Source organism: Manihot esculenta, chromosome 9 (assembly GCF_001659605.2).
Source record: "Manihot esculenta cultivar AM560-2 chromosome 9, M.esculenta_v8, whole genome shotgun sequence".
Lineage (NCBI taxonomy): Eukaryota > Viridiplantae > Streptophyta > Magnoliopsida > Malpighiales > Euphorbiaceae > Manihot > Manihot esculenta.
In genome coordinates, this window is record NC_035169.2 from 10,944,749 (window position 1) to 11,015,366 (window position 70,618).

Genomic DNA, 70,618 nt, shown 5'->3' on the forward strand with positions numbered 1-70,618 from the left:
GCCTTACTCGGATGATACTGAATCTTGCAATCATAGTCACTCAGCAGCTCTACCCATCTCCTCTGTCTCAGGTTCAAATCTCTCTGACTCAGGATGTACTGCAGGCTCTTATGATCTATAAAGATCTCACATTTTACCCCATAGAGGTAGTGCCTCCACATCTTGAGTGCAAAGATTACTGCTGCCATCTCAAGGTCATGTGTGGGGTAATTCAACTCATGCTTCTTCAGTTGCCTAGAAGCATAAGCAATCACCCTTTCATTCTGCATCAGTACACAACCCAGTCCCACACGGGACGCATCACAAAAGACTGTAAAGTCCTCATCACTAGATGGCAGAGCTAAAACTGGTGCTGAAGTCAACCTCTTCTTAAGCTCTTCAAAACTCTCTTCGCACTGGTCGGTCCACAGAAACTTCTGATTCTTCTTGGTTAGTCTGGTCAGAGGAGCTGCGATTTTCGAGAAATCCTGAACGAACCTCCTGTAGTAACCTGCCAAACCCAAGAAACTCCTGATCTCCGTCACTGAAGTGGGTCTAGGCCAGTTAGCCACAGTTTCTGTCTTCTTGGGGTCCACCTCTATCCCATTCTCTGACACTACATGCCCCAAGAACGAAATGCTCCTCAGCCAGAACTCACACTTAGAGAACTTGGCATACAAGCCATGTTCCCTCAAGGTCTGCAGAACCAACCTCAGATGATGGGCATGCTCCTCTGCATTCCTGGAATACACCAAGATATCATCTATGAAGACAATAACGAAGTGATCCAGGTACTGGCTAATCACTCTGTTCATGAGATCCATGAATGCTGCAGGGGCGTTGGTTAACCCGAACGGCATTACAAGGAACTCAAAATGCCCATATCTGGTCCTGAAAGCCATCTTCGGCACGTCCTCTTCCCTGATCCTCAACTGATGATACCCGGACCTCAGATCTATTTTGGAGAAACAACCTGCTCCTGCTAACTGGTCGAATAGATCATCGATCCTTGGCAATGGGTACTTATTCTTGGTAGTGACTTTGTTCAACTGCCTGTAGTCGATACAAAGCCTAAGGGATCCATCCTTCTTTCTTACGAACAAAACTGGCGCACCCCAAGGCGAAGTGCTCGGTCGGATGAAGCCCTTTTCTACCAACTCTTGCAACTGTTCCTTCAATTCTTTCAACTCGGCTGGAGCCATCCTATAGGGAGGGATAGAGATCGGTCTAGTTCCAGGCACCAACTCTATCTCGAACTCTATCTCCCTAGCAGGTGGTAAACCTGGAAGCTCATCCGAAAAAACATCCTGAAACTCTCTGACAACTGGCACCGAGGCCGGCTCCCTGACCTGACTGTCTAGCTCTCTCACATGAGCTAAGTACCCCTGACATCCCTTCCTAAGCAACCTACGAGCCTGAAGAGCTGATATCAGACCTCTAGGTGTGCCCCTCATGTCTCCTCTGAAGAGGACCTCTGACCCGTTCTGATCTCTGAACTTGACTACCTTGTCCCTGCAGTCCAAGGTAGCACCATGGGTAGATAGCCAATCCATCCCTAGAATGACGTCAAAGTCTGTCAAATCTAGAACCACAAGGTCGGCAGAGAGGCATCTTCCCTCAACAAAAACTGGACTGTACTGGCAGACTGACACTGCCACCGACGGGTCACACTTGGGTCCACTGACCCATAGGGGACACTCTAACCCCAGAGACTATCAGACCCAACCTCTCAACGGCTCTCGGAGCAATAAAAGAATGAGATGCACCCGGGTCCATTAATGCATACACATCAGAACACCCAATGACGAGATTACCTGACACCACGGTGTTGGATGTGTTAGCCTCCTGCTGAGTCATGGTGAAGATCCTGGCTGGAGCTGATGGACCTTCACCTCGGGAACCAGAAAAAGAGGCTGCCCCTCTCCCTCTACCTCTGCCACTGCCTTGAGTTGTGGCTAGAACTGCTGGCTGTGCCACACTACCAGAAGCTGTCTGCTGGGGCTAGCCCATAAAAGGCGCTCTAGGACACTCCCGAGCTATGTGTCCTCCTGTCCACATCTGAAACATGTATTAGTCCCAGCTCGACACACTCCCCTGTGCGGTCTTCCACATCTCTGGCATTCTGTACCATCTGAGCCTGAGCTCGATCCACCGCCAAATCCCAGACCAGATTTCAACTTGTTCCAAAACTTATTCTTCTTCGGCTTCCTGGTGGTGTTATCCCACCTCTTCTTACCTGAGCTCTGAGAAGAGAAACCTGGTCCTCCTCTGCCTGGGGTCTTAACCCCTGAAGACTGGGTCACTGACTGCTTCACTGACCCCTCAACTATAGCACTTGCTTCCATTCTTCGAGCCATATCCACCACAGTGTGGAAACTTTCTCTCTCAGCTGACTGAATCAACGAGGAGTACCTGGAATGCAGCTTCATAACATACCTCTTGGCTTTCTTCGTATCTGTATCTAGAGCTTGCCCTGAAAAAGGCAATAGCTCCAAGAATTTATCCGTGAACTCCTCTACACCCATGTGCTCTGACTATCTCAGTTGCTCAAACTCAATCATCTTCAGTTCTCTGGAACTGTCTGGAAAAGCCCATCCAGCGAACTCATTCGCAAATTCTTCCCATGTCATACCGTCTAGTCTCGGGTCCACATAACACTTGAACCACTCCCGTGCCTTTTTGCACTTTAAAGTGAACCCTGCCATCTGAATGGCCCTGCTGTCACTTGCCCCTAGCTCATCAGTTATTGTCTTCACCACTCTCAGATACTCAAAGGGGTCATCCCCTGACTTGTATTTGGGAGCATCTAGCTTGAGGTAATCTGTCATCTTTACCTTGCTCCCATCAGCTGAGCTAGGTCTAGGAGGTTGAGTAACTGGGACTGCTGGTTCTGTAGGTGGTGGAGGTGGAGGCGCAGCATTCCCCGAGGTGGGGTTTGCCAGGTTTGGATAGAAGGGTGAGGGTGGATAAGCTGGGTACTGGGTGTAAGGTGGATAAGGCATGTAGGTAGGGTAAGGGTTAAAGCTGGAGTAATCCGATGTACCTCCCATCGGATACCCTGAACCCTGTGGGAAGGGTGGATAATGGGGTGGAAAACCATACCCCGAGGCCTGAACGCCTCCCTGAGATTCCCCTGTCCCCTCTTCCTCCATGCTCACATCCAGGTTCCCATCCCTCCTCTGATCCTCTTCCATAACCTCCCTCACATCTGAAGAACTTCCTCCTCTATCTGTCCCCCTTCTGCTAGCATCAAAAGACCTTCTAGGGTCCCTTGACACTCTTTCTCTGTTGGCTCTACAAGACATTGCCCTAGGCAATGTAGGAGGACGGGCGCTCGTGCCCTCATCCTCAGGTGGCACTCCAGTCAATCGTGCAGATCGACGAGTTCCTCTCATCCTGTTTTCTGAAAAACAGTACGCATCATACAAGCATTAGCATCATATGGTTCATGTGGGCACACATGAACCCTTATCACATACATCACATAGCATAGCATATCATTAATGCACATGCATATAATCATGGCATTTCACATCATCATACAAGACAGGACTCAACATCCTATCCTAGTGGACATGATCTTCCTATTGTGCTTGACCTTCTATAACATCTATGAGCCCGACACTTTTAGGTCCGACCATATGAACCTAGGGCTTTGATACCATTCTGTAACGACCCGAAAATCGGACCGCTACCGGCGCTAGGATCCGGGTCGACTTAAGGTCGCCAGGACCCGTAGCAAGCCAAACATACATCCTGAAAATCTGTTTGATCCCATACATGATCAACAATCATACATAAAAATTAAAACTTTTCTTTCCTACGCCAAACTCAACTTGTGCATGCACTGAACATAACCATAATCATAAACTTGACCCCTCTGTGGGATCTCATCAATGCCCCAATGGGCGATATACATGTGTTGAGTTAGCTAAGCATCTATATCATAAAACATCTAAGATCATGTATTTAAAAGGGATAACACATGATGTGAACCAGCATGGGAAGCAAGGCAAGGATCCCTTGGAGCTACAACAAGGACCATTGACAAGGAATAAAGCAAGGAAGTACGGCGTTACTCTTGGATTGCATATTCAAGAATTTATTACAAGAGAGATGACTGAAATTGCTAGGGATAAGTGCGAGAAGGAACTTGAAGGTCATTCGAAGCTGATTACGTTGCTGGGTGTATGCATGGATGAAGCAGAAGCAAATTGAAGATTTGTAGCGCTCGCTACCATTATCAAAGTCGCGCTCGCGACATTCAGTTAGCCGAAGATACTTTTGTGTTTTGTGGAAGTTAATTTTGGAGCACATCATGGAGGAAGATAGTGGAGAATCAGCCCGAACCATAAGCAGGTTGTGGTTTCGTCCCTGAGGTTGTGGTTTCTGCTGGAACTATTGAGGCATACGAGAATGTGGTTGGTTTTTAAAGACTTGGCAGTTATTTTTGTTATTTTAGCTTGTTTCCCTGTTGGGATAGGATTTCTGACTTAGTATTTGTTTTCCTTTTCCAACTAGGTTTAGGTTTTTGCCTTACACTATAAATAAGGCCTTAAATTCTTATATCAGACACTTTTTTTTTTTTTTGACAAATTTAATTCAGATTTGCTTTATGCAAATTTCGGCCTTCTTTGAGAGAGTAAGAGTTTGCTTCTTTCATTGATTGCATCACGAATCAGACCAACTTATCAATTTCGATTGTGGCGTTCTTCTGATCCGTTCTACAAAATCCTTCCGTTATTAGTGTTCTAGCTTCGCTAAGCTTAGGGTGCTATAGAGGGTGGTTTATCCACGTTCTTGGAATCTATATCAGAGGTGCGACGGGGTTTGAGGACTAAGTGCCATAGGGTTCCGCGTCATTTGGTATCAGAGCCAACAACAGGTAAATCTTTATCTATCTGTCTTTCTAGGGCTGTGTTATATTTTCGTTTTTTGGTATCTTAGTTTCGAATTTCGTTAGGGTTCATTATCTTCAATTCGTTTCTGTTCAATTCGATTCCAATTGTTAGGTCCTGGATTGTCCATCCAAAATCATTGTGTTGCTTGCTATTTTGTTATTTGGCAATTCGGTTTCTTTTAGCAGCCATTATTTCCCTTCGAACTGAATCTGTTAGTGAATTTTTCTTGATACACACTCAAGAATTTCGTGTGGTGTTGTTTGAGACCCAAGCAAGGGGATAGTGAGAGCAAAAAAAAAAAAAAAAAAAAATTGCTCCAACAAAAAAATTTCTTTTTAGTCTTGCTATTTAAGTATTAAGGATCAGTTCTAGGTGGGTTACAATTAAGTGAAAATTTTGCTTCAGATTTTTTCCACCATTGAGGGGCTGCTGTTCTTTTATTTCAAATTGCATAGTATAGTAGCATTCTTGGGGTGTCTTCAAACCAGCGTTTGGGGTAGAAGATTTAGGTCCATAAATCAGCTTACCAAGAGCGAGTTGGTTTTGATACATTCTGACCAGAATTGTCTATTTTATTGCCCTCTTGTTTCTATTTTGTTTTTGAGCTAGCGTTGAAATTCCATTACATTGCTGAGTATCATTTGTTTGTTTCGATACTTAGTTTTCAATCGTGTAGTGCAAACGTTCTTGTGCTGCCTCCGGATACTTGTCAAGTTGTCTTCTAGGTGTCTAGGGATTAGGATCCTACCTTTTTGAACGTACTTGGCAGATTGGTGAGTGAACCTTGGTTCTGAAGTGCAATCAAAGAATCGGCAATAGTGAGGTAAGAGCGAAACACTTGTGAATTCTTTCTTTCAGTTACTAATTGTTTCTTGTGAGTTTCTCTGTTGTGGTCATGACTAGTGGAAATGGTAAAGATGTTGCTTCAATTTCTAGCAATTTTGAGACATATATGCAGCAAAGTAATGAGAAGATGGAAGAGATGGCAAGAATGATGGCCACCCTACAAGAGAACATGAATCTAATGATGAGGGAGAGGGTACAACAGCCCGCACCTCCAGTGAGATTACCACAACGAATCTTACCAAGGGGAGGCGAAGAGGAGGTCATTAGGAGAGCAGCAAGAGGAGGTCGAGGTGATCAGGAAGAGGTGGCTGAAAACTACCAAATTGTGACCGACAATGACCTTAGTTCCATCAAGATGAAGGTACCCGAATTTAAAGGGAATAACAATGCGGAAGAATACATTGAATGGGAGCGAAAGGTGGAACAAATTTTTGAGTGTCATAATTACTCAAAAGAAAAGAAGTCCCATATCGCAGCCGTAGAATTTAGGGGATATGCTACATTCTGGTGGGATCAACTCAAGTCTAGTAGAAGAGGAAAAGGATTGCGACCCGTGCCGGAGTGGGAGGCCTTGAAAGACTTAATGAGAATAAGGTTTGTTCCTTCTCATTACTATAGGGATTTGTATAATAGGTTGGCAAGACTGGTCCAAGGTGGTAAGAGTGTTGAAGAATACCACAAGGAGATGGAGATGACCATGGCCAGGGCTGACATTGAGGAGGATGAACAAAGGCTAATGTCCAGATTTCTGGGAGGTCTAAATTCCAACATTGCAAGTGAGCTGGAAATGTATGATTACAATTCCATGGAAGAGTTAGTTGAGAAGGCCATGAAGATTGAAAGGAAAATCAAGAACAAGAGCTCCACCAAATATGGGAAGTTCCAGAATGTGGGAGGAAGTAGTTCAACCTTTAAGGGGTCTTCAAATGATTTGCCCTCAAAAGGTGGAGATTTCAAGAATTCCTTCCAAAGGAGCAATCCTCCACCTACAAGTGGAAAAGGGATGAATGGAGGTTCAAATAAGCAGCAGTCAGGTATTCCTAATACTACTCCTAGTAGAAATATTAAGTGTTTCAAATGTTTAGGAAATGGGCATATTGCATCTCAATGTCCAAATAGGAGAGTTATGATTGCTACTGATGATGGGGGTTTAGTTTCTGATTCTGACCATAGTGATGGTGATAATAATGATATGAATGATATGCATGATGATGTTGATGAGTGTGAAGAAGAAGTTGAGAATGCGTTGGTTGCTGAACGTGGTGATATGTTAGTTGCTAGGCGTGCTTTGAATATGCAAGTGAAAGAAGAAGGTCTAGAGCAACGAGATAACATATTTTATACTAGATGTTTAGTTGAGGGTAAAGTTTGTATGCTCATCATTGACAGTGGTAGTTGCACCAATGCTGCAAGTGAGACAATGGTGGAGAAGCTGAAATTGACTTGTTTAAAACATCCACATCCATATAGACTACAATGGTTTAATGATAGTGGAGAGGTGAAGGTTACTAAACAAGTGAAGATACCATTCTCTATAGGCTGGTATAAAGATGGAGTGTTGTGTGATGTAGTTCCTATGCAAGCTGGCCATATGTTGTTAGGAAGACCATGGCAATTTGATAGGAAGGCACAGCATGATGGGTATTCAAATAGGTACACATTTACCTATGAAGGAAAGCTGGTTACTCTTGTACCATTATCACCGTTGGAGGTGTATGAAGATCATCGGAAGATGCATGAAAAAGCAAAGCAAGATTCGACCAAAAGGGGTGCTACTTTAAAAATTAAAGGAAGTGCGAGAGAACATGATAAGGAGAGTGAATGTGAGAAGAAATTGGGAAAGGAGGCCAGAAAAGAAAATAATCAAATAAATGGCCCATTGGTGAGAGAAAACCAAGGAAAGGTGAAACAAACTTTTTATGCGAAACCAAGAGAGCTTAAATTTGCAATATCTAACGAGCAGCCGTTATTGCTCATTAGATATAAAGAAACTTTGTTTACTAATGTTGATGTTTCACTTGACCATTTGCCTTCTAGTTTTGTGTCTATGTTGCAGGATTTTCAAGATGTGTTTCCAGAGGAGCTGCCTAGTGGTTTACCGCCATTAAGGGGAGTTGAACACCAAATCGACTTCATACCTGGTTCGACGATTCCAAATAGACCAGCATATCGAAGTAACCCAATGGAGACCAAGGAGATGCAACGACAAGTGGAGGAGCTGTTGGAGAAAGGCTTGATTAGAGAGAGCTTAAGCCCTTGTGCCGTTCCTGTTTTGCTGGTACCAAAGAAAGATGGCACGTAGAGGATGTGTGTCGATTGTAGGGCTGTAAATAAGATCACGGTGAAGTATCGACATCCCATTCCACGACTTGACGACATGTTGGACGAGTTACATGGTGCAAGGTATTTTACTAAAATTGATCTTATGAGTGGATATCATCAAATTCGTATGAAACCTGGGGATGAGTGGAAAACAGCTTTTAAAACAAAATATGGCCTATATGAGTGGTTAGTAATGCCTTTTGGGTTGTCTAATGCACCGAGTACATTTATGAGATTAATGAACCATGTTTTGAGAGCTTATTTGGGCAGATTTGTTGTTGTTTATTTTGATGACATTCTGATCTATAGTAAGACATTAGATGAGCATTTAGAGCATGTTAGGATAGTGCTGGAAGCTTTGAGAACAGAAAACTTATATGCCAAGCTTAAGAAATGCACATTTTGCATGGATAGGCTTGTTTTTCTTGGCTTTGTTGTGAGTGCACAGGGATTAGAAGTTGATGAAGAGAAAGTGAAAGCTATAAAGGAATGGCCTGTTCCTAAGAACGTGACTGAAGTGAGGAGCTTCCATGGGCTAGCAAGTTTCTATAGAAGATTCGTGAAGGATTTTTCTACCATTGCAGCACCACTCACTAGCATTATCAAAAAGGAGGTTGGATTTCAGTGGGGAGAAGAGCAGCAAAAGGCGTTTGAGAATTTGAAAGGGAAGTTGACATCTGCACCTGTCTTAGCTTTGCCTAATTTTGATTCAATTTTTGAGATTGAATGTGATGCTTCTGGTGTAGGTATTGGGGCTGTGCTGATGCAAGAGAAGAAGCCAATAGCATATTTTAGTGAAAAACTCAATGGTGCACAACTGAGTTATTCTACATATGACAAGGAGTTACATGCTTTGGTGAGGGCGTTGGACGTGTGGGAGCATTACTTGCTGCCAAAGGAGTTCGTGATTTATACTGACCATGAATCCCTCAAGCATTTGAAGGGCCAAGGTAAGTTGAACAAACGGCATGGTAAGTGGATCGAACGAATTGAGAGATTTCCATATGTGATTAAGTACAAGCAAGGTAAAGATAACGTTGTTGCTGATGCGTTGTCTAGGAGATATACATTACTTTCTGTTTTGAGTTCTAAGTTGCTTGGATTTGAGTATATTAAGAACTTGTATGTTGGTGATGTTGATTTTGGCAATGTTTATGTTGCATGTGAACAAGGAGCTTTTAATTCATTTTATAGGCATGAGGGATATTTATTTAAGGGAAATAAATTATGTGTGCCCAGATGTTCCATGCGTGAATTGCTTGTTTTGGAATCTCATTGTGGTGGTTTAATGGGGCATTTTGGTGTGTCTAAGACTTATGATATTCTGCTTGAGCATTTTTATTGGCCATCTATGCGTAAGGATGTTGGGAAGTTATGTTCTGCTTGTATTGCATGTAGACAGGCGAAATCTAAGTCTATGCCTCATGGTCTTTATATGCCATTGCCTGTACCTAGTTCTCCTTGGATTGATATTAGCATGGATTTTGTGCTTGGTTTGCCTAGAACTAAGAGAGGTAGAGATAGTATTTTTGTGGTGGTTGATAGGTTTAGTAAGATGGCACATTTCATTGCATGTCATAAAGCTGATGATGCGAAAGTTGTTGCTGATTTGTTCTTTCGCAATGTTGTGCGCTTACATGGAGTGCCTCGGACTATTGTTTCTGATAGGGATACAAAGTTCTTGTCCCATTTTTGGCGTGTTTTGTGGAGTAGACTAGGAACTAAGCTTTTATTCTCTACTACTTGTCATCCACAAACAGATGGGCAAACTGAAGTTGTGAATCGTACTCTTGGTACGTTATTGCGATCTATAGTGGGTAAGAATTTGGCTACTTGGGAAGATTGTTTACCTTTTATTGAATTTGCTTATAATCGTTCTATTCATTCTTCTACAGGTTATTCGCCATTTGAGCTAGTTTATGGCTTTAATCCACTAACTGTTCTTGATCTTTTGCCATTACCTTCTAATGAACTTGTAAGTTTAGATGGAGAGAAGAAAGCTGACTTGGTGAAAGCTTTGCATGAGAAAGCACGAGCTAACATGGAGAAAAAGACCAAGACGTATGCTGATATTGCGAATAGGGGTCGCAAGAAGATGGTGTTTGCTCCTGGAGAGTGGGTTTGGGTGCATTTTCGCAAGGAGAGGTTTCCAAATCAAAGGAAGAATAAGCTGGATGCGCGTGGTGATGGTCCATTTCAAGTCTTGGAGAAGATCAATGACAATGCTTATAAGATTGACTTGCCTGGTGAGTATGGTGTTAGTGCCACTTTTAATGTTTCTGATTTGTCTCCTTATGACGATGCAGATTTGAGGACAAATCTTTTTAAAGAAGGGGAGAATGATGTGAACCAGCATGGGAAGCAAGGCAAGGATCCCTTGGAGCTACAACAAGGACCATTGACAAGGAATAAAGCAAGGAAGTACGGCGTTACTCTTGGATTGCATATTCAAGAATTTATTACAAGAGAGATGACTGAAATTGCTAGGGATAAGTGCGAGAAGGAACTTGAAGGTCATTCGAAGCTGATTACGTTGCTGGGTGTATGCATGGATGAAGCAGAAGCAAATTGAAGATTTGTAGCTCTCGCTACCATTATCAAAGTCGCGCTCGCGACATTCAGTTAGCCGAAGATACTTTTGTGTTTTGTGGAAGTTAATTTTGGAGCACATCATGGAGGAAGATAGTGGAGAATCAGCCCGAACCATAAGCAGGTTGTGGTTTCGTCCCTGAGGTTGTGGTTTCTGCTGGAACTATTGAGGCATACGAGAATGTGGTTGGTTTTTAAAGACTTGGCAGTTATTTTTGTTATTTTAGCTTGTTTCCCTGTTGGGATAGGATTTCTGACTTAGTATTTGTTTTCCTTTTCCAACTAGGTTTAGGTTTTTGCCTTACACTATAAATAAGGCCTTAAATTCTTATATCAGACACTTTTTTTTGTTTTTTTGACAAATTTAATTCAGATTTGCTTTATGCAAATTTCGGCCTTCTTTGAGAGAGTGAGAGTTTGCTTCTTTCATTGATTGCATCACGAATCAGACCAACTTATCAATTTCGATTGTGGCGTTCTTCTGATCCGTTCTACAAAATCCTTCCGTTATTAGTGTTCTAGCTTCGCTAAGCTTAGGGTGCTATAGAGGGTGGTTTATCCACGTTCTTGGAATCTATATCAGAGGTGCGACGGGGTTTGAGGACTAAGTGCCATAGGGTTCCGCGTCAACACATCCATATGGTCAAGCACAACCTCTAATCCTCAATATCAATATACATATCATGACTATACAACTTTACATTTATCTTACAATTTATCATGTCCACTACCTATCTATTACAAACATGAGACTTTACTCTTCTTGACTTCTCTGTCTAGCCCGTACCTGCAATCCTGGGGGATTAGGGAGAGGGGTGAGCTACTAGAGCCCAATGAGCAGAATAGTGAAATCATATATTTAAAAAATCTCATGTCATTATGTAATGCAACACATCACAACAAATCACATCTTGGATGGTATTGTCACCAATAGTCCTCTACATAGTCCAACTGTGCCGGGACGTAGAATGGGTATAACCGGTCTTTCTCTTATCATACATATTATAACATACCAATGTGCCAGGGACGTAGAATGGGTACAACCTGGACTTTCTCTTACATCGTGCCAGGGACGTAGAATGGGTACAACCTGGACTTCCATACCATATCATGCCGTAACATCATCATGTCATACGAGGACTAAAGGATCATCCAATAACCAATCCACATCAACATCATAAATGCAATGCAACATATTCGTGAATACTAATGCAAACAACCTACTATATCTCATGGCATTCATGATGCATGGATCATGCTCAAAATTCATATTTCATTTATTTTAAAACTTAAGGTTTATTCCACTCACCTCTGGCTAGCTCTGACAAACTCCGTAGCAGCTGGCTCACTGCTGGGGTCCTCGGTTCCTCGGGTCCGAACCTACACAGGTGGACTCCAATTGAGGGACCAAACATACATAAACATAACTCTAATATACTCCCCAAAAACCCCCTAAAACATCATGAAATAATCATAGAAATACATGCATGAAATGGCTGAACAGGGCACTTTCGGCGGCAGGTTCGGCGGCCGAAAGTCCCTCCAGAGCCGAAAGTCAGGCAGGTTCGGCGGCACCTTCGGCGGCCGAAACTCCCAGACAGAGGCAAAACTCATGCATGTTCGGCGGCACCTTCGGCGGCTGAAAGTCCCAGACAGAGACGAAAGTCTCCTTTCGGGAGCAACTTCGGCAGCCGAAAGGCCTGCCTCCCCAGCCATGTTCGGCGGCCGAAAGTGCCTTCGGCTGCCGAACCTGGTTTCTGCCAAAGGGCAGAAACTTGGCTCCTTTATGCACATTTGCCTCCTAAACTAACCAATCATGCATAAACTTGTTCTAAACATACATACACATGATACATCACACCTAGGGGTCTCAAACTATCAAATACCCCAACTACAACACTTCAAACATACTCAAACATTCCACATTGTTCACAAATCACATAAAACCTAACATAGCTCAACTAACTTAAACATGCATTTCTACCCCATAAAACTTCATAAAACTTATTTAAAGCATACTATGAGCTTAAGATCGGCTCTTACCTCTTGAAGATCGAGAGAGAGACGACCTAAACTCGGAGATCCAAGCAAATGAGCTCCTGAGTTCCCAAAGCTCCAAAACTTGTTTTAAAAGCTCAAAACTTGCAATGTGAGGTTAAAACTCAAGAAAAATGGAGGAGATTTGGAGAAAGAACACAAGATCTGGGGAGAGGGAGGTCGGAAGCTAGCTATGGCCGAAAATGGGAGAAAGCTCGCCCATTTCGGCTAAGTGACCCTTTTATAGTGGCTGGCCAGGCCACGTTCGGGGGCCGAAAGTGCCTCCGCATGCATGCCATGTTCGGCGGCCGAACTTGAGGTTCGGCGGCTGAACCTGGGCTTCCCTCACTTATGCCTTCGGGGGCCTAAAGCACTCCCGAAGTGCATGCATGTTCGGCGGCCGAACTTTGAGTTTCGGTGGCCGAACCTGAGTTTCCTCCAAGGGTGTTTTTATTCAAAAACTCATTAAATTTTCATACTTAAAACCATGAAATACCTTAAAACATTTTATAAAAACATGTTTCTACCCTACTAGAGGCTTCCGACATCCGAGATTCCACCGGACGGTAGGAATTCCGATACCGGAGTCTAGCCGGGTATTACAGGTGATTATAAACCAATAATAAAATAGAGTAAACATATTCATGTATATAGATAATTAAGTAAACAATTACAAGCTTGTCCAATATAGTTAACATGATACAAAGCATACTTGTCAAATTTCTTGGTATATAATATGAGTGCCACATGTATCCTTGTGCATGACAAGAATTTCCTTCACATTTAATAAAAACATCTTCTTTTGCCTTTATTGCACATTTTATATTTATAGCAAATCACCATAGCTTAGTGCATGCAATAGATGTAGACATGTTAACATTCACTGATAATTTCACAAAATCAAGTATCAATCTTAATTAGGTTCTCAGCCCTTATAAACACATAGTAGGGTCGACTAGGTAGATAAGGAGTTATAACAGTAGGCACAGGATGCCAAACGATAGGCTCAAAGGCCAAAACTGTGATAGTAGCACTCTGTTGTCATGCTTATGAGATACCTGACATGTAACCTTAAATATAAATCAAGTATCGGTAGTAATACTGCGAACTCTTTATGTATATATGGCATGTCATACCCTTAAGCTAACCTCGACTCTTATTAAGTTTATTAGGGCCAAGTATCATTAGTTCAATGTATCAATTGTTCAATGTAAATGCATGTCATTTGAAGTTATTTGAATTCATTTCCAAAATACATATATCAAATGCCAAGGTTAACAAGATGAGAAACTCATGGCAAATAGTGCAAAACTTTATTGACTTAGCATTCCAATTTTGCGTCAAGTCAATTCACTTCTTGCATTCCATAATATTAACACGTAAAGAATGACAAGTTTTATTCAAATCATCATGTACAAATAGGTGTTTTTATAAAGCAAGTACGTGCAAAAATCAAGTACGATAAGCAAGCACGTGTGTAATTCTTACCGATTAAGCAAGCATGTCAATTTTTATGCATTCCAATATAAGAGAACTGCATTCTGCCATATATGGAATCAGCTTTTCAAGCAGTTTAAATTTATAATTTGACTTAAGTTTCTTCATAACAAATGTGTATTTATGTCTTATCTTTCCAATAAGGTGTAATTCATATAATTCTGATCACCCTATCTTAAGTTATGAATTTTTCTTTACAAGCTGCTCAATAAGGTTTTAATCAGTCCAATATTGTTACTTGTTTATAGTATCAAAAAACATATCAGATTTATGCATTTTCATATAAATTCAAGGTTAAATGTCTTCTACAAAGTTTTAGGTATACTTTTGATTTATTTGGCACTAGTCTTAACAAATTTCATTGAGTACGTAATTAGTTATGGTATAATAAATACACTATGTTCTGGATGCACTATCACTGTATTCACGATAGGTTCACTTGCAATTTACATCATCTTACCTATAGATTCAGAATTTGGTCAATTCAGAAAAATTTTAGCTCTTTGTCTTAGCTTTCATTTGGTATATCTTAGGCCTAATTTCAATAACTTCACAATAAGTTATGAAGTTATTAACACAAGCTGCCTTGTTACAACTTATATTGCCAGGTTTGCACTTTTAGCTCTCATATTAAATTTCTTTACTCTAAACCTTTCAAACACCATTTTAACATTCATATCACATATTTATACAATCAAAACAACATTTTCAGTAAGTAAAATCAATCCCTAATTTTACATATTCATGATAAATTCAAAGGAAAACAGAAAATCATACAAACATCAAGCCTTTCTTGAATTTCTCTTTCTTTTCTACTTCTACTCTTTAGCTATCTCCTTTCTCTTTGATGTTCCTTCACCTAGTTCAATTTACATCTTAGGGAAGGATTGAATAAATTTAAAATTAAAGCTTTATAATTCAAATTCATGCATGAAGAAATGAGAAGATGCTATTTTCTACATATTTATAAGCTTACCTATGATTTTCAAGCTTGGTGAATATGGAATCCTAAACTTTTCTTCTTCAATTCTTTCAATATATGACTTTTTGTTTAGCTATTGATCTTAGGGTGAATTTGGTTAAAGAAAGAAGTTGATTTGGTGAGATTTTGGCTTGGATTTGGTGGAAGGAAGACAAAATAAAATCTTAGTTTTTCAATGGTGTGAGCTACGACAATAAGGTGGGTGGAGACGACAACCCACTTTTTCACTTTGCTTTATCATTTCTTTCATGCATAGTTAGGTGACACATGGAGGGTTTAGGTGAAGAGGTGGAAAATATGAAGGACTAAACTGAATTTTGTCTTTAAACTTTCCATATTCACACTTTAACCTACTAAACTTTGTACCATATTTCAATTTAGTTTTTAAACTTTCAATATTCATAGATTGACCTACTAAATTATGTTTTTAGTCTTTATAAGTCCTTTTTACTTAAGTAAGCATGACGGATTTAAACAAGCACCTCGAGAAACCCTAAGCACCTCCCGAAAGTGACTCGTTCCCGACTCGCTAATCACACTGTCTACTTTGTTTCTGGATATATCCGTTTTTTTATTTGATTTTTCTATGATTCAGTTATTAGCAGCTTAGAGTTATGCTAGCACCTCCCCTAAGTAGCTTGGTTTAAGCTAGTATCTCCCCTAATGCCACTTGCTCTAGTAGTGAAATAACCTAACTCATACCTAGTGATGTCACAACTCTAGCTATGGGTTTGAGGATGTTACAGCCAGTGTATGAAGTCTTTGTTATGGACCGCCACGAGCACTTCAGTTTTAGACACATTCAGAGGAGTGATCTCCGTGGGGATCCGGGGTTGATAGGGTCTTTTCTCCTTCCTCTCCCACCGGTGTCTGTTCAGTACTTCAGGCTCCCAGTCCTGTCTCCTCTCCAGCCTATCTTGCCTCTTGTCCTCCCCAGCCCTTCCTCTATCTCCTGCCTCCTTGGTAAACCTGCTTGTGGTTAAGGCTTCGTCATGCCTTATATACTTTTCTGCCCTTTTTATCAGCTCTGCCAAGGTGGTAGGTGGCTTTCTGCATAGTGATCCGAAGAACTCTGGGGAGATGGTGCCCTTCTGCATAGCTTTTATAGCTTTTGCTTCATCAAGATCGAGTATTTGTAAAGCCTCTGAGTTGAACCTGGCCACATATTCCTTTAGAGATTCGTTCCTCCTTTCTGAACCGTTTCTAAATAGCTTGTCTTTCTTTCAGCTAGGACCCCGGCAATGAATCTGCTGATGAAAATGCTGGCCACTACCGGCCTCTAAGCTATTGAACCGTGCTCGGGTTAGTCCATTTCAGGTGGTGGGAAAAACTTTGCACATCAAGGCATTTGAGTGAGTTTGCAGCTCCATGAACATCTTATAGTTCAAGATGTGCTCTCGGGAGTTTCCTATCCCATCATAGGCGGCTATTGTCAGCATCATGAACTTTTTGGGATGGTTTCTTGTTGTACCTATCTCACAAATGGGGATGAGATTGGCAACAAGGGGCTGCTATTATCTCGTGCCCCCAACTCCATCAGCAGTTGCTCTCTCAGCCTTTCTAACTTTTGATCTACATTTATCTCCTCTCTCTTGGGCCTTTTTTCCAGGCGGTAGTTTCTTTCTAACTCTTCACTCTCCAACCTTCCTACTGGCTCAGAGAAATAACTTTCAGCCCCATCATTCTCAAAGAGCTCCCTCACTACCTTGCCTTTTGCCCTAGCTATGAGCTCATTCCTTCGACTGACTTCTCCCTCTCCGTCATCTGTTCTCCTGCTGTTCTATTGAGGGGCTTGATAGTTTAGTATAGGTTGAGACTCATTAGCATTGAACCCTTCGACTACAGGTAGTACACTCAATAGAATGTTGAACACTCTTTGCTACAACATCTGGCCTAGCCAGTGGGTAGTATTTTACAGTTGGAGAGCCATGTTCTGCAGCTCCTAGTCAGATAAGGTGGTTCGGGATATGGTCCCTGTTGAACTTGGTGAAGGGTTAAACAATATAAGTGGTTGATTTAATGGGACGATTGGACTAGAAAATGAAAACTGTGGTTCTTCCTAAATTGAGCACGGATCATTTGGGCGTTTCAGTGTGATTTTCGCCGTAGTTGGCCATGTAGATCTCAGTGGGTAGAAATGAGGATGAGAACTCCGGTGATAAAAAAAATCTCTTTCATCTCCACAGACGGTGCCAATTGATATTCTAAAATCCAGTAAAAGATAGACGCAATGTGTATTTTAGTAAGTTTGGTCTGGTTGGCTTATGCTTTCCTTTCTTTATTATTTTCTCTTTTGTCTTTTAGTGATGTGTAATTGTCGTCTTACATCTGTATGTCCTGTCATTGTCATGCTGAGCCGTATATACAAACGTACTGTGTCTTTTTCCGTTGTCAGACTGCCATTTAATCGTCTCCGGCGCCATGTAGATATGATCCCAGATGTCCAGAGGTTTGGTGCCCCGCGGATTTATCAAGTCGATTGGACTGAACCTCTTACATATAGATTTGAACTCTGCCTTGTCCGACCCATTCGAGCGAGTCTTGAATTGCATACCGGGGACAAGCCTGGTATTGAATTTTAATAGGGTTATAGGTAGGCTTTTCAATGTGGGCACAATAATATCCCTGAGTATCTATGGCAAATGGCCATCAAATGAATTTCAATTTATTGAATTTATTTTCATCTGAGCAATTTTCCTGTTTGTTGTAATTAAATCCTTTAGTAACATGGAGTCAAATGTTAGTATATGTATATATCAGCCTTACATGGCAAAGATAAACTATTACATTAGGATTATTAATTAATTATAATTATATAATGAATAAGAATAAAAAGATATTAATTAAGATTCTATTTTACGAAAATATTTTATAAAAAAATATTTTTATTTTAAATATTTAAAAAATTTAATCAACATAAAATATTTTTTAATTAAAAAAATTAAATTATTATAATGAAAATGACTTTCTATTTTTTTTTAAATAATTTTTAATTTTGAAAAAATTATTAAAATATTTATATATAAATTTATTAATATATTTTATTTATTAAATTCAAATGAAATAATATAAAATAAATTATTTTATTAAAAAATATTTTTTAAACAATATTTTAAAAAAATGTTTTTTTCACATAAAATAATTTTTACAAAAAATATTTTTAAAATATATACTATTTTTTGCAAATAAATAAATTTCGAAAAAAAGATAAAAATACATTAAGATACAATATAACATTTAAGATTTATATACTATACAAAAATATGAAATCTTGTTTCATCGTTATAAAATTTATATATACTTAAATGTGAAATGTCGTTGAAGTATTTAATGCATAGTGTAATTTTATTTAAGACAAAATTATGTAAAATAAAATAAAATTATAGTCCGGTGATAAGTGCATCTGAGTAAATCTGAGAGATCTCAGGTTCAATCCCCCACTCCCCATTTAAAAAAAAAAATGTATCTGATATAAATTGCTTATGAAATGAAAACAAGTTTGTTAACCATTGAATCAAAAGTGACATTAAAATTTTTGTACAAAATTAATTAAAATCTATATAATAAGACGGTATTTGTTTTGAAAATAAAAAATTTGATGTAAAATATAAAAATAGAAGTACATATAAAATAAATTCAACTTAATGTAAAAATAAAATATTTATCTTGGTAAAACATATAAATATTTTATTTCATTTTCATATAAATAAAGTTTATAATAATTACACCATAAAAATAAATTATTAATGTCTATAAATGAAAGCGGCATTTATAAAATTAAATAAAATTTGGGAAAAAAATTTTCGTGTGATTAAAAAATTAAATGAAAAGGTTATGGGAATTGATGTTATGAGATTAAAAGAAAATAGGGTTATAGAGATTGATGTTATGAAATTAAAAGAAAATAAGGTTACAGAGTGTGTCTAAAAACTATTTTTTGAGTAGATCACCGTGTTTAAAAACTCTTTTGGGTAGATTACCTTCTCTCCCTTTATTCAATTTTCTTTTATCTTTTAATAACGCATAATTGACTTTGCTACTATGATATTTTTTTTATCATTCAGATTTCTATGTATGTGTCAATATGTTTCTCTCTGTCAAATGACTATTTAATTTTTTCGGTATGCATACTGATAGAGCTGCGAGATAATTGAACTTGCTTTCTTACTCCTTATCATGTCATTGGGTTAGGCTATTTTCGAGTAGGTTTGCGCGCGTGATCGATTCGGTCTACTCACGCTACCAGATTGAGCAAATAATATTTAGGCCGATTTATTTGAGAATGGTCTAATAAATTTTAAAATTATATCTTTTTCCAGAATACGATTTCGTTCTAAAATGTAAGAAATCGATCATCATCAGAAATTAATGATCTAATTAATTATAATATAACTTTTTAAATTTACTGTCTTAACTATACCACTTTTAGACCCACTATTTTTTAAAAGATTTATTTTATTTTATACGGATAAAAAATTATATGAAAAATAGATTATTATTGAGCTTGAATTAAAAATTATTTTAAAATTACTGAGCATGTTGAATTAATAATAGCGTTGACACGTCTTCAAGCCCAAATCTATATGGAGCTTGGAACAAAATCTAAAATCACCGAAATTAGAAACGAAATTAAGAGTCCGTTCCTAGGTAGATTTGCCAAGGGCCCATTGGCCTTTTGTTTTTTTTTTTTTTAAATGTCGACCCATTTCGTATTTGTTTGGGAGAATATAAAATAAGATTAATAGGTGAAAAATACGAAAAGAAAATATAACTTTATTTATTTATTTGGAAAATATGAAGAAAAAAGAATAAAAATTTATTTTGGGCCATCTAATTCAAATTTTTATAATTTGAAAAAGGCAATAAAATTAAGTTTGAGGAAAATAAAAAAGAAGGATTCCATCATTTTGTTTTCCTCTCATAATTGATATCTAAATTTTTATGTTTTAGAAAAATAAATAAAATTATTGTTAAATTGTAATATATTTGGTTTTTTTATTTTTTCTAAATTAAAATAAAAAATTATTGAATAAAATTTAAAACCTTTCATATTTATTCAGATATATTTATTATCGAATTAAATTTATGAGCACAATTTCTTCTATTTTTAGTTTTATTTAAAAAGATAAAAATATATTGATAGTTTTTAGAATAAATTATTATTTCATCATCAAATTTTATAAAACTATGAAAACTTAAATATATTAAAAAACAAAAATAATTTTCTCAAAAATAATGAAGTAATCTTTTGGTATTTTCTTTCATTCCTTTCTTTCCTCCGATTCTTTCATTCCCAAACAGACTTATTATCCTTTTATTGTTTTTAAAATTCAACAATATCCCAAAAAAAATAAAAAACACTTCTGCAATGTTCTTCTCACATGAAGAATCATCTGGAGGCCCACTGAGGAAAACGTCAGAATCAGATTCTTAAACAAATCAACCTATAAAATCATCGGAATTTAATCAACAAGATCGAATGGCATCGGCGAAGCCATCACCAGTGGCTTTACGATTACGCACCCACCTTGGAACCACCACTAGATTCCCCATATCTCGCGCGAACCTTCGACAAAAATGGATCAATTCCCACATACCCAACAATGCTGGTCTTCGTGCTAGACTCGCCATTCTCGCTTATCATCGCTCTTATTCTCTTTGTTCTTCTATTTCGGTTTGCTCTACTTCTCTTCTTTCTTCTTTTTCTCTTTGCACTTTGTTCCGACCTCGTTTTCCTCATCTTCGATCTCCTTTGTCCATGACCACTCAAGCCAATTCTGACCCACCTCAGTCTTCCTCCTCCACAAAAACGGTATGTTGCTATTGTATGCTATAAATTTCCCAATGATGGGTTTTGATTTTTTTTTTTTTGTTCAATGAATTCATTTGATGTGTTGCTTGATCATTTGGAGTAATGGGTTATTGGTTTTGGATGTGTAGGTGAGGGCCGTGATCAAGGGGAGGGTGCAAGGAGTATTCTATAGGAACTGGACAGTGGACAATGCAACCCAATTGGGGTTGAAAGGCTGGGTTAGGAATAGGAGGGATGGTTCTGTCGAGGCACTATTCTCTGGGGATGCTGATAAGGTGCAGGAGATGGAGCAGAGGTGCCGCCGTGGTCCACCTGATGCTGTGGTTACTGGCTTCCAGGTGTTTCCTTGCGATGATGAACCTGGAAGTGGGTTCCAGCGTAAACCAACGGTTTGATCAATCATGTGAATATGCTTAATGGATTCCTATTTTAGTACGTACACATCTTTCCCTGCATGAATTTTAGTTTTAAATCGTGTATCGGACATTAGGAGGATTTATATGTTATTGATGTAGTTCTGAATGTTGAATCACTTGTCACCTTATTTAATAATATGAATTGCAGAACTGCTTTTCGAGTTCATGGACATTCGATTTTTAATTTCTAATTTTCCAACCTTTGTTGTATGAGTGTTTTTGGCGTCTCAATGAGTAGAAATGATGTTATTGTCTAAGCCAGTACTTCAAATCAAACTAATTTATCTTAATGAAATCCACCTACATTTTGGTGGAAATTATTTAGGAAAAATAAGATGCTTGTCACATTTGGACTTCCATCAACTTTTGAATTGTCTGGTATTGCCATGCATTAGGAGTGGTGCTAATTGCTAAAGCGAGTATTATAGCATAATCATGCATCATAGTTGATAGCCAAGATTAGGCTTTCAGATTGCTTAAAATCTTGTAGGTATGTGTTAGACCATGAGTAGGAAGAGAAGGAAGGCCAAATGCATGTGATCTTTAGTCATGGGATTGTGCAGGCTTTGTCATTCCCATCTCATCCGTCTTGTGAACGAATTTTTTTTATAGTTTTATAAGTTATCAAAGATTATATTTTACATGTTGTAAACCGTGAACAACTGAGCTAAAGAAGAAATATTGAGAGTGATACATTAGAGTTCATTAATTGCAATTTACTCATTCATATGCCCGTGCACTTTCTGTGATTTGGTTGCGTCTTTCCTTCTTTAGGATCTCCACCATATATGCTCAAATTTCATTTTGCATGGTGAATTCATACAAGCAAAACTTTTAAACTAAGCATATTAAGTTTTAAGGTTAAGGGATTTTGAAGATGGGGTAATGATAAGTGCCAGCCACGTTTGAATTATGTTTCCGCTCCCTGTATGGTGTTCATGATTATGATGACTTGGGTTTATCATCTGAGAAGCTTCCATCAGATGTTTAGGGGGTACATTTTACTAGTTCATGCAGTGTAAAAGGTTTGTTTTGTAAAGCTGCTGGAGCTGGCCGAAGGGGACTTGTGTTTGATCAAGTGAAAATGATTTCTCTCACTTGTGGGTTTATCTTCAGATGATTATTTGAAATTGGAAAAAGGAAAATGGCAATGGCCACAAAATGCAATTTCAGTATGTGCCATAGCTTCTAGAGCTTAAATTTTATACTTGATTAGTATATAAAAATCTAGTGTGATATAACTGCTGGGTACTATTTGTCTATGCAGCGGCAAAGCTGTGGTACTAAATTTTATCATCGGCTACAGTTGTGTAGTTGTTCTTTTTTCCCCTTCACACTTTATGACAACCTAGAACTTTGAGTTGTTCACTGTATAAGTGGTTGCTGAGCAATTGCATCATGTGCCTACAGCAAAAGATATATAGATGATAAGCTAATGCAGTCACATGCTTGGCCTGAACACAGAAGGCATATTGTTCTACCTTTTCAGTTCATAGTATTAATTGTTGTTGCTGAACCTGTATTCCATTACCAGTTTACTACTTGACACTCTTCCTGGGGTATGTTTTACACATTCTAGCTCTTCTTGCTAAGTGGGTTGAAGGCGAGATGACAAATGCTAGGTATGGGGCATAGCAAATGAAGAGCTGTTTATCTACTTCCAGTTTCAGCGTATTCAGCTTCTAGATATAGAGCTTGAAAGAAGAAGCATATGGTGTGACCTTGACGTATTTTAGCTCATCAGCAAGTACTTATTTCCTGACTAATTTTCTAAAGAGACATTCTTTAGCTTCTCTTTCTTCAGTTTTCACCTTTAAGCCTTCTAATGGAAGCTAGCTTACTGCAATGTGCTATTGCTAGCTGTTCTTGTGTAAGCTTTCGAACTTTATTTATGTTTTCTTAGGATTTTTCGTATACATATACATTGTAGAATTGTGCTTTCTCTAGTGGAGTAATGGTCTTAATTGAAATCAACTGGATTAACAGTAGAATTTTCATGGAGTCCCTTCGCTCCTTGACGACAAATAGTAGAATTAATAGTTTATCTGCAAAGCAGAGAAATAGAAAAATCTCTTATGTAATTGAGTGTGTTCTTTCTTTCTCTCCCTCTCCTTTTTTTAAAATCACTATTGTGTTAGCTAGGACCTAGGGCAAGTCCAGCAATTAGTAAATGGATGGCATATTTACTCTTCTGGATTAATGGATGAACATTGAACAGTTACAAATTGCTGAAAGATGTGTACATCTTTCATTATTGGGTTCTTTGTCTTACCAGTATAAAGTGTGAAGTACACTGCCTTGGTGCAGGTAGCAAAATACAGGATGTCAAAGATTCAAATAAACTCAAACAATAAAGGGGAAGCAATCGAATATAAAGATTCAGGAAGCTTCAAATACAATGGCACTCCGACCCATCATTATTTCCAGAATCTTGATCCCATCTTTGCGTTAGATGTTACTTGTCATATATGTCTGATTCTTTCAAAAAATTTCAAACCTTCTGCAAGTCGCTGCAAACTGGGTAAGGTTAAAAATTTGATGAAAGTGTGGGAGGTGTTGAAGCAACGTGTGGTGGTTGCAACTTGCAACACAAGGTTGGGAAACATAAGTTGTCATAATTGAATTGGGTTTTCTTAATAATCTTGAGTTCTTGTGGTTGTTAAAGCAACTGAGGAAGAATTTGGATCTCCCATAGAGGAGCTTTTGCAATTCCTTGTCAACAGGATGAGCTGTGAAGTGCCCTTGGATTGAAAACCTGCTGATCGTTTCTTGATACCTTTGCTTTTCTTTTCAGGTTATTCCATGTTTCTCCTCCTCCTACTATGGTTGGTGAACTGGTGGTTTTCGTAGTTTCGCAGTTTGGCTACCTATTTTTGATGATCATGAATGTCCTAAACTTATCATACTAGTAGAAGGGAGTTTTGTGAAGATCTGCTGGAATTTATAAGCATATAAATTTCTGCATTTTCATTGACATGAAGAAACAACAGGAACAACTGATTTTATTTTTGATTCAGTGATAATGGAATCATGAAGATTAACAAGTATCAAGCTTTAGTAACTCAAAATCATTGAATCAAAGCTTATTAGTTATAACATGTTGCCCATATGATGCATAATTAGTTTTTTATTAAAATATAATTGTTATTGTTGTTATTCACGACTTTGAGCTGTGTTTCTGGGTGGAAACTGGATGAATGGAATTGGGTTTGGAGTGGAGCAAAGACAAGTGACCTTATCCAATCAAAGAGTGGTAGGCAGGGAAAGGAACAGGGTTCTTTCAAGTTGAGTGGGTGAAATTAAATGAGTAGGCCCCACCTTTCATTCTATGATTTGTTCATCATGTGATCCCACAGTGATCTGAATGCATATTCATCGCATTTCTTCATCAAACCTATTAATCCACATTCTGTGTTATTTCACAATCGTTAATACACGATGTTCTCTTCAACATCTATCGCTCAACCAAAGCCACGTTGTTCTTTCATACTCTCATTACAAGTATTTTAGTAGCAATTACTATTCAATTGGGTACCTTAAATCAAATTTATTGATTGGATTGAAGCTCCTTAGAATCAGACGAAACACAGATATACTATACATCTCTTGAAGTTTTTCTACACAGGTCCAAATCCTGTCTTTCCTATTGTTTTTTGGTTGTAGATTTAGAGAAAAAGAGAGGAGGCATTTGTTAGTATAGGAAGGCCCACCAAGTGAAGCTCTTTCTTCGGTCGTGCCGTGAAGAGAAGTGAAATTGTATCGTTGTGAATCACTGTTAGTCTATAGTTGTAGGATTTGTTCGATAACAATTTTAAAAATTAATAAAAATATTAATATTTAAAAAATATTATTCAAAATGACCAATAAAATAAAGACATAAATTCAAATTTGAAAATCCATCCAAAACTGCCATTTGAATACAACTTGATTAATTTAAATAAAAATAACTTTCTGAAAATTTAATATTTTAACTCTACAAATTGAATCTAAATCGTCTCACCATAATCTAACAGCCTGATTTAAATCCGATCAAAAAGAATATCTATCCAAAATGATTCAAACATGAAATATTGTGAATCCAACGAAATTTAAGAGGTTGGAGGACTTGAACTTGGCACTACTAGGTAAGTCATAATATGGCAAAAAGGCCAAGATTGCTCATGAATTATATTACTACGGTAAAAAAAAATGTCAAATTTCATTTTTAAATTCAATTTTTTAAAAAAATTATTATTAAAAAATCAAACAGTGTAATTTATATTTTTAAATTCTCATAAAATGATGATTTTATTTTATATTTTAATAATAATTTAAAGATAAATTTAAGCAGAAAAAGTTATGCAATTTGGTATTTTTAGCCTTGTATAATTAACTTTAATCGTAATAATACCTTAGCCACATAGGACAACACCGCCCACAAGAGACAACTAAGAGTGAGGGACTAGTCAGAACAAGAACAGCAAGGCTGTCGAGACTCGTAACCTTATCTTTTTTTGTACGGAATCAAAGAGGTACCTAAGAGGACATGTCCTTACAAGATGAGAGGTGAAACGTCCATGAAACTTCCAAATGTTCACAGAAACCACCCCAGAGAGCCCCACCACAATATATCTTCATTACATAATCATTCACACATGGGATCCCAATTCCAGTCCCACACTTTTGAGATGAAATAAACAATTCAATGAACAAAGAACACTAGCCATACATTGACATGATATCACAATTCAATGAAACAAACACTGATCCAAGTTATGCCACATTTTGTAATCATTTCCCAAGTCCATATTCACTCCTGTGGTTTCAATTGTACCAAAATTATCTTGGGTTCAGGTTGCCTATTTCCCTCCGAGGTTTATTGACAAGATTCATGGCTTCTTGTTTGTTGTGTTGTTTTAAGAAGGCCCCACAATCTCAACTTGCAGTGAAGTGAAAAGTTGTGAGTGTGACCATTTTGCTACTATTCAAATTTGTGACAATGGAGAAAATGGGAAGCCAATAATACCAGGACATTTCACTTGTATGCTAATATTAAGAAGCAGAGTGGGTCTGAAATTTTCAATGTATTAAATGCTAGAGCCTAGACAACTGCCACGGTCCAATTTCAAACTTATTCTACTTTGAAACTGAAAGTTCTGAGTTGTTCCTTGGAAAGTGTTGAGTAGGATCATGTAGAGTTGATTCAGAATCGACTCTGGTTTGAATCCAATTTGAAGAAGGTTACAATTTGATTTGGATTTGGTTCAATCCAGATTGGAAAGTGTTGAATAGGATCATATAGAGTTGATTCAGAATCGATTCTGGTTCAAATGGTCCAATTTGACAAAGGTTACAATTAGATTTGGATTTGGTTCAATCCAACAGCTGACTTTTTTTCTAAAAAAAAAATTTTGGAAGAAAAGTTCATGCTAGACTGAATCACCAGTTTCAACTGGTCTAGTTCTAGGAGAGGGACCAGAATCAGCCCTCACCAAGATGGTTTGATTCAGGCCCATAAACAGTTAATCAGTTTCGAACCTAACTCAGACCTTGCCCTAGTCTACTAGAGCTGACACGATAGAAACTTTCATGGGTCAGCATAATGTTTCGTCGGTCGTTTTTATCAGTCACAACTATTCTTAAAATGAAAAGGAAGAAGATAAGGACTAATTATTACCTTGTTCATCAAGATCATCAAAGCAAAAACAGCCTAGTTTTCAGATGGCCCAAGAATTCTAATGTGGCATTAAAGCATGGAGCCTAAAATGGTATTCTTTATTTATCTAATGTAATCAATATTTTTAGCCTTATTTGATTCAAATTAACCTACTCCATAAAACAAATTCTCTAGAAAATGAGCTCAAATTTAATTAAATTAGGAAATATTTCAAATTTAATTAAATTAGAAGAAATAACTTATGTTAAAGCCAAATCAAGGAAAAATGGTTACCAAACAAGCAAAACTTTAATATTTTCCATAAATATGAAATTCCTGAATTATCTCAACCAAACAAAGCTTAGTATTTCCATATATTATGCTATTTGGGTTCTTTCCTTTAACCCCAACTCAATAAATAAGTTGAGTTGTTTAATATTTGCCTCTTCATCTGGTTATCATTAGTCGACAATGCAAATAAGGTCGACATCCTAGTTAAAAAATGTAGATTTCAGGCTTCTAAAACAGTCTAAAAGATTATTGGATAGGGAGATGTCTTGTAAAAACAGAGCGTAAACCGTGTTTTCAAGACCCCACCATCTGCAGAAGAAGCATGGAAGATGAATAATCAAATATTGAATTAAATGATATATGGTTGTGACCATATGAAATGGTCCCATGCTTTCTTTCAGAAATTTCAGCAGTGTTTCCAATTTGTTGACCATCTATAGCTACCATATAAGTCCTTCTAGGCTCTCCAAATTCAACAAGAAAAAGAAGAAAGAAAACAATAATTTTGCAGATTATACGCTAAGTGCTGATCACATTTTTATGATCTCAAATGAAGCTCAAGCTTTTCATTAGAAAGATACAATGGGTTCTCATGCTCTCGGCATCTAAGGGAACTAGTCTAAAGGCCAACAAGTTAAAGGAAGAGATAGAGGCTGAAAAAATGGTTCCAGAAGATGTGAAGCAAGGGCATTTTGCAGTAATTGCAGTGAAAGGTGGAGAACCAAAGAGGTTTATTATGGAGTTGGACCATCTTACTAATCCAGCATTCATGAAGTTACTGGAGCAAGCTGAAGAGGAATATGGATTCCAGCAGAAGGGAGTTCTAGCAGTCCCTTGTCAACCTGAAGAACTACAGATGATCCTAGGTGAAGGGAGAAAGAGAAGAATGAGTTTTGAGAGGTAGGATACACTAAAGCAGTTACGTTACCACTGTATCGAGCTGCTTCTCCAAGACAGCAGTTCTTTACTTTACTAGAGCAGAGACATGACTCTAACCATATATTCTTTTGTTACTCAAGTATTTGTTAGTGTCTAATTTGAGAATAATAAATATTTGTTTGACAAAGAAAATGATCCTCCAACTAGTTCAGGACTAAAGCTCAGTTGATTGGGTTGTTTGTTGCATTTCATAAACAGCAAAGCATTGTGGAATGCGGTTCATCAGTAGCGTGCATAAAAAGAGAATCAAGCACAGTAGAAACAGATACAATTAGCTATTGGGATGCAATACTAACCTCAAGAGTACAATGTCATTACTAAATTGTTCTCCAGATCTTTCACATTAGTAGAACACTAAAGCATTTACCATGTATGAGAGTTCATGCAAATGTCAATGTATGAGCATGTCTCTAGAAAGTTCAGTAATTTACAATAAAGAAAGTTTATTGCAATTTACATGCATGCAATCGTGTAAGTAGAGCTGATCTAAGATGTGGCTTATAAGTGTACATAGCAAAAGAAGAGAGTATTTGATTTTTAAATGGTCTTTTCGCTGCCTCTCACTCAACAGACAGAAGAACAGTTAGGCCTATTTTCTATTTTGACAATGATACTTGTAATCTTAAGACACTATACATTGTGTTAATTTCTAGTTACTTCCACAAACATCCACAATTGTTCACTGCTTTGTGCTTGATGTTTACATAAAATTCCATCTCGTATATACAACACTTGAGAGTATTATACAATGCTAACAAATTGTTACACAGCATGAACAAAAAAGAATCTTGCTCGTTAGACCCATAGTTAGTTTACCTCGGAGCAATTATTTGGGCCTACAGGTTCTCTCAGGCAACTGGATATTGCCATCACAGCAGCTTCAACAGATGCATCCTCCCCCTGATTGAGATAAATTAATATCAAATTTCTTCCTACTATGAAATTAAGAGCACAACGAAGACAACTTTAAAACTATCCAGGCAACATTGTAACTTCACCTTCTCCTTCCAATAAAACATGTTCCCATATTTCCCAGCCAGACGACTCCAGAAGCTACGTGGAATGTCTAGATCAACGGAAGCCCCAACATTGAAGTTTAATATATTTCCTAGCCAAGAAAGTCCAATAGTCAATAACATCAATGGCTGATAACCTCAAGAGAAAATGATGCATCAGAAACTTCCAGTGATTTTACCAAAGGTAGGGTCTGCAACGAAGACAATGGTCCTATCATCCACTTGCCAAAAATCTCTAATTGCCAACCCTGGAAAAATAAAAGGAGTATTTACCCAACATAGTTCCTTCAAAATCAGGGGTATATAGTGTTGAAAGCACATTTGAAGAGCACACGAGATAAAGAGAATACCTGGTGTTTCAGGGTAATTTTGAGCTAAAACTCTTAATTTGAATCCAGTATCCTTCTCAATGTCTGAAATCTCCTGCACAAGTCTCTTCTCCTGCAAATTAATTGCATAATATGTAACCTGCTTATCAATTGTTTTTAAGCATAATATTACTTTTAAATTCATCTGGCTTCTGGCAGCCTACAGGCTGTTACTTGCATGTAACACTTCGTTAATAGCTCCTAATGCTTCTGTTGGCAGATAGTAGGAGTTTTCACAATGCAAATATAATTGACTTAAATTAACTATCAATATCTTTACAGTGTAATATGTTCCAAAAGCAGGATCTTTCATATTCGGTGAAGAAGCAAGTCCCAGTAGGCCATACAGGTCATTGGCTGCTTCAGGAATAAAGTTTTGGTGCCCAGGTTTTTGTTTACCCAAATATGAAATCACATGGGGCTTGATTCTCTTGTAAGTCTTCTTTAGTTTCTCAGAACAAAAGAAGATAGATTGTTCCTTAAGGTGGTAGTCAACGAGGCCTTGAAGGCATCTTAACTATGGCCACAAATAACACCTGGAGAATAGAAAACTTAAAAAGTATCTTGCCACCTTTTTTGGAAATAGAAAAGAAGGATTTTTTTTTCTTCATAATTAGAAAACTTGAATCAACCTCACATACTCATTTACCAAAGAACTTGAAATTTGAAAGACATGGAATCTGTACAGAAGTTGAAATGCTTTAGAATCCTAACTTTGATGTTATAGACAAATTCAATTATTAATATCCATATAAATGACATTTAAACAACAATGTTGGATTGAAAAAAAACTCATACAGTTAGAAGCTTGGATTTTTGTGGATGGGGAACTTGATAAAAATATTTGAGCACAAATGAAATCATAGTATAGTATCAACAAGGAGAGAGCTAATGCAAGTGGGGCATTCTGCCACTTAACAGGAGGAGAAGAAAGAGAAGAAAGAGAGGACCATTTATCTGAGACTTGAATATCCTATATCCAACTGAACAGATTTTAGTCAAACAGAACCATATGCCGGTTAAACAACAAAAGTTCAGAAATTGGAATGCTTGACATAGCAACTAGTAACCATATTTCCATCAGTTTTCTAGAAGTAAATGCGCACAGAAAAAAGAAAAACCTCCACCTAACAATATCTATAACAAAAATGGCAATGGCCATCCCTTCCTCAATAAAATAAAGTAAAAATAAAATAAAACAAAACAGCACCTGTCCATCAGAAAGGAACCCAGCCACATCTATAACAGTAGTAAACTCTTTAGGAAGCAATTCTGGCTTGTTAACCCCAACTTTTGCCTCAGCAAATTCAACCCCTACAGCATCATCCATGTTAAGTTTGTCTCCTCATCCAAAAGCAGAAAAAGAAAAGAAGAATATTACAAGTCAAAAGGAAAGAATATTACAACTCAAAAGAAAGAGGTATCATGATAATCAATTAATCATCGTATCAAATACAACAGCTATTGAAAATTGACTCCTCTTTCTTCTCTTTTATTACCAATAGCCATCATCTAACAATTGGCAAAGAAGCAGTATTAACTTCTACAGAGAAAAAAAAATTCATGTTCATCTCAATATCTAATTCACAACAGCAAAAATATAAGTCAATTGTAAGGTAGAAGGCGAACCCATGTTTATAACTTGAAAGAAACGTCAAGAAAATCAATCATATACATGAATTACCAACGAAGCCAACATTATCTTAAAACAGACGCCCAAAAGAGCGCCAGCGAAGCATTAATCAAAACTGCACTTGCCTGAGAGAGAGAAACCTAGTGCGAGAGCCCCAGAAAGCAGCAAATTCAAAAATTTGGATCGAACATCGACAGCCCAATTGCTGATTTTGGTTATATTTTGGACTTGAAAGTTTGGCCGGAAGCGAAGAGACGAGGCCTTAACAGGTACCGTGAATCCAGGATGAAAGGTGGTTCTAAGAGTATGAGACGAAGGGAGACGGAGAAACGCCATGCTTCCTTCTGTGGAACCGTATAACTGAAATTGAATTCCCTCTTCCCGGATAAGATTATTAATGCACTATCAAATATAAAGGTCCAGGCAATTTAAAGGCACGTGCGCTACACTTGCATTAATGGCGATGAGATTACGGAGGAGCAGACAGTGAACAATGATGAATACAAAAGGCTCGGCCAAGACGAAGCGTTCATTGAATTCTTATAGGGAATTGTGGTAAAAGTTGAATTGCCAATTCATTTTTCATTACAGGAACGTAGAAAGAGCAGAGAATAAGGGCTTTTTTGCAAAATTAGGGTCGGGTGAATATAATTTTATTGATTTGATTTGAGGTCGGTTAAAATTTATTTGATGATTTGGGGTTCGGCTGTCACGTGGTAGGCGAAAAATAGACCTGACGCCAGACCTGACCGCTTCTAAACACCTCGGGAAAAGCTTGTTTTTTTTTTTTCTTTTTTTTTCAATTGTGGCCTCCCGTCCATTAAAAATCGCGTCAGGTTATAATTTAATTTTTTATTTTTAATTATTAATATATTATAATTAAATATTTATATTATATCAATTTAATAATTAAATATATATAAGAGTATTAAATTAAATAATTAATAAAAAAATTAATTAATTAATATGAATATTTAAAATTATAAAAATTAAATTTATTTTTTATTGCATTTCTTTTAAAATTATAAAATAAAGTTATACTGTAATTTAAATAATTAATAAAAAATAAATAAATAAACTAATTAATATGAATATTTAAAATTATAAAAATTAAATTTATTTTTTATTAAACTGTTATTTAAAATTATAGAATAAAATTATATTGTGATTAAATGTTATATGTGATCACCTAATTATTTATAATTTATTAAAAATAATAAATTTAATTAAATATTTTAATAGCAAGATAATATAATAATTTTAAATATTTTATATAAATTGTTTATAATTTATTAAAAAAATAAATAAATTAAGTAATTAATTCAATTAAATAAGTTTGTATAAATTTAATAGTAGATTAATATTATAATTCTAAATATTTTTATGTGCATTTCTTTATTATTAACTTTTATAATATTTTATATATTAAAAATATTTTTATAAAATATAATAACTATTTATAACTGGTTTTAGTACTTTGCAGAGTTATAAAATAATATTAAATGTATATAAAATTATCGGTACTATTTAATTACAGAATTACTGTATTAATCTATTAAAATAATAAAAAAATTTATTATTGGATAAATATATACTACAAAAAATTTAATAAAGTGATCTTATATACAATAATATTATATTGTAAATATTTTTTATGTGCAGTCTTGTATTATTAAACTCTTATATATTAAAAATATTTTTATAAAATATAATAACTATTTTTAATTTGTCTTAATACTTTGGAGAGTTATTAAATAATATTATCATGTGATTAAACGTATACAAGATTACTTAAACTATTTAATCACATTATTAATACATTAATTTATTAAAATAATAAAAAAAATTATCACTATATAAATATATATTATACGATAAATTACTTTTATACATTCAATCACAATCAAATTATTTTTATACATCTAATTACAATAAAATTAAATTTTAAAATTATATAATATCAGTAATTTTTTATTTAAAAATTAATAATAAAATCTATTAAATATTACAACATTAAAATTATATAAAAAAATTATTATTATAAAAATATAATATTTTTAAATTAATATAATATAAATATTTAATTATAATATATTAATAATTAAAAATAAAAAACTAAATTGTGGCCTGGCGCCACTTTAAATGGCGCCAGACCACAATTTAAAAAAAAATAAAAATAAGCTTCCCGAGGCGCCAGGCGCCTCTTTGAAAAGCGGCCGGGCCTGGCACTTGTCAAAGAGGCGTCAGGCGCCTCTTTAAAAAGCAGCCGGGCCTGGCGCTTGTCAAAGAGGCGCCGGGTCTTCTTTTCACCTGCCACGTGGCAGGCGAACCCCAAATCGGCAAATAAGTTTTAACCGACCCCAAATCCGGCAAAATTATATTCACCCGGCGAACCCCAAATCGGCAAATAAGTTTTAGCCGACCCCAAATCCGGCAAAATTATATTCACCCGACTCTAATTTTGCAAAAAGCCCAGAGAATTCTCACAGTGCTATGAACTTTGAGGCTCACACAGCTGCCGTCAATTTCAAATTTAACATGTACAATGCTGGTTCAATTGCTGATCAGGTAATCTGGAGAACTCTCATCTTCTCAGTACAAATCTCTTGTAAAAATGTTAGGACAGCCTGGAAAATGGTGGTTGAATGCTTCTCCTTCTGCTATTTTAGTTACCTCTTTTTCTCCCCCCTTCTAAAAACCAATTATTCTTTTAACAGGATCTTACAGGGACTTATCACATCCATAGTACTAACCTAATAAAGCTCAGACTAACTTGCCATCTTTGTAAACCATTTCGCTTCATTCTTGCTATATACTAGTTATTACAGAACTAAGTATGCATCAAAACACCACTTAAGAGATCCAACGGTATCATGAGGAACCTCAGGAAGCATTTCACCTAATAGTGAAGGTGTTTGAACAATACAAAGCAGAACTAACAAAGATGGTAAGGATAAGCCTGTAATTTCTGCCGGTCCCATTTGTTCACGAAAATCCATCAAGATTGTGAAATATTAAGCTAAATATTAAGCTACGGGAAGTAGCAAGGCCTGTTGAAATAATACTAGTCTCGAGTTTCTTCGTCCATCTCATTCCACTGCGACAAAGTAAGATTTCACTCGATCATTAACATTGGCAACGTTATTCAATTATAAGAAAAATAAACTAGACAAACTATCAGCAGTTATATTAACTGAACGGTTAATTCACCTTAAATTTGCAATGGCTGGTTCTTCTTCATTGTTTTCTTCCAATGGTATTGCTCAAATTGAAATGCCCGGACATGCCAACTGCACCCAAATTGAAGAACATCAAGTAACATTGAAATTATATATATATATATATATAAACTTCTTTAACTGAGACGGTAGTTTCAATACCATATAATCAAGTACCAATCATGGTGATAGTCATAAAACTACCATAACAAGGCTAATAATGATCTTAATAGCAATGGTAAAAGCAGTAACTAACAAAACTTATCTCTAATGCCAAAGCAAAAGGAATCATCCAATTCTTTCATTGATCATTATAGCAGCTTCCCTTTTAACATGGTAAGGAAGTGATACTTATCAAAAGAAAAATAAGAAGATGAAGAAGGCAGTAAGGTAGCTGAAATGAATTAAATGCATGCCATACATAAATAGTATCTGAAGCAATTGCTTCCAATTTGGAGGCAGAAGCCGCATAGAATAAGCATACCATTGAGAATACAGTTGATGTGATGCTAAAACAGGAGTATCAAGCAAAAGTCAATTAAATCTTTCACAATCCCAATTCAATTAAAGCAACCAAAGGAGAGGCCTTAGGCTAAAGCTAGCTAAGGTTTAGGCCGTGGAGCCAAGAGGCTCAGGTCCAAATACTATTTGCATGATTTGATTATTTATTTGCGGACGTTTACTTTGCTACGCAAGTTTACTTTGGCTTAGATAAACTGCAGACATATCTATTATGATTATTGTTATATAACAGTCTATCTACTTGGGGGGACATAGACACACACTTACATCCCAAAGATAGCTAAGCTGACCAGCTAAAAGTCGAGCAAAGCCTCCATCATGTCTCACAGATGGAGGATGTGTGAAATTCATGTTCTAACTTAGTAGCTCACTTGAATGTGTAATTAAAGTGAAAAATAAAAAAGACTCAATTCAAAGACCATAGGCAGCAACACAAAGCTACCATTTAACTGTCAAAATTAAGAATATCATCATTGAAAATCCTCCATAGATGAAGATTCAAATCCTATAACAAAAATTTAGAACAAATGTAACAAACTGAAGTACCCTAGAATTAGAAATGGGAAATGGGATAAGGAAATGAACACTTGAACTGATTACAGAGCTGCCGCATGGAGATTGAAAAAGGCGGGGACAGAGAAAGCGGCCGACCGATCCATATGTTGACAAAGCGGTCTGGGTCCCCATGCAGCAGGGCTGGGAGTACTTCTCCATTATCGCCTTCTCTGCTCCAAGGGCCATGCCTTCAATCGCTTCTTCCACAGTTCTACTGCATGCTTATCAGCTTAAACAGCTTTATCCGCTCATCATTGTTTCTCTCTCCTACTGCTATTCTTGTGCGGAACAAGAATTGCTTATCCCGGAACGGAATAAAACGATAACCAGATGTGCTCCAGTGCCGAATTAGGACCTATTTGGTTCAGCTAATTAGATAATTTAATAAATCATTTTTTTTAATTGGAAATCATTATTAAAATTGTAAATAAATTTATAAATTATGTAATATTATGAGATACTAAATTAATTTAACTCTTAATTTTATAAATGAAATTAATATCATAGGAACATTAAAATATATTCTAAATTCTAGTTAAATAATGATAAAATTCAATTAAAATTAATAAAACACCACTTTTCTAAAAACATTTTTTTAAAAAACAATTGGACCTTCATGCCAAACGGGGCCTTAGCAACCACTGAACTTTTGACTCTGCTTGCCCGGGTAGACGATTCAGGCCCATCGAATTTGGAACTGGCGAGTAGAGTGTGCTTCTATACTCGAGCGAGTAAGCATTTGCAAATTTTCTCACTATTCCTGAAACCAGTTTACTGGCTCTATAAAAAAAACCCCGGTATGATCTCGATTCACCTCCATATCTCTTCTCTCTCGACTCGATCCTCCGCTCAGTTCCCACCCCAACCCGACCCGAGGATTTTCAATCTTTTCATTTTCCCTCCAAATATTTTCCTTAGCATCACTCTACATCTACTCTAAACCCTGAAAATTTCCTCATCATTTAGGGTTATGGTAAACCCTATGTGATTATTTAACTGCCCAAATTCATATTCTGCCTCTTCAAGGATCTAATTGATTTGGGTTTTGTTGAATTGCGTTTACTATTTTAATTTTTGGATGCCGCTCCATTGGTTGCTAGAACTAGCTTGCCTCTTTTATTTGATTGTTTTCCGAGGAAAATCTTGTTAGTGGATGGTTCTTGTGTTTCTTGTGTATCAACAGGTTGGTGTTTAATGGATTATCTTTGACATGAGGGGTCAAATATGAACAATGGAGGTACACAGGGAAGACAAAAAAGCTGATGACTTTGGTCGCGCGGTTTCGAGAATGGCAGTGGCGCAAATATGCGAGACCCTGGGGTTTCATGGGTTCAAAGAGTCAGCTTTGGATGCTCTCACTGACGTTGCAATTCGTTACCTCCTTGACCTTGGCAAGACTGCAAGTACTCACGCTAATTTATCAGGTAGAACCCAATGTAATTTGTTTGACATAGTTCGAGGTTTTGAAGATATGGGTGCACCTCGGGGGTTTTCGGGTGCATCAAGTAGTGGCAATTGTGTTGTTAGTTCGGGTACCATTAAAGAGATAATTGAATTTGTGGGTTCTACTGACGAGATCCCTTTTGCTCAACCAGTGCCACCTTTTCCAGTTGTTAGAGATAAGAGATTAATTCCTAGTTTTTTGAACATGAGTGAAACACCGCCTGGAAAGCATATTCCTCCTTGGTTGCCTGCTTTTCCTGATCCTCACACCTATATCCGCACTCCTATGTGGAATGAGAGGGTTGTGGATCCTCGTGCAGAACAGATTGAGCAAGCAAGGCAGAGGAGAAAGGCGGAAAGAGCCTTGTTGAGTTTGCAGCAGAGGTTGGTGAGCAATGGCTCAGCAGAAGCTTCTTCATCAGAGGCCAATAATGACAATGTTAAGGAATTAGGAGTACCTGAGTCTAACCCATTTCTTTCCACGCCTTTGAAACCCGGGGAGAAGGATGTTTCTGCTGTTGTGTTGCCAGACAAGCTAAAAAACAATGCTTGTTTGATGGAGGCATTTGCACCTGCTATTGAAGCTGCAAAGGAAGGTGACCTTGCTGAGAGTGAAGATCGTGAGAGGAGGTTGCTTCCTGAGAAGAGGCCTGCGGTGATATTTAAATTTAAAACTGGGAAGAAGTTATTAGGTGAACCTTTGGATTTGAGTCTTTCAAGAAAGGGTGGAGGGAGGGTAGGGCATTGGTTAGGGCGAGACGAGGAGAGGGATGATAAGAAGAGGAGAGCAGAGTATATACTTAGGCATTCTATGGAAAATCCACACGAACTCACCCAGTTGTAAAGTAATTCATTGACTGACCTGTTTATTCAAGAATGGCTGTAACAGTGGGCTATGGGGGGCGTTGCATGGATATTATGACATTCTGTTGTTTGCCCCTCCTGATCCTAATAACAATTTTTGGAGGTATGTGAGTACTTGATTTTAAGGTTCTGATTCTTTGACAGCAAAGTTGTAGCCGCTTTGTTCCATCATTTAATGTGCCCATCTTTATTGTGGGATGAATGCAATGTGCTCTCTGGTTCTGGCTGTTATTCCCTTTTTTCTGTGTTTGATATGCAATAAAGTTTATATATTCAGGACATGACGCAATTCTGCTTATGCAACTTAATAGCATTACACTGTTTCATAAAGCAAACAATTTCAAACAGAATTGGTTAAAGGAGAAAAAGCAATACCTCCAAGTATAAGAGAAATAATCACCCATAGAAGTTAACTTAGGAGGAATTTTTAAAGACCCATTTTAAGTGATAGCTTTATATGTGTTTTTTTTTGTGTGTGTGTGTAGTATTTCTTTCATAAATTGCAAAAACTTCTAACATACTAATTTCTTATGTACTCAGTAGTCAGTAGAACGCCTAGTAGAATAGTGACTAAGAATTAGTTTTGCTATGTCCTGTTTCTAGCATGAAAATTGGCATTCAATTGCCTCCATTTAAATGTGGATTTTGCCAGAAGTTTGTTAGTATTGATTGCAAATGCCATTTTATTTCGACAAGCATAAAACATGGTGATTATGATACCATAAACCTTTTTTGGAAATGGCGTTTGCTAGTCACCTCCATGGTTTCTGTGCATTGCCTATGCACTTTATGATAGGATCCTCTGGAGCGTAGTCGTGTCACATGGGAGGTACAGGACAATCATTTTACTGCATCCAAATTGTTCTCCCATTACTTCTGATAGCTTGAGAAATGGAGGTTTTGCAAAATAGCTAAATGCCTGCAAGCAAAACTTTGTAGGCTTGGTATTGCTGTTTTAGATAGCTGAATATTTCTTGTTTGTAATGTAAACTTGATTCTGGATTTAAATAGATGACGATGGGAAGATTCAAGTGAATCAGGTCCGTATCATTGAATGTGGTGCTTGTGATTTCCTTTCCCTCATTAGTTGTATCCCTCAGATCCCTTCTGCAGAGTGGCCCACTTGACCTATAGAAAGTATGTTAGAGATGCGTCTTTGTGAGGATTCCATTTCCGTTATTCTATTTCTTTTACATTTTTTAGCTTCAGCTGATAAACTCTGTATATTTTGCATTGATAAACCATTATGGGAAATGCTACTTTCTCCGAGATACATATGCCTAGTCTTCCTTTCATTTAGTCGCTAGTTCACTCAATTTTTCTATAGATATTTCTTCCATTGTTGTGCGTTGGGAGAAAAAAAAAAAAAGAAGAGTTTGCTCCAGAGAGTGAAGATATTGTAAGGTCAGAAGCTTTTGTTTTCCTCTGTCGCATGCATTGCGCGATCACACAGGTGGATGCTACATAGCAAGTGGGGCATCAGAAACTCTCATCCTATGCATTAAATCCCAGTTTAAAGGGGTTGTGCAATTTTGCAATAAAATTGTCGGGATTCTAGATAATAGGCATTTAGGAAAAATGACAATGGATTGAGAATGTCTATTCTGGACTATGGAGGATTTTTTTTTCTTTTAATCTCTTTAAAGTTTAAGTAACTTGAGGATGTTATGTGAAAACAGTTGCTTAACTTGGAGATGATAAGATAGCATCTTCCCTACGATGCAGCCACCCAGTTGGTAGTTTTATGATTGTAGTTGAAATTAAGTAGACATTGGAGAGAGGGAGGAGGGTGCTAAATCCTCATATTTGGTCATACGACATCCTGTCAAGAAAGCATCAGATTGGGCATAGATGTTTAGCATCTTATCCTCTTTTAAGTTATTCATTCAGATTCAGTGATTCAGAATGGAGGCCTGGATCCACGAAAACATCCCACTGTGATGATCAAAGAACCCGTGATAGATTAATCTTCAAGTTAGATGACCAAATGATGGCAAATAAGATAAAATATAGGATACACAAAACAAAATTAAATAATTAATTACATAACTAATATTAAGTGCCAAATAGCCGAGCTGTCACATGCACTAGTTTGTGCTCTTTCCAATTTTTAAATTTGTCAGAGAATTTGCTTTGCTTGAATAGCACCCGATCATTAGATTGAGTAGACATCAATGATTCAGTCTCATGTCCATTCCAGGAGGAAACGCTTTACCACGGTGGTTGAAAATAATGAAGTCCATACTCTCCGGTAAAGAAACTATCCTGGAGTCAAGAATAGGCAAAATTTTTTGGGTCAATAGAGGCATTCTTATTATAAAATCGCAGCAATATCAGCATCACTTCACGAACCAAGTACCAACTCTCAAACATGCAGGCTATCTTTCCATTATCAGTGAAAAGTTTTCCCATTGTGGATTCAGTAGCAATAAACACACACAGGCTTTGCTTAAAATTGTCATGGTCCTAGGCCATTTATCATTGACAAAAATCCTCGAATTTTGCAGGATTAAATAGATTTAGTTCCCTTCTTTTCCCTATTATGATAAAATTTTTATTTGGCCTTTAAAGTAAAAGGAGGTTTTTTAAGGTTTAAAAACCTAGATTTGATGTTTACAAGACTATATATGGTTTTTTAAAGTAAGTCTCTTTGATCTATGAGACCTATTTTCAATCCACCAAATTTGATAGATTGATAAGTTTTTCTCGTTAAAACCTTTCATCAGTTCTAAAGAATAAAGATTATAAAGGTTCAAGGTTTAAAAACTAAAGAAAAACCTTGAAACCTTACCCCCCACCCAAAAAAAAGGGGGGGGAAAACACCATATGTTGCATGTCTCAAATAGAGTGTTAGTATCTATGACAGTCTATTGAACCTGAGGCACAACCTGATGAATGATGCAAAAAAAAAAAAAAATGTATTGGAACATCTCATACTATAAATTTGTTGGAACCTCTATAAACAAATGTCGCAAGCACAACCAAAGTAGAAAGCAGTAGCAGAGTTTATAGGATAAGAAAGAACAATCAATGAGCCTTGCGATTAACAAGTTCAAGAAATGGCAATATCTTGGATGTGTTTCATCCTTCAATTACAAGCTACATCTTAAATAGGTGTTAGCTGCAAACCAATCTAGATATGCCATGTATCTACCAACTCATGCAACCTACATAGACATTTATTATTAGAAATTTAATGCTGTTTCAAGCAAATAGAACGACGACAACAATAATAACATCTTAAGTCTTAATTCAAACTAGTTGTTTTGGAACCTATCCAGCATTCCCCAGTTTGATTTAACCAAGGTTGTCATTTTGCCTTTTCAATGCACAAAGTTCGTCATTGAAGAATATTGTACAAGGGGCTGAATTTCTTAGCATTAAATCAAAATTCGAAGTATTCAGCTAAACTAAGCACATCATTCTTTGGGTTAATTTTGAATTCACGACTTAAGAATGCTAAAAAAAACAAGTCCTACTCGACTATCAACATAATTAGGAGTCAGTGAAACCTTTCACAGGAATGGTTCACAAACTTATCAGCCAATAGTATCAATAATCAAAATTCTACTGTTAGACCATGAACAGCAAGTAATGAACACCTGACAAATGAATTGCGTAAAATTATCCAATCTAAAATATACGGAAAAAAAAATCCCAGTTAACAAAATGAAAGCATATAAAAATACACCAATACCTATTCTCTTCAGAATGAGAATGGATGGATAGGAACTTTCCCGGTGCAGTTAAAGCAGCCCACATACAGAACATTAAACCAAGAAGCAGCTCTCCTAACACCTGCAATGCAACCAAATCAAGAGGGGAAACGCAAAAATCCTCAAAATCCATCACCCATTAACTAAAAATAAGAAAATCATAGAACACGTACACGATATGGAAAAAAGAGAAAAAGGAAAAAGAAGAACAAAAACTCACATTCATTGGAGGTCCTGAAAACTCCTCCTCTATAATCTTCAGCAAACCTTTATCTGCATCAAGGCCAATCAAAATTAAAAGACATAGCAACACCAAATTTTCAAAATCGGATGGTTCATTGCTTTTAGATTTCTAGGATATCGGGTATTCGATTACACTGAATGGTTGAAACAGCTGCATGAGCGAGAATCAGGACTCCAAATGCGCCAATTACAAATCCTAAACCCATTATACTAACTTCAGTGAATCTCCGATCACCGGCCAAGCAGAACTCCGGGATCGGGATCTGTGTACGTCGGCTAGGGGCGGAAGTCTCGAGAAGTAGAGAGTCTCGGATTTCTGCTTCAACCTCAAATCAAATCTGCCTTACCTCACTCTAGTTCTGAACTTTTGATTCCTTCGTAAGGAAACTGCGACTAAGTGCCAAACGAGGTCGTTTTTCGTAATGGTAAATTAAAATATTTGTGGCTTAATTTAACACGTGTTCCTAACTCAGTATGTTGTATTTAGGGGTGTGCAATTGATGTTTCGTTCCTAAACCAAATTACAGACTGAAGTTTATATGTTTTTTTCCAAAAAAAAATTTTATAAATCAAATCAAATATGAATAAAAAGGAAAAGAACTATTCTTATATGAACTGAGCTCTAGTGTTTTTATAAGAAATTTTTAGTCAACTTTCCTGCAAAACTTTTTTTTTAACATCACGGTGATATTAAATAAAAATATTAAATTAATTCAGTAGTTTTTTTATTTTTAATTTTTTTTAATTTATAAAAATTAGTTGTTTGAATTCACAAATTTAATTTAATGATAAGTGCATTTATAAATTTAATCTGATCATAAATGCATTTAAAAAAATTTAAAAAATATTATATTTTACTTTTTCAATTTTTAATTTTCATTAAAAAAAAATAATCAGTTCAATAGCGTTTAATAATTATAAGAGTAAATACAATCGAAATATATGTTTATTGTTTGATCATTCCTTTTAGTTCCTATTCCAATAATAAAAAAAAAAAAAAGAAATATTTTTTCATAAAGCTTTTGCATTCTTGATTTCTGAGTATCGCCTATTGGTAGTGGTGCAGGATTAAGTTACAATACAGAACCATAACCATAAGCATACTAGGAATAAGGGTTATAATAGAATTTTCCAAAACATTCCTATTAATATTTGATAATTACAATATTTTCATTATTTAAAAAATTTTAATTTAATTATATTAATATTCTATTTAATTTTAAATTAATTGATAATATTTTTAACATTTAAATTATATTTGATTAAGTGAGTTTTTTATTTAAATTTAAACTTCATTAGATTAATCGATAAAATTTTCATTATTTTTATTTTAAATTTAAATTATAAATTAAAAACTTAGTTTAATTAAATAAATTTTTTATTTTAACTTCAAATTTTAAATTTTTTAATGAATATAATTTTATTCTGAATTTTAATTCAATTACAATTTTAGATTTGAGTTTAAAATATTAAAATTAGACTTATATGTAAATTATTTTAGTTAATTTTTATTATAATTAATGTTGTCCTTGAAGCAATCAAAAGGATGAATTGGGTTTATAAAAAATTAAAGGCAAAAACACAAATTAGAAGGGAAGTAAGGAATGTGAAGATTAAAATCATTTACAATTCTAGAGTAAAAATCTCGCTCTTTTACAAATCTCTTGTTCTCACAAGAGTAATTATTTGCTCAAAATCACACTCACCACAATTAATTCACTCAACAACCTTCATTCAATCTTAAAACTCAAACTAATTACACCTCAAGACAGACTTTCAAGAAATTAATGCAATAGCTCAAGATTTTGAGAGAGAGAGTATGTGAAAAATGTTTTAATCTCAATAGGTGTTTGCTTAGATGGTGGTTGTAATCTTTTCAGATCAAAAACACATTATATTTATAGTTTTATCATAATTATGGCCGTTGGGGATGCATTAAATGCAAATAGAGTCGTTTATGTACAGAAATAACCGTTATATAGTGCTCAGAAAAATTCAGGTTCAACGGTCTAAGGTTAAAGTTCGGCGGCCGAACAATTTGAGGTGAAGAACATCATCCTTAAAAAAAGGTTTTTGGCAGCCTAAAGTTAGTGTTCGGTGGCCGAACATATGAGACTTTCGTTTTTGTCCGTCACTTTTGAAAGCCGAAACTTTGACTTAGAAGGCATATTGAAAACTCACGTTCGGCGGCCGAAAGTCAATGTTCGGCGGCCGAATATATGGGACTTTCGTCTTTGTCCCTCAATTTCGAAAGCCAAAGTTTTGACTTAGGGGGCATATTGAAAGCTCACTTTCGGCGGCCGAAAGTCAATGTTCGGCCGAACATATGAGACTTTCATTTCTGTCCCTCACTTTCGGAAGCCGAAATTGGCTTTAGGGAGCACAAAAATGTTTCATTAAATTCTTTGAAAAATCATAACTTAGACTATGAAAATTCATTTTTCAATCTGTTTGAATTTTTGTAACCTATGTTTTTAGATCTTTTATTTCGATAAAGAATAATTTTGAAATCACTCCTTTTGAAAAATTTCATTTTGGTCCTTCAAAGTCAATTACTTAAAACTCGGCCATATTTAAAAACTTTTAAAATTGAAAGAAACCTTGAGCCCTCACAAATAATTAATTGAAATTCACAATGCATAAATAAAAAATTTCTTTCTTATCCCGTTCTTGTATTATGCTTCCAAAATAGACACTTTTCACTTTTGAGACTGAAGCGATTTCATTCATTTGAATAAGGGACTTACAAGCTCAAACAAACACTTTTGAAGATAATTAGTAACACACCAATTATTTATTAATTATCAAAACAAGGATTAAAATATTTAGGTCCAACAATCTCTCTCTTTTTGATGATGACAAACAATTGGTGAATGATAATAAAATGATTGCAAGTGTAGTATGTGGATTTTAAGAATTACTCCCCCTTAATGTGCTCCCCCTTTTAAAAATACTCTATGCCATATTTAAAATTTGAGAAGACACATAAGGGATATTTTAACTCGATGCAATGAGATGCAAAGGATCCTATATGAATGAATGAGCCTTAAAAAAATGCATCTCAAGAAGAGCTAAAATCATGCATCTCAAGAAGAGCTAAAATCATACACAATATTCATAATTTAAAAGAGTTAAATAAATATCAAGGTATCAACAAAGTACTCCATAAACATCATCTAATATCCATAAATATCGTCTAAAATGTACATATCTCCCCCTTTTGACATCATAAAAAACAAATGTACCAAAATACTAAAAGGGAAATAACAAGAGCATACTAGCAAAACAAACAAAACTAAAAAATATAACATATCACTGAGGAGGCTGAGGAGGTGGCACTCTAGAGGACTGCTGAAGGAAGTACAAAATCTGTCTCTGCTGCTCTATAAGGGTCTGCTGCTGGTCAGTGAGTCGTACTAACTGCTGCTCCATCTGAGTCTGGCGATCAGACATGTGAGTAACCTGCAGCTCTAGATGACCCATGGCATCATAAAAATCAGATATAGTCCGAGAAGATATACCCTGCTCGGTAGACCTGCCTGTACTAGCATCTCCTCTAGGAGCCTGCTCAGGCTCTGTATCAGCAGGAGAAACATCATCTGACTCCTCCTCATCATCAGAACTATCGTGTGTCTGCGATGATGCTCGTGTTGCTCTGCGTGCTGCAAAATCTCTCCTAGAATTATAAAACTCATTGCCTCTCTTAGTTAGACCCATGTGGAGGAGAGTAGCCTCAGTATAGGGGGAATACTCACTATATAAGGGTAAAGGAGACTCGGTGTTCGGGTCAACCCCTAGAGCTCGGAGAATGAGGGTAAGATAACGACCAAAAGGAAGACAGCTTCTACTCAGCCTAAAAGAGTCTGCTATGGTATGAATCATAATATGTGGCAGGTTTAGAGCTTAACCCTCTAGTAGGCAAGACACCACAAACATATCGAAATAGGAAAGAGCAGTCCTGTGACTTGCTCGAGGGAGAACCTCATAGGTGACAATATGATGGACGACCTTGGGAAAGGTAGTGAGGTCACAGGTCATAAGTCTAGATGGCTACTCATGCTCGGTGTCTCCTGAAATAATCTGAGTCTAGTGAAAGGAAGAGACCTCACCAGTGATCCACTTATGGGTAGTGGATACTACAGCTCCAGAGTTACGGATACCCAAGTGCTGAGCAATGATATCAGGAGTTAGATAAACTCGCTGACCATTAACAAAACTGACCAGGTGGGGGGGAGAGTAACGAGTAAAGGTGTGTAAGTTTGCATAAAACTTCCTAACAATCCTAAGGTGAGTGTCTGAGGGAGTGATTAGAAAATGCTCCCAACCCTGGACAATAAAAGGCTGTAGAAATCCATGAGAACGAAATAACTGAACAGTGTTAGTATGAATAGTTCTCCCAGGATGAACAAATCTGAGAGAGAATGGCTGAAAGGTAGGATCCTCCTCTCTGACTATGGGGAACTCAAAGGGTGGAGATGCAGGAGGGTCTGCAGAGGGGGACCTAGGAGCCTCGGCTTGTCTACTAGACTGACCTCTAAAATATGGGTGTCTACGGGCTGTTTGTTTTCTTTGCAATCTTAAACAGACAACAATTAGAGAGGCATATGAAAAAAAAATGACAAACAAGAAAGGGCTAATCCATAAGCAACACAATACCACAAAAGCCAACCAATAAGCAATACAATACCACATAACAACCAAATATTTATTATTGCACCATACCCATAACTAGCATAAAAAATAATCCCAAAATAAATCAAGTTTTGATTGCATCATAATTTGCATTAAAAAATATTTATAAAGCAAAAACAAACATAACATAAAAAAATATATAAAATAAAAAAAATGTGTATATATAGAGAAAGCAACAAACAAAAAAAAAATTACCCAACAAATTTTATATTGCCCATATAAAAAATTTCATCAAAAACAAAATCCTACGCAGATTAAAGGGCTAAAAAACAAAATCAAATCAAAACAAAATAAAGTAAAGAGCATAAAAAAAATAGAGAGAGAAAGTTCACATACTCAAACTTAAAAAGCTCCAAATGGGTTCCTTTTAGAAGAAAAGAAGGTGTCTTTAGGCGTTTGAGTGAAGAAAAAGAAGAACAATGGAGGTTTTTGAGGAAAAAATTGTTGGAAATATTGGGTAAAACAATGAAATCTGAGTCGTGTTGAACACTGTCCTTAAGGATTTATTTTGTGATCCCCCAAGATTAAACAACTTCTTCTCGGATATACTTCCCAGGATCAGGACAACAAGAATTTATCTCTGATTTATAATCCGGCAGATAACACAGAGAAAAGAAAGAATAAATAAGAAAATTGGGAGGGAATATCTTTGTAAAGACGAAGGTTATTTATTGTGGAAAACTTGACCGCTATATATGGTTATAAGAATTTTGAAATAAAATCATAACGGTCATATTTAATATTATATTTAAATCTCATAAATAAAATATTTAATGACCATAAAATCTTTAATTACCATAAAATCTTCAACGACCATAAAATCTCTAATTACCATGAAATCTCCAACGACCATAAAATCTTCAATGACCATAAAATCTTTTTGAAATCTAAACTAATTTTACAACAAAAATGGCTTAGATTAGTCAGTTTTGAAGAGGGAGATGAAGAGAGCTTCGAGGAGAGAGAGAGAATCGCGTGAGGAAGATGAAGAAGATAATGAGTTGTCGCGGGGGTTTTTAAAAACGTGCAGTTTCGGCGGCTGAAACTGGACAATTTTAGGCGGCCAAAAAGAAGAGAAGAAAAACAAAAACAAAAATTCCCGCTTTTCATATTTCCCTTGAAACTTAAGGTTAGGGGGCAGAATTTGCCTCCGAATCTGGAATTTTTGGGCTCTCCTTTATTTATTTATTTTTATTATTATTATTAAAAAAATTAAATTAAATAAAAAACAATTTAGAAAGAATTCAAAAGTATTTTGAAAAAAGGAATTAAATCATTGAATTCATTACAATTCATTTTGGGTATGTCAAAACATGATGAAATTACATTTTAAAGCAATCAAAAAGATATCAAACCATTTGACAAGTAGAACAAGTAAAGAAAAGAAGGAAAAAGATTAAAAGCATATACTCAACAAACAACACCATTTAACATTCTCAATTCCTTTTTAATGAAGTTAAATCTTTCTTCATTTAAAGGTTTAGTAAAAATATCAGTTAATTGGTTGTTTGTATCCACAAACTCAAGAACAATATCACCATTTAACACATGATCGCGAATGAAATGATATCTAATGTCAATATGCTTAGTTCTAGAATGTTGCATGGGGTTCTTGAATGTTGAATAGGGTTCTTGGTTAGATTGATTGCACTTGTATTATCACATTTAATAGGAATGTGATCAAGAGATACTTCAAAATCTCTCAATTGTTGCTTAATCCAAATGATTTGACTACAACAAAGACCCGCCGCCACATATTCGGTTTCGACGGTTGAAAGTGCAATTGAATTTTGTTTCTTGCTACACTAAGAAATAAGAGATTATCCTAGAAGTTGATAAGTACCTGATGTACTTTTCCTATCAAGGATGCTTCCGGTAAAGTCGGCATCTGAGTAGGAACATAAACTGAAGGATGTATTTCTAAGATACCATAGCCCCAAATGCAATGAACCATTTAAATATCTAAGAATGCGTTTAACGGCATGCAGATGTGACTCTTTAGGACATGATTGAAAATGTGCACATAGACATACGGAAAACATAATATCTGGTCTAGATGCGGTGAGGTATAAAAGGCTTCCGATTATACCTCTATAGAGTTTTTCATCAATCGATTTACCTTTTTCATCCTTGTCAAGCTTGGTGTTTGTGCTCATTGGAATTCTACTAGGCTTGCTATTTCCATTCCAAACCTCTTGATTAGCTCCTTTGTGTATTCGGCTTGGTTGATGAAGATATCATCCTTGGCTTCTTTGATTTGAAGCCCAAGGAAGAATTTGAGTTCTTCCATCATGCTCATCTCAAACTCGCTTTTCATTACTTTTGAAAACTTTTCACACAAACACACATTAGTAGCACCAATATGATATCATCAACATATATTTGCACTACAAGGATGTCATTTTCATGATTTTTGACAAAGAGTGTTGTATCTACTTTGCCTTTTGAAAAACCATTTTGCAAAAGAAAATTACTTAGTCTTTCATACCAAGCTCTTGGAGCTTATTTTAAACCATATAAGGTTTTTGACAATTTAAAAACATGATTTGAAAAGTCATGATTTTCAAACCCCAGAGGTTGCTCAACATAAACCTACTCCTCAATAAAACCATTTAAAAAAGCACTTTTCACATCCATTTGAAAGAGTTTAAATTTCATATAGGATGCATATGCAAACAATATTCTAATGGTTTCTAATCTAACTAGGGGGCAAACGTTTCATCATAGTCTATGCCCTCCTCTTGGTTATAGCCTTTAGCTACCAACTTAGCTTTGTTTCTAATAATATTGTCATCTTCATCAAGCTTATTTCTAAACACCCATTTGGTGCCTATAGTGGGGTGATATTTAGGTCTAGTAACTAAGGTCCAAACCTTGTTCCTTTCAAATTGGTTGAATTCTTCTTGCATAGTAAAAACCCAACTCTCATCACTAATAGCCTCATCTATAGATTTAGGTTCTATATGAGATATGAATGCAATGTTATTACATACATGTCTAATAGAGGATCTAGTTGTTACTCCTTGTGATGCATCACCAATTATTTGGTCTTTGGGATGATCTTTCTTGTAGGTTCAATCCTTTGGTAAGTCATGTTGGACTCCTTGACATTGTGTAATTTGCATTTGTTGCTCTTGGAGTCCAATCTCATCTTTCGTTGCTTCTATTGAATCCTCTTTGGGTTGACTTTGATCTCCATGAGGTTGAGGGTCTTCAATGGTCAACTCATCAAGATTATTTACAAGATCATCATTACAAGCTATCTCCTTTCTAGGAGCAAAGAGATTAGATTCATAAAAAAAAACATGCATTGACTCTTCAACTATCAAAGTTCTTTTATTAAACACTCTATATGATTTACTAGATGTAGAGTATCTTAAGAAGATACCTTCATCGGTTTTGGAGTCAAATTTGCCTAAATTATCCTTGTTGTTTAATATGAAGCATTTACAACCAAAAACTCTAAAATAACTAACTCTAGGTTTTCTTCCATTCCATAGCTCATAAGGAGTCTTATTTAAGAGATAATTAAAACTTTATTTGAAACATAACAAGTCGTATTTATGGCTTCCGCCCAAAAATAGGTAGGTAGATTATACTCTCTTAACATAGTCCTCCCCATATCTAAAAGAGTTTATTTTTTCTTTCAACAACACCATTTTGTTGGGGAGTCATAGGAGATGAAAAATTATGAGTGATTCCTAACTTATTATAAAAGACTTCAAATTTTTCATTTTCAAATTCTCTACTATGATCACTTCTTATTGAAGAAATTTGAAAACTCTTTTCATTTTGAACTTTCTTTGTAAGACTTTTAAAGGCATCAAAACAATCATTTTTATGAGCAAAGAACACATCCCAAGTATACCTAGAGTAGTAATCAATTATAACAAACCCATAATGCATGCCACCAAGACTAGCTACTCTAGTTGGTCCAAATAAATCCATATGCAAAAGTTGTAAAGGTCTAGAAGTGATTACTTTGTTAATAGATTTAAAAGAATTTTTAACTTGCTTACCCATTTAACATGGATCACACACTTTTTCTTTTTCATATTTGATCTTTGGAAGGCCATCAACTAGCTCATCTTTGCTCAAATTTTTGAGAAGATCCATGCTAATATGAAAAAGCCTTCTATGCCAAATCCAAGAGTTATCACTAATAGAAGCAAAGCACTTCATATCTAGGTTAGTCATAGCTTGTAAATCAATAAGATAGATATTTTCAACTCTTTCACCAACAAATAATATTTTGTTATCCGACATTCTAGAGACAAAACATGATTTTGGTTTAAAGATAACTCTATAACCTTTATCACATAATTGACTTACGCTTAATAAATTATGCTTCAAACCATCAACTAAGAGAACCTTATCAAGAATAGGAGATTTTTCCTTACCGACTTTACCTATTCCAACAATTTTGCCTTTTTCATTATCTCTAAAAGTTGCTTGTCCACTACCGTCCTTCTTTTCAAGAGAGATGAAGTGACTTGAATTTTCGATCATGTGCTTTGAACATCCACTATCTAGATACTATTTGCTTTCAATTTTTTAGGATTTCAAGCACACCTAAAAAAAAATGATTCAAACACTTTTAGGTACCAAAATGTACTTGGGTCTTTAGGGGTTAGTCATTTCATTTTCTAATTTCCATATGCTACCATATCCAAGATGTAATTCTCTAATAGCACACATATAGTTGGTATGACCAAACTTGCTACAATAGTGACAATGACCATTGAACTTTCTTATTCTAGGTCCATAGGTGAATGAGTGTGTTTGAGTTCTCATGTAGCAATTTTTCCCTTGTTTATTAAGAGCATGTGAGCAAGAGATATGATGAGAGTGGTGATTACATGAACTAGAAATGTGTGCTCTATAATGATTATTTCTTTTATATATAAGTTGCCTAAGTGTGTGTCTTATACGAGTATTGTAACTAGTGGATTGGTGTACATGTGCATTCCTTATAGGTGTATTTCTTATAGGTGCATTCCTTATAGGTACATTCTTTATAGACACATTACTACTAGAAACTTTAGGTATATTTTCATTAGAGCTAGACACCTTAAGTTTATTTAAGTTAGTAGCTTTAACAAAAACTGTCTTAGAAGAGTTTGCTTGAGTTGATTTATTATAGCCAATGCCATATTTGATGCTAGGAGACCTTTAAGAGTCTAATATTTCATCAAGTTTGTCCTTACCTTTTAAAAATTTTGAAAGAGAATTTTTAAACTCAAGGATTTCATTTTTTAGATTTTTATTTTCTAACGAGAGCTCATCTAAGGATTTTTGTAAAGGATCATTTGAGGGTAAAGATTCCTTAGGCGAGTTCTCACTTTCCCTTTTTAAGCTAGCTAACTCACATTTCAAAATTTTATTTTTTTTTATGACTCTTTTCAAGTTCATTATTCATCAATTTTAAAGCACCAACAAGTTCATCATAAGAAAATTCAACAACATCATCATACAAGGTAGTGTCATCAAGAGTAGTTACCTCATCGGAGCTTTTCTCTAGAGCCATGAAGTACATGTTGGCAACTTCATCACCAACGTCCCCCTCTTTGGTATCACTTGACTCATCCCATGTTGCTTTGAAGGCCTTCTTCTTGAACTTTTTGATAGACTTCTTCAACTTGGGACAATCCACTTTGTAGTGATCCGGCTTATTGCACTCATAATAAATGACTACATCCTTTTTGCTTGATTCGCCTTTTTCTTTTCTAAAATTCTTCATTGGGATGAACTTTTTGTTTTGGAAAAGCAACTTTCTTATCCTTCTAGTTACCAAGGCTAATTCTTCTTCACTTATCTCTTCTTCCTCCTCACTAGTGTCTTCGGAGGATACTCTTAGAGCAATTTTTTTTTTACTTTGCTAGGTTTCTCCACTTGCTCTCTCTTTAGAGTCATCTCATAATTAATGAGGTTTCCCAAAAGTTCATCCAATTGTACCTAACTCAAATCTTTAGCATCCTTTAGGGAGGTTACTTTTGGTAGCCATTCCTTAGGTAGACATCTAAAAAATTTCTTCACCAATTCCTCATTTGTAAATATCTTCCCAAAAGATTTAATCCCTCCAATGATCTCAATGAACCTATCATATATTTGATTAATAGTTTCATCGGATTTCATCTTGAACAACTCATATTGGTAGATGAGGGATTCCATCTTGTTTTCCTTGACTTGTTGGTACCTTCATGAGTGACAACCAAAGCATCCCAAATTTTTTTGGCGGTAGACTTCATGCATACTTTGTTGTACTCACTTTTACTAAGAGCACAAAACAAGATGTGAATAGCTTTGTCATTAAGGGCTACTCTTTGCTTTTCTAGTTCACTCCATTCACTCTTAAGTTTTTGCTCTTGGTTTCCATTTATCACTCTTGTGGGAAAGAAAGTGTCATTCTCTACAATGTCCCACAAATCAACTTCTTCCGATTTGAGGAAATAATACATTCTATTTTTTCAATATAGAAAGTCATTTCCATCAAAGAAAGGTGGTCTCACAACCGATTGACCTTCTTGAGAATTGAGGGTTGCCATTCGATCTTTACTCCAAGATGATTATATCTTCAAGATAGGGAGACTTAGCTCTGATACCACTTGTTGTCCCTTGAAGCAACCCAAGTGGGAGGGTGAATTAGGTTTATAAAAAATTAAAGGCAAAAGCACAAATTAGAAGGAGAGTAAGGAAGGTGAAGAAAAATCAACACAAAGGTTTATAGAGGTTCAGCTATCTCAAGCCTATATCCTCTCCTCAAGATCCTCCTTGAGAGTTCAACTCCACTATTTAATCTTCTTTGGGTGAAGGTTAAAACCCCTTACAATTCTAGAGCAAAAATCTTGCTCTTTTACAAATCTCTTTTTCTCACAAAAGTAATCATTTGCTCGAAACCACACCCACCACAATTAATTCACTCAACAACCTTCACTCAATCTTAAAACTCAAACTAGTTACACCTCAAGACAGACTTTCAAGAAATTAATGCAATAGCTCAAGGTTTTGAGAGAGATAGAGTGAAAAAGATTTTAATCTCAATAGGTATTTGCTTAGATGGTTGTTGTAATCTTTTCAGATCAAAAACACATTATATTTATAGTTTTGTCATAATTATGGCCGTTGGGGATGCATTAAATGCAAATAGAGCCATTTATATACAGAAATAACCATTATATCGTGCTCAGAAAAACTCAGGTTCGACGGTTTAAGGTTAAAGTTCGGCGGCTGAACCATTTGAGGTGAAGAACATCATCCTTAAAAAAAGGCTTTCGGCGGCCTAAAGTCAGTGTTCGGCGGCCGAACATATGAGACTTTCGTCTCTATCTTTCACTTTCGAAAGCCGAAGCTTTGACTTAGGGGATGATAGAACATATTTTAGTCCATTTTATTTTGATATTATTGATGATTATTTACATGATTTCTGCTTAATTTAGTGCTCTTGACATTATTTTGCAGAAAATGGTGAAAAAAGACATTTTGGAGAAAGTACGCTCAAAACTGCCTTAAATGGAGCAAAGGAGAACAAGCCTGCCAAGTTGGAATCAAGTGAAGCTAAATAAGAAAAGTTCTAAATAAGAAAAGTGGCAAAGAAGGAAAGAACATTCAGCCAAAGCAATTTGAAATTCAAATTTCAAATCTCCAAGTAGCCTTTTCCTTATTCAAAAAGCAAAGTCTCAAGTTGCCATAAATGAAGAGCCAAATAAGAAAAGTATTTTGAAATTCAAATCTTCAAGATTCATATTCAAATTTTGAATTTCAAAATCCAGCTTATTAAGGAAGCTAAATCCAAAGATCACATGCTTGCCACCTCATGCCTTGCACATTCAAAATTCAAATTGCAAAGGAGGCTCCACCTTCCTTATTAGTGCATGGGTCTTATTAGTGCATGGGTGGCAAGGAGAGTGTAAAGGCAAATCTTGGGCACCTTGGGCAGCATCTTGAAGACACTTGGGCAGCAAACAAAGACCAAAGGCTCCACTCCTTGCACTTGAACACATGCCCCACGTTTTTCCCTTCTCATATGTGCATGGATGGCACATCTTGGACCAAGGGCATTTTGGGCAGCTTCTTGAAGTCTTTTGGGCAGCCTCTTGACACCTTGGGCAGCCTCTTCACTAATTATGAAGCAAGTATCATCTAGGGCAACACTTTTCAAGTATAAAAAGACACATAAGGAGCCTCCTCATATTCTTTCAAGCCCCCTTGGAGGCACCTACGGGATTGCAAGTGGCCACATCTCTTCTTCTACCTTTCTTCTTTTCTTTTATTTTTTATTTTTGTTTCAGCCATGAGAGGCTGAAACCTTTTATTCTAGTTGAAGATTAGGTGATACTTTAGTTGTTATATGGATTGAGAGACTTGATCAAACATTGTTTAACTTTTGGTTGTTCAATATTTGTGCAATTTCATGCTTGATTTCAATATTGCTTTGTTGTTTAGATCTACGTTGATTCTTGATTGTAAAGTAATAAATTGTTAGTTTGGATAATTTTTAGTCCGTAATTGCTGGAATTATTCAAACATAAGAACACTTGGTGTAACAACTAAGGAAATTGTATGATCTAGCAACATCTCCATGCGTTTGGGTAGCTAGGATTGGATCTCTCTATTTCTTAATGCAATTGACAGTTGTTTTGATGCCTAAGGCCCAAGGACGTTTCTTGGCAACTTGTTGATTAGTAATTAATTAGAGGACATTCCCTAATTGGTTTATGATTAAGGAGAGACATGGTGATGAGAAGCGTCTTCCATCTCCATAACTAATTTATTGAATCTATCGAGGGAAACTAAGTGTCAATGATCAATCCAAACAACTAAAGTGGATCCAACTCTTCAACTAGATCTTTCTCATATTTGATTTCTCTTTATTTCTTTTTACTATTTGCTTCTTTTATTGCTTTCAGTTTTAGATCCTCTTTAATCAATCTCAAACCCCCCCCTTTTTACTTTCAGTTTAGTTGGTTTCAGATTTATCTCGTTTCAGTTTGTTTTATTTTCAGTTTATTTTGCTTTCAGTTTATTTCGTTTTTAGTTTATTTTGCTTTCAGTTTATTTCGCTTTCAGTTTATTTTGCTTTCCGTTTATCTCGTTTCAGTTTATTTCTCTTTCAGTTTATTTTTGTTTCAGTTAATTCTCTTGGTCTTGATAAACAAAATAGGTAAGTTCTCAATTCTCTGTGGATTCGATCCTTTCACCATTATCTACAGTTGTAAAATTGTTGATAACTAGAAAGGTTATTTTTGACCGGTTTCGACAACCGCGAGTCAGGGGCCATATTGAAAACTCACTTTTGAAGGCTGAAAGTCAATGTTCAGCGGCCGAACATATGAGATTTTCGTCTTTGTCCCTCAATTTCAGAAGTTGAAGTTTTGACTTAGGGGGCATATGGAAAGCTCACTTTCGGCGGCCGAAAGTCAATGTTCGGCGGCCGAACATATGAGACTTTCGTCTCTGTTCCTCAATTTCGGAAGCCGAAGTTTTGACTTAAGGGACATATTGAAAGCTCACTTTCGGCGGCCGAAAGTCAATGTTCGGCGGCCGAACATATGGAATTTTCATTTTTGTCCCTCACTTTCAGAAGCCGAAATTAGCTTTAGGGGCACAAAAATGTTTCATTAAATTCTTTGAAAAATCATAACTTAGGCTATGAAAATCTATTTTTCAATCCGTTTGAATTTTTGTAACCTATATTTTTAGATCTTTTATTTTGATAAAGAATAATTTTGAAATCACTCCTTTTGGAAAATTTCATTTTGATCCCTCAAAATCAATTACTTAAAACTCGGCCATATTTAAAAACTTTTAGAATTGAAAGAAACCTTGAGCCATCACAAATAATTAATTGAAATTCACAATGCATAAATAAAAAATTTCTTTCTGATCCCTTTCTTGTGGTATGCTTTCAAGATAGACACTTTTCATTTTTGAGACCGAAGCGATTTCATTCATTTTAGTAAGAGACCTCCAAGTTCAAACAAACACTTTTGAAGATAATTAATAGCACACAAATTATTTATTAATCATCAAAATAAGAATTAGAACATTTACATCCAACAATTAAAATTATTAGAAAAAGTTTAAAATCGTCTAAAAAATAAAAGCTTTTAATTTTTATAAATTATTTGAGGTAAACTTAACTTTTCTTTAAATAAAATTTAATATTAAATTGAGTAATATTTATAATATTTAAAAATTAAAATATTTAAATATATTAATTTTTATAACTACTCTTAAATGATAAATTTATGTTTACTACATATTTCATGCATTTGTTTAAATAAAATTTAAAGGTTAAATCATTTTCTCTTTGATTTTTTTAATTATTAGGTTGATTTTATTTTTATTTTTATTTAATTTAATTTTTTTAAATATTTTATGTAATATTTATATAATTTATATATATTTTAAAAAATAAATTATGATAACGAAATAAAGTGATAAAAAAGGAAAACGAATTACATATTATATAACCTACATATATATACACGTATATCTTTATTTTTTAACTATTAATAAATATATCATTTAAATTAATTTAAAATATAAAAATTGATTTTCGAGAAAAAAATCGAAAGTTTAAAATAAATATTATTAAAATAACATATTTAAATATTAAAAATTTATAAAAAATAATATAAAATAAAAATTTTATTAATATTAAATTATTCAATAATAAATGGTTCTTCTAATTATTAATAATTATATCAAAAATTGTAATTAAATATTAATTAATTATGAAAAGGAATATAGAAATAATAGTTTTGATAGCAATGATCTTTTAATTATAACAATCATAATTTATTTTTAAAGTAAAAATAATTGTTATTATTAAAATTAATTTAAAGTTGATAAATAAGTATGTAGATTAATAATAAAAAATTAAATTTTGATATAATAAATTATAGAATAATAAACAATAATATAATTTGGATAATGATAAATTAAATTTTAACTAAAAATATTAAAATATTAAAAAAATTGTAATAATATTGAATTATTAGATAATAAATTTAAATTTATAAAATTAAAATTATAAGAATCAACTATCAACTATATACTAAAAAAATCTAACAATTTTAATATAATCTAAAACTTTCTTTATATAATTATAAAAAATTAATAATTTTAATTATATAAAATTATCATATAATAAGTTGTTGCTTTAATTAATAATAATTATATTTAAATGTCAAAATAGACAATAATTTTTATTATTTTAATTGTATATACAATATATATATATATATATATATATAAACTCAAAATTTAGATCTATATTTATCAAAATAACACATTTAAATATTGATGAATTTTGAAAAATAATAAAAAATAACTCAAAATTATACAAAAAATATAAATTATTACAATGATTTTATCATTAGTTTTAAGAATCAATTTAATTTTAAATGTTAATCATTTTAATATTTTTTAAAAATTAATTATAAGTATATATTGATAATTATAAAATATTAATAAATTTAATAATATTATATTATAAGATAATAAGTTGTTCTTTATATATTAATCATTATATTAAAAATTTAAAGTGAATAATAATTTTATTATTTAAATTAATATAAGTTAGTAAATAATTCTTTTAATTTTAGAATATAAATAAATAATAAAATAAATATTTTGAGATAAAATTTTTAAAGTAAATTTTAATTTTAATAATGTTAAATTATTGATAAGGGTTTTAATTTAAAACGTACATTATCGAATAATAAAATAATAATATTATTTATTTATATGATAATGCTAATTTTATATTTATTTAAAAATATTAAAATAATAGTTATAACATTAAATTATAAGATAAAATTTTAAATTCATAACATAATAATTATAAAATAATAAAGTAAAATTTTAATAATATATATTAAAATTGATAAATTTGATAATATTAATTTTATTCTTTTAGAAAAAGAATAAAATAATAAAGTAATCATATAGTTAATTTTATTTTATATATTTACAAGAGGCATAAAAAAATAATTTATATCAGTATAAATTATTTTTAATGTGTTAAATTAAATTTTAAAATATTTAAGATAGTTTATTTATTATTTTTATTATTTTTTGTACATTTCTTTGTTCTAAAAATTTTTAAAATAATATTTTAATTTATAAATATTAATTATAAATTAATATGATTTTATTTTGTCAATACTTTTATAGTTAAATCTTAGATGACCTTGGAAAAAAATAATAATAATCAATGCATAGATAATTTATAATTTTGATAAAAAAATATAAAATTATTAGATTTTATTATTGATTCGATTATATAATTTAAAAATAAATTCAACCAATTACAAAAATTAATATTAGCTAATTTCAAAATAAATATCATATTTTGTTATAAATTATATTTTCATATATTTTATATTTATTTCATTATTATAAATTTTATAACAATTGATTTTTTATAGAAATAAAAATTTTAACAATTATATTTAAAATTAATATATTTAAATATTCATTTGAAAAAGCGAACCATTCTATAATTTATTTTAATATTTATAAAAAATTTGAATTAAGTATGATTTTACACTTATATTTTATCCTTTTTATTTGTATAATATTAATAATTATTTAAAAATCATTTTTTATAAAAATATAATAAATATAAATATATAAAAAAATACGAATATAGTAAAAATAAATGTAGCAGTAGAAATGTAACAAATTTAGAATATTGTATAGAGTTCATTGCATTTAGTTATTTTCATTTTACTGATTTTATTTTAATTTAAAAATATTAATAATTTATAACATTTAATTTTATTTAATTACATTTAATTTTATTTTCCTCTTCAAAGATACTTTCATTGATAAAAAAAAAAAAAAAAGCGAAGTATATATAGGATCCAATAACAGCATAGAGAAACTCTACAGATCCACATAAAATTTAGATTCTAATCAATAACCCTAATAAAGTTGCTAGGGTGCTGCCTCCTCTGAAAACTATGATTACCATTAAAACCAAGGTGAATGTCCAGTACTCCTGGCAAAAGACCATGAAAAAAAATATTGAAGTTCAGAAAAAAATTTGAAGCATTAACCATAGAGATCAAGTGAAGAAAACTCACAACAACCAAAAAAAAGAAAATATAGTCACCGTATTAGAGTTTGCATGTGATGAAAAAGTAGCCTAGAAAAAATAACAGCCTTATGAGTCAATGGAGCTTCAAATAGATTTAAGAGTCGTTGGTGAAAGAGCAGAGGAAGTAGGGTTTATACTATTCCCTTTTATTTTTCTTTTTTTTTTATTTTTTAATTATCCGTTCCTATTATATAAATCTATATATATGAAGTATCAATGCTACTTATTTTTGTTTAGCATATCCACTTCGGTAAGACAGTTGTTTAATTTCTTTTACTATATTTTTAATTATAAAAATAGATGAAAATATTATTTCATTGACATAGAGAAAAAATAAAAATATTTTAATAAATTTTTAAAAATATAAAAAATAATTTATTAATAACAATAATATTAAGAGATTAAATTATAAATTTCCATTAAAATGCTTAAAAACAAAATCGCCGGTTTTGATGTGAACCGAACCGCAACAGTCCGAGTCCATTTGCTGGGGTTGGGTGGGGGTTAGGATTTAGCTCTTCAATTTGAGCTCAGTAAGGTGCTCACCTCCTTGAAGTTGAGAGGCAGAAGGAGGAGATGGGTCAGCCTCTGAACCCAATTGAAGAAACAGTACTGTCGGAGAAACTAAGGTTGTATGCGCCTCCTATGCTTATACCCAAACTGCTTCCACCAAAATTCTGTTGGTATAGTGGAAAGACTACTAAATTTAAGAAGTACCCTTCAGTTCGATCATCTTCAAAAGGTTTCTAACTTCCCCCAAAAGCCAATTAAAAAGCTGTACATTTTCATTTCTTCTGATGGGTATCTTTCTTTTTTTTTTTCTTCTTGTTTGGTTCTCAGCAGATTGTTTGCAGGCTGCATATCAAAGTAAAAGGTCACCTGAATATAAGGTACTGAAAAGTCTTGCGTCTTTACTAATATTTGCCGTATTGGTAGGCGCTGGAATGAACATCAGACTAATTTTTAATTGTTATTTTGTTTCAAAATTCTTTTCTTCATGTATAAATGGTAGTTTATGCTATTGAATGAATTTTCTTTGCTTTAGTTACTGTGAATATGATGGTATGGGATAAAGATAGACGAGGAAGCTTTTAGTACAGAGGAATTTTGATGGCCTTGATAGGCATAATACTTAAGTCATAATGATACAGTCCTGTGTGAACTAGTACTAACAATTCATTTGCTTAATGCGTTTAATTTGACAAAGGATGGAGCGTTTTAGAAACAATTTTCATTACTATATTAGCTGTTAATTATTGTGATTGTCACTTTCACTTGTGCTGTGCCTTTAGGCTGACTATTGTAACGAGGGAGAATCAGAGGCACTCCCATATGTACAAACACTTAGAGAAATTCCTAAGGAGGAACTTGCAGCAAAAGTTGTCATGGTCAGATTTGATGGTGCAATTTTGTTGAAGGAAGAAATTAACCGGAGCTCACAATCAGTTTCCAATGCAATTTTCACCATCAAATATATCTGTGAAGCTGGAGGCAAAGTAATACTAGTGAGCAACTGGAGGAAGAAATTTAACTCAAAACTCCTTGATACTGAGTCTGCTGCAGGTATCATAAGTGAAGCAATTCATATTTCTGATTAGTATTTTCAATAGTTGTTTCATATGACAATTCTGAAGAGAATATTTGGATCTTTATTGAACAATTAGGAGCATTAACTTTAGTATAAATGAGAAAGAGTACTATGCATCAACTACTTTGTAATTTATTAACAAGAGTTATCTTTTTTTCAGATACTCTATCATCACTTCTACAACACAAAGTTGTTGTCCTCCAATGTATCTCTAGTACTGTGCCATTAAAGATGGAAGTCCTCAACAAGGCAGATATATTCCTTCTTGAGAATCTTTCTGACTTTAAAGAGGAAGTTGCCAACTGTTTGAACTTTGCTGAAGTACTATCATCAGGAGTTGATATTTTTGTTAATGACTCCTTCTCTTTGTCTCATAAAATCCTTGCATCAACAGTTGCCGTCGCTCGTTTTTGCTCTGCTCATGTGGTAGGTTTTCACTCTGAGGAGAGCCTCGATCAATTGAGGAAGGCCGCAGATGCTAACAGGAAACCTTACATTGCAATTGTATGTCTCTACCACTACGTTCTTGTGAAGTTGCTGCCTTCTCTTAACAAATTCTTTCCTATATATGTTATGTGCCGCATTTATCACCTGAATTTCCCTACCTGATGCAGGTTGGAGGTGGCAATCTCTATGATAAAGCTGCTGCCTTGCATTTTTTAGCTTCCAAATGTGATGGATTGGTCTTTATTGGAATGATGTCATTTCAAATACTGCACGCCTTAGGATATTCTGTTCCTTCAAGTTTGATAGAGCCCAAGGCTCATAAAGCTGCTGAGGACATAATTCACTTTGCACATGACAGAAATATTCCAATTTTGTATCCTAAAGACTTTTGGTGCGTGAATGATCACCGACCAAATCAGATGGAAGTACTTCCTGCTCATGGTATTATGCATGGTGAGGTTCTATCTTATTGTCTCTTCTTCCATTGAATGATTTAATATCCAAGCAAAACTTGTGCCTTTGAAGTTTGAAAAGCTATTTGTAGTCAGATAATTTTTTACTTTCCCTATAAACTTTCAAATTATGCCTCAAACTAGTAGTTGAAGAAGATATATAATATTAGTCCTCCTGCTGGAAAATAAAAATAAATTTTACATCAATTTTATATGTCACAGTTAATGTTGTCACTTAGGAGGTGGAACCAATAGTTCTGGACTACCTGTCCTCTTAAATGATCTTGTGTTGTTTTATTAAATTGTCAGTTGGTTTTATTATGGCCAGTTATTACATTAAAACTGCATTTATTACCTGCCCCACTTGCATTATGTGATACACAAATAGCCAAGGTAGACAAATGTGACTGATCTGTAATTTTTACACAGAATATGTTTATTTTTCTTAGTAATAATCTATGATTATATATGGTATAACTATTATGAATTGGCAATAATGCCTCCTTTTTATGTGATACATTAAATCATATTGTAGACATTCTGATTTAGAGGCAATGAGGCATGATCCAAGTAGATGAATTGTACCTGGATGATAATCTCTTGTCCACAATAATCATTAATTAAACTCGATAAGTTTCTAAATGATAGTAGTATAAGCAATGGCAGACATAAGATTTAAACTTTGGAGGGATTTGAGTATAAAGCTAACTGGTCTTTATGGATTGCTGGTGATTAAATAATAAATATGCTATTACTTAATCATTTATATATTTTTGTTTGTGTTTATTGTAAAAATATGTTTATGAATCTCAACTTTAATTTTAGCCTAAGAATTCACTACTTTTCATCATATATACAAAATAGACATTTTAATACGACATTACTGTCAACAAGCCTTTTATGGCTTTACCATGGCTTTTTGGACATAATTCTTCTTTTATTTTATTGTGAAGATAAAGTCTTGTTAACTTACTTTTGCCATAAATGAATCTGCAGTTAAAATGAGGTTTACCGTCTACATGAATTGTTGCATTTTCATCTGTTATAATATTAGAACAGTTTTCATTTCATAATAATTTCTGAATTCTTGAATGTTTACCCTAAGTTCCTTTTGTCTTAGGTTGGTCACCTGTCGATCTTGGGCCTAGGTCATTGGATGAAATAAATTCTTTACTTATAAAATGCAAGGTAAAATCAATAATTTTTTTGTAAAGTATCTGAAGGAATAGCCATTCCTTTCAGTTTATCCAAGTCACTCATCCTGGTCTTTAAGTTATCCAAAAGTGTTTGTTGGGGAAGGTTTGTTGGGGTTAGGTGATAAGTCACTTGTAGCATTTATCTACTTAACGTTGATATAATTTTAGTTTGTCCTAAACCATAGTATGCTGGACATGCATTTGGAGATGGAAAATATATGTTCCTTTCTAGTTGCTCCTTGCCAGTTTTTTATTTGTTTTGTGTGTGGTTCATGTAATTTGTGTCCACAATATACAAGATATAATAAAAGGTTAAAGTTCTTTTTCTCTTATTACTGTTAGCTACTGGCTAAAGTTGAGAGAATTTTTCTGTGCACTGTTTATCATGAAGTAAATGAATCATAATGGGAAGATTACCCTCAACTCAATTCAATACCACATTTCTATGAATGCCTTCACATAAATATTATACACATATAACACATTCTTATTACATTTTCTCATGCTTTGACTTATCTGATACTTTTCACTTAATGAATTGCAGAAAATAATATGGATTGGTCCATTGAAATTCAAATTATCAAGTACATGTGTAGATGGAGTATCTAAATTGGCTCAAATTCTCGGTGAATTAAGTAAACAAACTTGCGATGTAACGGTTGTGGGGAATATGGCATGCAAAGCCATAATGATGGAATCAAGTTCTCTTTTGGATTGTAATATGATTGAGAGTGCTTCAGTTGTATGGGAATTTTTCAAAGGAAGGAAGCTCCCTGGAATTATGGCCTTAGATAGAGTATGTTCTCTGAACATCTCCTTCTCTATTCATTTCTGATAATGCAATCAGAGTTGATGTATTTGTTAAATTAGAATATGTAAAGGACTAAACTTGCTTCTTTTTCACTTCCATACAAGTGTTTTCAGACCTTTCTACAGGATTATCCTTTCAATAGATTTTTTTCCATCTATCTCGAAAATTATATAATTCAATATTTGCTCCCTGATGAAATTTGATGAAAATATTCTCATGGATTTGAGGCCTTTATTTGAAGTAAACCATCATTTATTTGAAGTAAACCACCTCCCTTGAGGGTGCCAAAGGTAATAAAAGTTCTATCTTTGTTTGAATTATGCAGGCATATCCATTCGAGATTGATTGGAGTTCTGTGTATAATGACCCAGCTCAACCTTTGGTAGTTGATATTGGAAGTGGTATCTGTTGCTTTTTCCTTCCTAGTAATGTTCTTGTATATGTTGTTCCATGTATGTTTGAGATTGATTTCTTCCATTCACCCCTTCCAATGGTTTGATTTCCTGGTATTTCTTTATTCAAATGTGTATGAAAGTTTAGGAAAAAAGATAGATGTGATTTATATATATGTTTTTTTTTCCTTTAATTGAGAGAAGCTAAGGAAAAAAAATGTTTAGCTATATGAATTACATTGCCATGCATTTCTATCTTTGTGGAAGTGTCTTTTCAACATTTATCTAATTAATAAATAACTCCGTTCAGTTAACTCAAAAAAGATGATAAAATGAGAGAAAAAGAGGGAAAGTCTGCAGTTATTGTTGTTTGTAACATTTGATTAAAATTGGCAGGTAATGGACTATTTCTTCTCGGAATGGCTAGAAGAAGAAAGGATTTGAATTTTCTTGGACTGGAGATCAATAAAAAGGTCTTGTGCTTTCCTTCCAGATTCTTTTATAGAACTCCCCTCTCTGCAAAAGTTTGACTTCTTTTGTTTCTCATTCCTTTTAGCTTGTAAGACGTTGCCTGGATTCGGTTCATCAGTCAAGCATTTGGAATGGGTATGGTTACTCTCTTCCATTCTGAATAATTTGTGCACAGCTCACACACACACAAAAGAAAAAAGAACCTATAGCTGGGCCTTGTTCTCTTTCTAGCAAGTTAAAATATATTCACCATTATCACTGGAATGTGAACTTGTATTTTAGTTTGTCATCTTATCTGTGTTTCTTTCAATGTATAGGCACTTCATTTCAACAAATGCAACAACAACATTTCGTTCCATAGTTTCTAGTTATCCAGGAGAGTTGGTCCTTGTTTCAATACAGGTATGGGACACAATATTCTGACTATTTTGTGTACTTGTGACTTTTCATCCTGATCGCATGTCTATTAAGAATAAATTGGATCTTTGAACTAGCTGTGATTGATATTTTTCTTATGCAACATTTTGACCACCTTGCAATAATCACTGCCATAACTGGTATTTCGGGTTGGGACCTGTTGCCAATTGCTATTGAAGTGATTAAGATTATTTACCGGCACTGCTGCCAAACTTCAATCATAGTTACTGCTTCTACCTCTGTTGCCAACCTCAGCCACTTTTTTCAATGGATATAGTAATTGTGGATGGTTCACTAGTGGTTCTCGCAGCAATAATGTGTTTCACCTTTCCTTTCTGTTTGGGCATCAGAGTGTACTCCCCCCTCTCCTCCCCTGCCCGGCCCCCCCTCCCCCCACTCACCCACCCATAAAAACCCCACCTGACATTATGAAGAGATTAAATAAGAAAGTATTTTTTTTCAGCTTTGGCACAAATATTGTGAGATTATATAATTTATAAATTAAAATTTGAATTTATTTTTCTGATATTTCTTGTGGAAACTTTACTGGTGTTATTCTGTGTGCCTACCATCATTGTAAGGACTGTAACCTGCGAAAAAAATCAAAGAAACTTTGTTCTTACTTCATTTTCTTTTGACAGAATTGAAATATGTGGGGTCTTTGTTGATTTTATGATATCTTGCAACTTAGTTCACCTTGCAACAAATTAGTAAATAGCAATCTCTTTCTTCTGATGAGAAGTTGAGACAATGGTGAATGAAGCAGGTTTAAAATATATAATTTTTACCCCAATTAGTTTCCCTGAATATGACAATGAAGGTCAGAAATGTTCAAAAAATTATTGGGTTGTAGTTTCATTTCTTCAGAAATGTTCAAAAATTATTGGGTTGTAGTTTCAGTTCTTCAGAAATGTTCAAAAATTATTGAGTTGTAGTTTCATTTCTTTATTCTGTCTTAACAGCTAAGTTTCTTTGATGTACTTATAATATAAATGTGACCTCAATTAAATCTGTTCAGTGCCCAAATCCTGATTTCAACAACCCAGAACATAGATGGAGAATGCTGCAACGGTCATTGGTCGAAGCAGTGACAGATCTGCTTGCACAAGATGGGAAGGTAAATAAAATTACGGCTTTGCTTGTGCTGATGTGAACTCATTAATCATGAACTCAGATCATTGTGAATATGGAAGTTGCTGGTTCAAGTTTTTAACAGATTATCGTTGCATTAATTCCAGGTGTTTCTGCAATCTGACGTAGAAGAAGTTGCAGTAAGAATGAAAGAACTGTTCCTGAAATATGGCAAGGGTAGGTTCACTCTTTCAGGTGACCGATCCAATACCAAAATCGATAAAGAAGCATGGCTGAAGGAGAATCCTTTCAGAGTGAGATCAGACTGGGAACAACATGTTTTAGACCGTGGAGCCCCAATGTACAGATTAATGCTGTCCAAATCACCTAATGCTGAGTGATATTAAAAATTGCTGGTGTTTGAAAGCTGGCTGCATCACTCATCAGTTTCTCTTTTGAGGTTATCAGATTCTCATTTACATTTTACACAGTATTTCACGGGCTTTTTACCAATTTAGGGGTGGGAGATTTTAAATTTATAAATTATGTGTTCGAAAAAAGATATTTGTGTATTTAAGGTCGGTGCCAGATGGCAGCCGAAAGATGTGTTTGGCTTTTCATTGGCTTGGGATCTGTAACCTTTGGAGTTGTTTTGTATTGCATTAGTCCTTTTCATATCATATCCTAATCTACTTTTTCTGTGGCTGTTAAACATTTACAAATGGAAAGAAGGGCAATGTATCCGTCAAACAGAGCCCTGACATGCAAAATCAGAAGAAATATGGCCATGCTAGTTTAGATCCTCCACTTATTTTCGCTTTTCTACTGTAAAATTATTCAATACAATCGCCATATTAAAAATAAATAAAAAGAATAAAATTTTTAAGAATTCAATTTAAAAAATTTCCATTTAAAAAAAAATAAAATTAATAATTTAATAAAAATTTATTTTGAATAATGATGACCGTTGAATTTCTACATTCAGACTAAAGTCCAACAATTTAAAACTCATTAGAGTCCATTAAGCCGATTCATTAACATATCATCTAATCTGTGACTAAAGTAAGCTGGATTAATCAAGGGTCTGGATTAGCCAAAAGAGAGTTTAGCTCATTTGATGTAATGAGAGTAGAAAAACAGGCTCAGCTATGCTATGATTCTATTAGTAAGGGTGTCGGAGGGGAATTAAATTTAGTCTGAATCCGCCAAAAGAGAGTTTAGTTCGTTTGATGTGATGAGAGTAAAAAAACAAGCTCAGTTATGCTATGATTCTATTAGCACGAGTATCAGAGAATTAAATGGCTGCCTAACGAGAATGAGCAAGTATATACGTGTGTCTCTCCATTATAAAAATATATAGTCCTGTAGCAAAATAGCGATCACGCCTCACTAAAATATAATAGAAAAATAAATAGAAGAGAAGAATTTGACCCCTCCAAACTAAATTTTTTTATATAAATTTATTCCTCTTGACATCTCAAATTATTAGATACTTATAAAATGAATTATTCTAAATGAAGTGGTTATAATTAATAACTAAAATTTATTAATTATGTATTAAAGTTATCACATTAGAATTCAACCAATTTTTTTATTAAAGATCACATTAGAATTCAACCAATTCTTTTATTACCTCTTGTGTAAAAAAGAAAAAAGAAAAAACTTTCATTACCTTTATTACCAACCTACCAAACTTCAATAATGGAATGTTGTTAAACCCTGATTTTTTTTTCACTTTCATTTTTAATTTTTTTATTTAAGCAGTAAATCAAAGGTTAAATTATTCGTTTTTTATATATTAATATTTTTTAAAAAATAATATTAATTAGACTGGTATAACATCTAAACCAAATGCATTATTTCAATAATGGAATGATATTAAACCTAGATTTTTTTTGTTAATATTATCAGAATTAGAGGAATAAAATTTAAAATCTCTCAAATTTATTTAAATATACTTATCATTAGACTAAATTTATAAGTATTAATTTTTTTTATTTAAATAGTAGATTAAAGGTTAAATTATTCATTTTTTATGTATTGATATTTTTTTTAAATAACCCTGGTTAGGCTTATATAATATCTAAACCAGATGCATTACTTTTAATTATTTTAAATAGATAATATATCAAATAAATAATTATAAATTTTAATATTTTATTTAACTTTTTAATAAAAAATATGTCACGTGTAATTAAACTGTTTATTTTATCTTTAAAATTAACTATATATTATTGTAGTAATAGCTTTGCTTTTTAATTTCTATTTTTATTAATTTCCTTTTTTTTTTCCAAACTGAAAATAAGAAAAAGGAGGAAAAAAGAAAAGAAGAAAATTCCTTCTCTTCCCTTTCTCGCCAACTGTAGACTGGAGATTCTGGTTTCGATCGCTTTGTGTTCAAATTTCTTCACGCTTGTACGTCCGGTTCTAGGGTTTGCTCAGTTCTTCCAATTTCCTGTTCTTATATTTCTCAGGTACTTCAATTTCTCAGTTTCATTTCCTTGATCGTGACTTTTGAAGTCAAAATTGATCAATTCTAGTCCAAAACCCTAGTTCTTGTCTGGCTGCTTGAAAATTAGGGGAAAACTGAAGGAAGAAAAATTTCTCCATTTTTATGAGCTCTGTTGTGTTTTTTTTTTTACAAAGTAATTTAATGATTTAACTTTGTCAATTTAGTTGGATTTGGATCAGTTTGCATGGGTTTGATGATTGGGGTCTTATACTTCCAGATGCGAAATTCCATTGAGTTCCATTTTCCTGCATTTTCATTTGGTATCGTTTATGAAGCTTGTGTGTGATAGTTGAGATTAAAGGAGTGGAACAACAAATAGATAAATGATGCTCAATGCCTTATCAACATGTTGAATCTATTTGGCTATTCTGATTGTATAGTGGGTATCCTGGGAATATGAACATTTTTTCATTGACTGCTGACCCAATGTGAATATAGAGGAAATTGATGAGGCTTTTCTGGTGATGACGTCTTAGTCACGATAATGTAAACGGACAAGGTTAAAAGGAATAGTTTATTGTCTCAGGCTCTCAGCCAGCAAGCTGGAATTCTTTTGGCAAACAGGAGTTACAAATTAGATTGTGATTTTCCATTAATGAATCTTGGCCCTCATGGTTATCCCTTTTCTTCCTCATTTTTATTTAGCTCATCCTTACTAAAATAGAGTTCTTTTGAATTTTGCACTGAGTTGGAGGTCTAAGGGAATATTATGGTGGTCTTTTGAAGTTGCAGCTCATCAGTATCTAGTATTCTAGATGCCTTAGCATGGACATGGAGTCACAGGTCTGCTTGGGCTCTAAAGTACATTCATGCATTGAGAATACTTCAATTCAGCATGGGGATACTGGTATAACATCATTGATCCAAGATCGTGTTGAGCCACAACAGCCAGGTACATTATTTTTTTCTTTTTCTGGATTTGTTTTCATGTGGTGTGGTGTAGATGCATTTTAATGGGACAATTTAATAAGAATTTCTTTTATTATAATAATGTCTAATGCAGCAAAAAGACCAACACGACAATGGGCTGCTTGGACACGTGAAGAAGAAGAAAGTTTCTTCACTGCATTACGTCAAGTTGGGAAGGTATGTTACTATTGCAATGTAATTTCACTTTAAAGTTATTTGATCTTTACATATTATGCTGCAAATGCAGAACTTTGAAAAGATAACCCGTCGTGTACAAAGCAAAAACAAGGATCAGGTAAAAATTTGCTATCAGATATAGGTCTTCATCTTTTGTTTATTTATTTATATATATGTAACGTTCTATGTATTCTTTATGTTTGCTTTTCATACTTTCTGTTCTTTTTTATATTTGCAGGTCAGGCATTATTACTATCGTCTTGTGAGGCGAATGAACAAATTGCTGGGTCCAGGATTATGTCTAGATGCGAAAAACTCCAAAGATACAAATGCTGCAATGCTTCGATGGTAATCTTGACTGCAGACTGCTTAATTGCATTGTTTAGTATATGCATTATAAATTGAGGAAATTTTTCAAAAACTAAGTAGCACATCGAAGTTTTGAACACATCAAGAAGTTTATGTTATATTATTCTTATTGGTGACTATTTATTTAGGCAAATGTAGAAGCATTTTGGAACATTGCGTTCATAATGAAAGGGTTCAGTAGC

General features: G+C 34.4%; 7 protein-coding genes and 1 long non-coding RNA gene across 17 annotated transcripts in view; 5 read left to right on the forward strand and 3 right to left on the reverse strand.

Moving 5' to 3' along the window:
- Positions 1-11,973: 11,973 nt before the first annotated feature.
- LOC110622429 lies at positions 11,974-35,859 on the reverse strand. 2 transcript variants are annotated; one of them, XR_006352020.1, is made up of 4 exons: positions 35,550-35,859; positions 34,474-34,553; positions 34,204-34,360; positions 11,974-12,017 (listed from the first exon to the last, which is right to left on the reverse strand). It is a non-coding gene; the product is annotated as an uncharacterized LOC110622429 (long non-coding RNA). The 2 variants fall into 2 exon arrangements; XR_002489099.2 differs by lacking the exon at positions 11,974-12,017 and having other exon boundaries at positions 34,043-34,360; positions 35,550-35,846.
- Positions 20,484-24,472, forward strand: LOC122724579. 4 transcript variants are annotated; one of them, XR_006352019.1, is made up of 4 exons: positions 20,499-20,965; positions 21,094-21,397; positions 22,961-23,251; positions 24,176-24,472. XR_006352019.1 is itself a non-coding variant. In XM_043959903.1 (3 exons), the coding sequence occupies exons 1-2, from the start codon at positions 20,633-20,635 to the stop codon at positions 21,358-21,360; spliced, it is 600 nt and encodes a 199-aa protein (XP_043815838.1). In that variant the 5' UTR covers positions 20,499-20,632; the 3' UTR covers positions 21,361-21,397; positions 24,176-24,472. The 4 variants fall into 4 exon arrangements, 3 of the variants coding, with proteins under 3 accessions (XP_043815836.1, XP_043815838.1, XP_043815837.1); XM_043959903.1 differs by lacking the exon at positions 22,961-23,251; XM_043959902.1 differs by lacking the exon at positions 24,176-24,472 and having other exon boundaries at positions 22,961-23,369.
- LOC110623683 (auxin-responsive protein SAUR32) lies at positions 27,777-28,673 on the forward strand. The gene has a single exon (XM_021768697.2). It carries the CDS (start codon positions 27,858-27,860, stop codon positions 28,209-28,211), a length of 354 nt encoding a protein of 117 aa, XP_021624389.2. The 5' UTR covers positions 27,777-27,857; the 3' UTR covers positions 28,212-28,673.
- Positions 28,776-31,807, reverse strand: LOC110623210 (thylakoid lumenal 15.0 kDa protein 2, chloroplastic). The gene is made up of 6 exons (XM_021768139.2): positions 31,389-31,807; positions 30,841-30,944; positions 29,613-29,703; positions 29,442-29,510; positions 29,245-29,354; positions 28,776-29,146 (listed from the first exon to the last, which is right to left on the reverse strand). Exons 1-6 carry the CDS (start codon positions 31,597-31,599, stop codon positions 29,054-29,056), a joined length of 678 nt encoding a protein of 225 aa, XP_021623831.2. The 5' UTR covers positions 31,600-31,807; the 3' UTR covers positions 28,776-29,053.
- Positions 35,860-36,362: 503 nt separating the features above from the next.
- LOC110621945 (transcription initiation factor TFIID subunit 8) lies at positions 36,363-38,146 on the forward strand. The gene has a single exon (XM_021766251.2). The coding sequence runs from the start codon at positions 36,790-36,792 to the stop codon at positions 37,843-37,845; it is 1,056 nt and encodes a 351-aa protein (XP_021621943.1). The 5' UTR covers positions 36,363-36,789; the 3' UTR covers positions 37,846-38,146.
- Positions 38,147-39,801: 1,655 nt separating this feature from the next.
- LOC110623486 (membrane magnesium transporter) lies at positions 39,802-42,190 on the reverse strand. The gene is made up of 4 exons (XM_043960323.1): positions 41,958-42,190; positions 41,802-41,854; positions 41,563-41,663; positions 39,802-40,130 (listed from the first exon to the last, which is right to left on the reverse strand). Exons 1-4 carry the CDS (start codon positions 42,028-42,030, stop codon positions 40,037-40,039), a joined length of 321 nt encoding a protein of 106 aa, XP_043816258.1. The 5' UTR covers positions 42,031-42,190; the 3' UTR covers positions 39,802-40,036.
- A 17,894-nt stretch (positions 42,191-60,084) lies between these two features.
- LOC110623208 (phosphoglycerate kinase) lies at positions 60,085-67,174 on the forward strand. Of its 3 annotated transcripts, none has more exons than XM_043959482.1 (13): positions 60,085-60,366; positions 60,465-60,514; positions 60,917-61,187; positions 61,373-61,716; positions 61,827-62,112; positions 63,232-63,299; positions 63,852-64,103; positions 64,444-64,543; positions 64,907-64,983; positions 65,067-65,116; positions 65,299-65,383; positions 66,417-66,515; positions 66,637-67,174. In XM_043959482.1, exons 1-13 carry the CDS (start codon positions 60,201-60,203, stop codon positions 66,868-66,870), a joined length of 2,082 nt encoding a protein of 693 aa, XP_043815417.1. In that variant the 5' UTR covers positions 60,085-60,200; the 3' UTR covers positions 66,871-67,174. The 3 variants fall into 3 exon arrangements, with proteins under 3 accessions (XP_043815417.1, XP_043815419.1, XP_043815418.1); XM_043959484.1 differs by having other exon boundaries at positions 64,444-64,519; XM_043959483.1 differs by having other exon boundaries at positions 60,086-60,366; positions 60,468-60,514.
- A 1,578-nt stretch (positions 67,175-68,752) lies between these two features.
- The window catches only part of LOC110622944 (TSL-kinase interacting protein 1), a 6,271-nt gene continuing 4,405 nt past the window's right edge, over positions 68,753-70,618 (forward strand). For 2 of the 4 annotated variants that reach the window (XM_021767704.2, XM_021767707.2), the window contains exons 1-4: positions 68,753-69,873; positions 69,985-70,067; positions 70,138-70,185; positions 70,306-70,415. In XM_021767704.2, coding sequence (XP_021623396.2) covers positions 69,747-69,873; positions 69,985-70,067; positions 70,138-70,185; positions 70,306-70,415 — 368 coding nt within the window. In that variant the 5' untranslated portion in view covers positions 68,753-69,746. The remainder of the gene's footprint in view (positions 69,874-69,984; positions 70,068-70,137; positions 70,186-70,305; positions 70,416-70,618) is intronic. The other 2 variants (XM_021767702.2, XM_021767703.2) reach the window with 2 other exon arrangements.

What these genes read in the sequence shown, in the direction of transcription:
- LOC110623683 (XM_021768697.2), top strand. Translation starts at nt 27,858, where the DNA reads ATGAAGCTCAAGCTTTTCATTAGAAAGATACAATGGGTTCTCATGCTC.
- LOC110623486 (XM_043960323.1), bottom strand. Translation starts at nt 42,030, where the DNA reads ATGGGTTTAGGATTTGTAATTGGCGCATTTGGAGTCCTGATTCTCGCT. An exon ending in TTTCAGGACCTCCAATGAAT is followed by an intron (nt 41,664 to 41,801) that starts GTGAGTTTTTGT and finishes GTTGCATTGCAG; the next exon opens with GTGTTAGGAGAGCTGCTTCT. An exon ending in TCTCATTCTGAAGAGAATAG is followed by an intron (nt 40,131 to 41,562) that starts GTATTGGTGTAT and finishes TCTTGACTCCAG; the next exon opens with GATAGTTTCTTTACCGGAGA.
- LOC110621945 (XM_021766251.2), top strand. Translation starts at nt 36,790, where the DNA reads ATGGAGGTACACAGGGAAGACAAAAAAGCTGATGACTTTGGTCGCGCG.
- LOC122724579 (XM_043959901.1), top strand. Translation starts at nt 20,633, where the DNA reads ATGGCATCGGCGAAGCCATCACCAGTGGCTTTACGATTACGCACCCAC. An exon ending in CTTCCTCCTCCACAAAAACG is followed by an intron (nt 20,966 to 21,093) that starts GTATGTTGCTAT and finishes TTGGATGTGTAG; the next exon opens with GTGAGGGCCGTGATCAAGGG.
- LOC110623210 (XM_021768139.2), bottom strand. Translation starts at nt 31,599, where the DNA reads ATGGCGTTTCTCCGTCTCCCTTCGTCTCATACTCTTAGAACCACCTTT. An exon ending in ACTAGGTTTCTCTCTCTCAG is followed by an intron (nt 30,945 to 31,388) that starts GCAAGTGCAGTT and finishes ATGATGCTGTAG; the next exon opens with GGGTTGAATTTGCTGAGGCA. An exon ending in AAATTACCCTGAAACACCAG is followed by an intron (nt 29,511 to 29,612) that starts GTATTCTCTTTA and finishes TTATTTTTCCAG; the next exon opens with GGTTGGCAATTAGAGATTTT.
- LOC110623208 (XM_043959482.1), top strand. Translation starts at nt 60,201, where the DNA reads ATGGGTCAGCCTCTGAACCCAATTGAAGAAACAGTACTGTCGGAGAAA. An exon ending in CTTTACTTATAAAATGCAAG is followed by an intron (nt 63,300 to 63,851) that starts GTAAAATCAATA and finishes AATGAATTGCAG; the next exon opens with AAAATAATATGGATTGGTCC. An exon ending in CTGTTGCTTTTTCCTTCCTA is followed by an intron (nt 64,544 to 64,906) that starts GTAATGTTCTTG and finishes TAAAATTGGCAG; the next exon opens with GTAATGGACTATTTCTTCTC.